This window comes from Odontesthes bonariensis, chromosome 23, assembly GCF_027942865.1.
Source record: "Odontesthes bonariensis isolate fOdoBon6 chromosome 23, fOdoBon6.hap1, whole genome shotgun sequence".
Taxonomy (NCBI): Eukaryota; Metazoa; Chordata; class Actinopteri; order Atheriniformes; family Atherinopsidae; genus Odontesthes; species Odontesthes bonariensis.
Genome location: NC_134528.1, coordinates 1,523,948 through 1,596,036, shown reverse-complemented (window position 1 = coordinate 1,596,036; position 72,089 = coordinate 1,523,948). Strand labels below are relative to the sequence as shown.

Below are 72,089 nucleotides of genomic sequence, written 5' to 3'. Positions count from 1 at the left end.
TGGAAAAAAATCCCTGTTTTATTATTTATTTTATTATTGTAAAATTTATTATTTCTCACAGGCTTTTATTTTGTAAAAGTCTGCTGCTCACAGGCTTTTATTTTGTAAAAGTCTGTAGCTCACAGGCTTTTATTCTGTAAAAGTCTGTTGCTCACAGGCTTTTATTTTGTAAAAGCCTGTTGCTCACAGGCTTTTATTCTGTAAAAGTCTGTTGCTCACAGGCTTTTATTCTGTAAAAGTCTGTTGCTCACAGGCTTTTATTTTGTAAAAGCCTGTTGCTCACAGGCTTTTATTCTGTAAAAGTCTGTTGCTCACAGGCTTTTATTCTGTAAAAGTCTGTTTCTCACAGGCTTTTATTCTGTAAAAGTCTGTTGCTCACAGGCTTTTATTTTGTAAAAGTCTGTTGCTCACAGGCTTTTATTCTGTAAAAGTCTGTTGCTGTGGAACAGGAAAAGAAAGTAATCGGCGGATCCACCAAACATGGAGAAGGGTACGGAACTTTTACTCGGCCATTTTCATGTTAAAGTTCTTCCAGACGGCGGAGTCGACAGAACCAAAGTCATCTGTAAACACTGCCAAGTTGAATTGTCTTCTCAGCGTAGTAGTTCCAGTCTAAAATATCACTTAAAGGCAAAACACACAACTGATAGCAGCAAGTCATTCAAGGAAACAGACAGTGGAGCGAGGCTTCTACATAAAAACTACAGAAAGATGCTGATGTTAAAAGTGTGTTTGCACAACAAATGTTATGGCACTTTCATTCATATGGCAGCACATTTAAAATAAAGCTAAATGCTAAAAGCTATACGCTACTTTTGGATTCATTTTTGGATTCTGCGTACAAATGCGATTAATCGTGATTAATCAGGGAAATCATGTGATTAATTAGATTAAACATTTTAATCGTTGCCCAGCCCTAGTATAGAAATATATATATAGTTAGTTAGTTCTAAAAATAACTCTTCACCTAATTAATTCACTGAAGTTACATATTGAGGACGGTGTATCTTGTGGTTTGTAGATCTGAGATTCTCAGTCTCTATCTGCATTTCATGGTGAAGCAAATGTTCTTGAGGTCTGAAAGAATTAGAGAGCAGAGGCAGCAGAGCCGGCTGAGTGAGATGAATCGATGCTGAGGCTGAGCTCGTCTCACGGTGACCTCGGCCTGGACGCCTGCCATAACCTCGGCTCTCCAGACTGTCACTCTGCGAAGGTAAGACTCTGCGTCTGTAACCCGAGCCGCTTTCCAGCCAAACGCGGCCCAATTAACTGCACTCAGACGCACACTTTGGGACTGCATGTTCATGTTTTGCCTTGATGCGTGGACTCCTCGTGCTTTTTGCTTCACAAACGACATAATTAAGTGCATATTATTATCAAAATTGAAATAATTGGGTGTTGGCTGCGGCAGTAATCAGAATGCAATGCGCTCTGCAGTGATGAATATTATATTTCTGTGTTATTTGTTCAAGTCATACCAAAGCAGTGACTCGATCTGGCAAACACTCCTCAGTATTTATCTTACGAAGACCTGTATTTGACTTTCAGCTGCAAAGCAAACACCAACTCAATGATAATCTCAATATTTAAATCCCTGTGATTACACAGTTAGATTTAAACACTGTTGTGGACAACACATTTAGGCTGGGGAACATAATTAATGATGACACATTACTGTAAAGCAGTGGTGAGCAAATAGTAGCCCGTAGGAAAAATGTTTTACTCTTAAATTCTCACTTTCTTACACATGCATTTCCCCGGGCCGGTCCTGAGCAAAAGTCCTGGCTGGGGCTCTTGGGTAAAGCAAACTTTATTGAGAAGTCAGACGTTACAATGAGTGAAAACACAGAACATTAAGGTGATACAATACAATGCCAGGGGGTCACATTATGCAGAACAGTGATAAATTAGTTCATAAAAATGTTATAGAGTGCACAGCTCTCACGTTTGTGTTCGTTTGTTTCTGTTCTGGCGGTGTTGTCCTTCCGGTTCAAAGGTCGGACCACCGGTCCAATCAGCGTCGATTCATGTCAAATCACACTGTCCCTTTTTTCCCCCAGAAAATTATGTAAGTGTATCGAATCGTATTGAATCGAATCGTATCGTGAGATTAGTGTATTGCTACAGCCGAATCGTATCGAACCATATTGAATCGTATTGACTCGAATCATATCAAATCGTATTGAATCGAATCGTATTGAACCGTATTGAATCGTATTGAATTGAATCATATCAAATCGTATTGAATCGAATCGTATCGTGAGATTAGTGTATTGCTACAGCCGAATCGTATCGAACCATATTGAATCGTATTGACTCGAATCATATCAAATCGTATTGAATTGAATCATATCAAATCGTATTGAATCGAATCGTATCGAACCGTATTGAATCGTATTGAATCAAATCATATCAAATCGTTTTGAATCGAATCGTATCGAACCGTATTGAATCGTATTTAATCGCATCCTATCAAATCGTATTGTGAGATTAGTATATTGCTACAGCCGAATCGTATCCAATCGAATCGTATCCAATCGTTTTGAATCGTATTGAATCGCATCGTATCGAACCGTACCGTGAGATTAGCGTATTGCTACAGCCGAATCGAATCGAACCGTATCAAATCGTATTGAATCGTTTCGAACCGTATCGAACCGTATCGAATCGTGAATCGTGAGATTAGTGTATCGCTACAGCCCTAGATTGTAAACTGTGACAGCCCAAGGTGGCAATGAAATGAAATGTGGACTCATAGGCAAGACCCAATGCAGACTGTTGAAAGTTGAACTGCTTTATTTGTAAAGTGGATTCGTCCTGGGAACTGAAGAATTTTGAGGAACAATTCAGAGTTTCTAACCAAAAAATTGGTCTTGAAGGATTATTGTTCTTAGATTGTTGTTACTAGTTATGATCGACGAGGCGTACTTCAAGGGTGGTCGCTGGTAGTCCTTCACAGGCGCTGGAGTCATAGGAGGGTGGCTGTGAGTGGGCGGGGCTTAGCAGAGGGGGTGGGGCCAATTTATGGAGCGACTTTAAAAATTAAAATAAGAATTTCTCGTTAAATGAGGAACTTTCAAACAAAGGGGAACTAAATATATACCAGGAGTGTGTTTTGGAGTTTTATGCCATGATATCTGCTCCCAGGAACAGGAAGAAGGTTTTTTTTTACACAATATGTCACCTTTTAAAGCTTATTATATGGAATTATGTACATTCACATACACTGAACCTCATCCCAAGAAAGAGACTAAAATCTCTTGTGTCATTTTTTATTTATATTCTTTTTCTTTTCATTTCTTTTAGTGGAGTTTCCATCTGATGTTCTGTTAGTGGTTTTGTGCTTTCAGCTGTTCAGCAGCTCAGACTCTGACAGCCGGAGCTGAAACCAGTCTGACCTCTGCTGGAAACTCAGTGTAACTACAGCTGACTTAACAGCAGAAAAGTCCATTTCTGGTGCGTAAACAGAGTTATTTTACTGTCACCTCACAGTTCTGATGCTAATCTTGTTCCTCTACTTGTATCTGACGGTAAAATAAAGATTTTTTGCACACAAAAGATGAGGAAGTTATAGAATATGATGCTTTGTTATGAGTAAACCTGCCCGACATTTAATAGAGAGCGCTTTGATGATGGCAAAATGATCCAAAATGTCACGATTCCAGCCTCTCAAATGTGCCGTTTTGCAGCATTTTCTCTATTTTAATTCTTAAAATGTATTTTTAATGGATGACTTTTGACCCATTTTCTAAAACGGTTATCAATATAATCCTCAAATTGATTCACTCGGGAACTAATCATCAGTTGCAGCTGGAAATAACGAGAGATGAACTTCAACCAACTTTAAAAAGCAGCTTTTACACAAAATATATTCAGCAATAATATAAAAGAAGAATATCTAACATTGAATATCAGTTATAGTTTAGTAAAACCTTTTTACACAGAGCATTTATACTGTCTTAAAACTTTAACTACTGTATAAATACAAAATAAGTCCTGAAGGATGTGATTACTTACTGATATATAGGTATATCAGAATAGAGTTTCACTATTAGCTACAACACTACGATTTAAAAAGGGGATGGAGGAAGCTTTGCTTTTAATATTCCAACCCCTCACTCAACCGCTCACAACAAAACAAACATAAAAACACAATTCACTACAATAACTCAACACAAACACAGGACAAAGACAGAGACAAACTCCAACCCTACACCCCTCTCCCCACAGAATATGCATGTGTATTTACATACATACATATGTATACATACACATATATACACATAAACACACATAACATACACAAAATCCGTATATTAAGGAAAAATAAATAAATAATAATAATAAATTTAAAAAAAAATAGAGAACATGTCACATCATACTACATCAGTAGTGGTAGTTGTAGCTGCAAGAGTAGTAGTAGTTAAAAACAAAAATAAAAATAATAAAATAAAAAATGACATTTTGTACTGGATGTTCGTTGATATCACTCCGCCACATAAAATAGTTCGAGCATGAAGAGCTGCCAAATAAAACACGACAGAAGCAACTTTTCGCAACGAAATGTGATATGGATTACCAGTGCACACCAGTAACCACTCCGGTGAGCTGATGATTTTCAAAACGGACGTTTATGGTGCTTTTACGGACCTTTCTGGACATGCACATGACTTGCCGTTCTGAAGCAGGTTGAGATGAATCAAAATTAGGCAAATACCAGAGACAGCAGTAAACAGCAAAAAGCGGTGAGGGGGGTTCTAAAACATGCAGACGATGATTTTTAGGGATTTCTTTCAATTCAATTCAATTCATTTTTATTTATATAGCGCCAAATACAACAAATGTCATCTCAGATCCTGGATTTTGAGTCCAGCGAAGCTGCATTTTGAAAATACACAGGTAAAAAGTCCCAACCCTTTTCTTCACTTTCCCCCCGAAGGCACGCCTCTAGAGTACATGAACGCGCACGAAGGTGCACGAGCGCTGTTCTGACAGCAAGCATCGATCGTTGCCGTATTTAGTATTTAGTATTTAGTATATGCTAACTATACGTTTAATAATGCTAGGTGCTAGCCAAGCTGGCTCTAGTTTAGCTTCCTGCCAAGCTTCTGGACGCGTAATTCGTTCACGGAGCAGGGTACGTGCACAGGGGGGGGGGAGGGGCAGGTTGCAGTTTGATAGACGGCATCAGAATCCAATCATTGTTAACGGTCCGTTCAGTATGATTGGATAGTGTTTTTCCTAGATTGTACGTTCTAGAGGCCACTAAAACTTTTCATATTTGTGTCAAAACTTTTAATTAATTGGTTGCAATGGGGGTGTGAAGAGTATTTCAAGCAATATGTAAAAAAATGTTCCAGAAAAAGATCCCCTACCCTGCCTTTAAATAAAAAAGTCCAATTCAAGCCAATTGGAATTCAATTCATTGTAATCATAATTATTTGCAATATAATCCAATTCATTCATATAGAGCCAATTCAAAAACAGTTTCCCAGCTAAGGAAACAACAGATTGGTGCAGATGAGCCTCAGAAAGCCTCACGGTGTAACTTTAAGACACCGAAACCACCATTTTCACCCCTAAATGAAATGTGTGCACAGCTAAACTTTTGTTTTTCACCTTTTCCTTCACTTTAAAGCCTGAAACAGCAGCATTTCACCAGCTGAAAGTGGCCTAACATCCAGCCACACAGACAGAAATGAGCCTTTAAAAGGAAGTGGCGAGGAGCTGAATTACATTCACAGACGAAATCGATGGCTGAACTTGCTGTCCGACTTAATGAAGCGTTCTGCAGCCCGAAGCTGTAAATAAATTAGTTGTGACAACATGTCACGCACATGTAACCCGGGCCAACACACTGACACACATAACTGCATGTGAGGTGCGTAAATACAGTTCAAAGTGAAGCAGGATGATAAACTGCTGCTTCTTTTGTCTTAAATAGACATAAATCATCACGATTTCTGCCACAATCGCTTTAAAGTAGTTTGGAGGAAACGTCCTTTTCACTGAAACTTATTTTACAGTTAAACCTACAGTTTTTATTTTCCATTAACCATTTTGTACAAACAGATACACAATTCACTCTTTGTCCCGTTTCACATTTTACATCTTATTACTATCATATTTACACCGACCATTTTAAACATTTTAACCTACCGTAAATATACCGTCTGTCTATTCCAACTAACACGAGTCTTCGATATAGGCAAAAGTAAACAAGAATATATTTCTCACAAATATCCGTTAACCTCACTCAGAGATTACGGTTACCTTTAACATCTATGACCATGTAAATCCGCATTAATTACGGTGTAAGGAACAACAATAACATCGGAAAACTAACAACTAAGGTAATAAAGATACATAACACCAACTAAAAATAATAATAAAATAAAAAAATTGCAAGAACATAAGTAGAGGTGTCAGGGTTTCAATATGAATCCAGCTACAGGTTTCCACTTGGCTTCAAACTTCTCCATCTTAAGTTGTAGTCTCGCTGTTGTTTTTTCCATAATGTAGAGCTTTCTGATTCCATCTTAACCAGGCAGACGTTATGCATTTGTTCGCTATCAGAAGCAAGACTCTAATCAGATATTTATTTTCTCTGCCCATCACATCTGAGGGAATTATCCCCAGAATATGTACAGATGGCTCTAGGTCTAAATGGATGCCCAAAATACTCTTTATATCTATTTGCACTTTTTCCCAAAATTCGACCACCTTTGGGCAGTCCCAGGATAGGATATTATCCCAGGATAAGTCTCCCACCTTTCCACAGTTTCTGCAACAGAACCAAGATGTCTCACCATATTTAGATGTGATCATTGGAGAGCTGAAGTGGCGCATTTTGACTTTCCAGTCAAATTCCCACTGATGCCCAGAGCTAAATGTTTCCTCCCAATCCTCATCCAGTGTCAATATATTAGCCTCCAATTCCCACCTCTCCTCAGTCTCCTTGTTATTAACATTGGATTCATGTTGGAGACTTTTGTATAGTAAAAACCACTTTATTTCTGCGAGGCATTTTGTATACCTGTGCACTAATGCTGGTTAAGCTTAATTATTCGACTTTATTCTTGAAATGGGGAATGAAAAAAAAGTTCTTCCTCTTTTGTTTCCCCTCAGTGACCCAAATATTCCATAAGTTTGTCTATTTCCAGGTTAACCATCACAGATGGGTGATTATTCTCACCTACATTTGAACTGTGAGCTGGTTCGGTGGCCGTCCGGCTGCCCGACCCAGCTGTGACAGGCACATCTGTCCACATGTGGAGCCGTAGCTGGGTAATAAACTCTGCTTTATGTTGGGAAACAGAAACATAGCCAGCTGTTTTCTGTGAGTCAGAGTGCACATGATGGGACTCGTGACCTGTGAGGACTTAGATGTGCAAACCGTTAGCATGTAGCTACTCATTCTGATAAAAAACACACTGTTCAGAGACCTTTTTAATGTGTTTATCTTGGTTTTATACAGCTTTATTATTTCTGCTTTGGAACGTAACTTATCTGAGGCGTGTTCACCTTTGAAAGCCAGGCGATGTGACACAGATGAGTCCTCTTAATTGATCAGGAATGATTAGTGATTGGTGTTTTAACTTACTTCTGTTTCTTATAATATTGAACGCGAAGTCTTGCTCTACGCTGATGATCTTCGCTTATTTCTGAAATCTGTTCGTGTTGGAGGGAGAACTGGTTTTCTGTACAAACCTCTCTGTTGAACCTCTACGAGGTTTAAAAATGTGCTTATAATGTGGACAATTTAGATTTTCAGAATTTTGAGATGTCGTCTCGTTATTTTTGACTTACAGGAACTTTTTCTTAAATTATAGAAACAGAAATTAAATTAAAGAAAGGAAAATACAGAATATGAAAATGTAAGAAAATATGTCCTGATCAGCCTCATTTCTTCTTGACTTTCCTGTAATCTTTAAAGTGTTTAAAGTGTCTCCAGCTTCCTGAAGCTCTCTCAGAGTTTCTTTTTGGACATTTCCTGCTTCTATGAAGCATTCAGGCAGGAAAAAGGCTCCTAACTCAAGGGATGAACCAGTGCTGTGTCCACATTTTAAACTGGATCTTTAGGCACTTTGTTCCCAGCAGCCTGTCACAGACACACATCATTTGTTCCCATTTCTTTAGCTGCATCTGTGAAAAACAGCTTCATAGTTTCAACTTTTTTGTACATTTACATTAAAACTGCTTTCAGTTACCAAAAGAGTCAAATTAATATATGAAATTCAGTTTAATCCCAAAATAATGAATGTTATCACGTCTAAAAGTAGAAAAGTAGGAAAAAAACAGACAATAATAAGAATGATATGTTATTCAACATCATGAAAAAGTAAATAAGATTCAATTTAAAGCTTAAAAAAGGAATTTAAGATATAATCTAATGACTAATTATGGAGCAATTAATATAAATGAAATGATTAAACTGTTTTATGCCTCCAGAAATGAATAATCTAGAAGCTCTTTGTGGGTTTTAGGCTGGAATTAAGATTTGTTCCCATTTCTTTAGCTGCATGTGTGAAAAACAGCAAAGATAACACAGTGTGACAGACAGAAAACAGGATTTCTGCAGCAACAAGGTGATTCCCAAAGAGCTGTTAGCTGAAAACTGAAAACACAAAATAAAACAAAAAATAAAACGAAAAAAACACACAAAATAAATCAGAAAAAAACACAAAATAAATCAGAAAAAACACAAAATAAAACACAAAAAACACAAAAAAACACAAAATAAAACAGAAAAACACCAAATAAAACAGAAAAAACACAAAATAAAACAGAAAAAAACACAAAATAAAACAGAAAAAAACACAAAATAAAACAGAAAAAACACAAAATAAAACAGAAAAAAACACAAAATAAAACAGAAAAAAAACACAAAATAAAACAGAAAAAACACAAAATAAATCAGAAAAAACACAAAATAAAACAGAAAAAACACAAAATAAAACTGAAAAAACACAAAATAAAACACAAAAAACACAAAATAAAACAGAAAAAAAAACACAAAATAAAACAGAAAAAAAACACAAAATAAAACAGAAAAAACACAAAATAAATCAGAAAAAACACAAAATAAAACAGAAAAAACACAAAATAAAACAGAAAAAACACAAAATAAAACTGAAAAAACACAAAATAAAACAGAAAAAACACAAAATAAAACAGAAAAAACACAAAATAAAACAGAAAAAAACACAAAATAAAACAGAAAAAAACACAAAATAAAACAGAAAAAAACACAAAATAAAACAGAAAAAACACAAAATAAAACAGAAAAAAACACAAAATAAAACAGAAAAAAACACAAAATAAAACAGAAAAAACACAAAATAAAACACAAAAAACACAAAAAAACACAAAATAAAACACAAAAAAACACAAAATAAAACAGAAAAAAAACACAAAATAAAACAGAAAAAACACAAAATAAAACAGAAAAAAACACAAAATAAAACAGAAAAAACACAAAATAAAACAGAAAAAACACAAAATAAAACAGAAAAAAACACAAAAAAACACAAAATAAAACAGAAAAAACACAAAATAAAACAGAAAAAAACACAAAATAAAACAGAAAAAACACAAAATAAAACAGAAAAAAACACAAAATAAAACAGAAAAAACACAAAATAAAACAGAAAAAAACACAAAATAAAACACAAAAAAACACAAAATAAAACAAAAAACACAAAATACTTTGTTCCCAGCAGCCTGTCACAGAGACACATCATTTAGTTGTTTTTGCTAATAAAATCAGGCAGAAAATGTGACTTTGACCAACTTTTTCCCCCCCTGCTGTTCTTCGCCCCCTCTTTGGCCTCCTCGTGGGATCGATGCCGATCGGCCAGCGCTGATCCCCAAGGTCAGGAGAGTCGGGATCAAAGCGACGATCATGGAAACAACCCCGCTCTGTTTCCGCCCACCAATCAATGATGGTGGTGGTGTAGGTGCCGTGGCGGGGTCCACACAGACCTCCTCATCCTCTGCAGCCCGCCGGGAAGCAGAGATCCAGAGGCAGCGAGGACCAGCCAGCCGGGAAGCAGAGATCCAGAGGCAGCCAGGACCAGCCGGAGAGAAGCAGAGATCCAGAGGCAGCCAGGACCAGCCAGCCGGGAAGCAGAGATCCAGAGGCAGCCAGGACCAGCCGGAGAGAAGCAGAGATCCAGAGGCAGCCAGGACCAGTCAGCCGGGAAGCAGAGATCCAGAGGCAGCCAGGACCAGCCAGCCGGGAAGCAGAGATCCAGAGGCAGCCAGGACCAGCCGGAGAGAAGCAGAGATCCAGAGGCAGCCAGGACCAGCCGGAGAGAAGCAGAGATCCAGAGGCAGCCAGGACCAGCCGGAGAGAAGCAGAGATCCAGAGGCAGCCAGGACCAGCCGGAGAGAAGCAGAGATCCAGAGGCAGCCAGGACCAGCCGGAGAGAAGCAGAGATCCAGAGGCAGCCAGGACCAGCCGGAGAGAAGCAGAGATCCAGAGGCAGCCAGGACCAGCCAGCCGGGAAGCAGAGATCCAGAGGCAGCCAGGACCAGCCGGAGAGAAGCAGAGATCCAGAGGCAGCCAGGACCAGCCAGCCGGGAAGCAGAGATCCAGAGGCAGCCAGGACCAGCCAGCCGGGAAGCAGAGATCCAGAGGCAGCCAGGACCAGCCAGCCGGGAAGCAGAGATCCAGAGGCAGCCAGGACCAGCCAGCCGGGAAGCAGAGATCCAGAGGCAGCCAGGACCAGCCGGAGAGAAGATGGCAGAGAGACGGGCTGCTGGGATCCACGCTGGGATGCTGTTTGTGGCCGTGTGGCTTCGGCTGGAGGCCGCCGCTGCAGGTAAGACGCTCAGCTGTTCGATGAGGCTGTTTCACGTGAATTTGATCTTTTTATTCAAAGGGAATTTATAACTGGAGGCTGAGTGAAATTGGTTATGGGAGGTTGTAGTATGTAGTATGTAGTATGTAGTATGTAGTATGTAGTATGTAGTATGTGGTATGCAGTATGCAGTATGCAGTATGCAGTATGGAAGTATGCAGTTTCGAACACAGCCATTGTGTGTAGGAGATATGCAGCAAAGTACTAAACATGGCTGTTTTAATGCACCCAGTATCACTCTGTCCCAAACATTACCAATGAAAATGATTATGGGAGGTTTGGCCCTAAATCAACAGTCTAAGAGTCTAAATATCTCAGATTGTAAAGTTTGTGTAACGTGATCAAACTGGCAGCCTGTTAGAAGATGTTATGGTGTAAAATAAATGCAAGTTCCCCGGCGAAACAGTCTAAAAGAAGCCGACACTGAATCTCAGAGCATGTATTTCCAGTTAATTCTCCAATCCGATTGGTCCGCTCCTCAGATTGAGTATTTTTTGGGGGGATTCCTGCAGCTTCTGGGCTGTATTTTATTTTTTTTTTACCAGGCTGTGATTCATGGGAAAGTCACTGCTGGTAAGTGACTTTGTGTTTGTGTTGCGTCTGTTTCGGGGTGGGGAAGGAAGTGTCGAGGCATTTATTGAGAATCAGAAAGAGGAACCACACTTTGCAAACATGAATCAAGGCTCACATCCCTACAGGGCAGAAGAGGAAGCAGTGGAGGAGGGGTGGTGGTGTGCTGCAATGGGAACCGCCTCATCTGAGACAAAGCTTTAATTAAACATGACCCACAATCCTTCATTATTCAGACAGCACGTGCAGCTGGGCTGATCAATGCCATAGATTTTGATGATACTGCCCCTCTATTTGCTCTAATAAATACAGTGACCTCTAAAGTCTCGTCTTTCTCTGAGCCCCCGCAGAGTGAAACTCTAAATTAAACTATTTAGATGTGATTAAAGTTCACATTCCAGACTTTACTGTAAAGTCATTTCCATACATCTCAGTTGCATCTTGTAGAAATTACAACACTGTTTTATCCACAGTTCCCCTCCTTTCAGGGCTCCGTAATGTTTGGGCTTCCAGGTGGTTCCTCAGGTGTGTTTCACAGGGATAAGACACCTCGGCTTCTTTCTGTAGCCGTTCATCATGAGGAGAGAAGCTGTGATGAGGCTGAAAAAACAGAATAAAACCATCAGCGACGTGGGGTCAAACCTTAGGATCACCAGCATGAAGAAGAAAGGATGCTCTGGTGGGCCGAGGGAGGCAGAAACATCCTCAAAGGCCCGTCCAACAGATCAGAACCAGCCTTCAGGAGGCAGGTCTGTCCACAGAAGACTTCATGAGCAGAAACACAGAGGCTACGCTGCTACATGCTAACCGCTAGTTAGCCACAGAAACACAGAGGCTACGCTGCTACATGCTAACCGCTAGTTAGCCACAGAAACACAGAGGCTACGCTGCTACATGCTAACCGCTAGTTAGCCACAGAAACGCAGAGGCTACGCTGCTACATGCTAACCGCTAGTTTGCCAGATTTTCAGGTTTTCAACACGTTGGGGATCTAAACGACTACTTTCTCGCCTGAAAATGTTTCAAATGTTGCTAAAGTTTACAGAGTTTAGAGCTTCAGGCCGGCTGATTTCGGCTTGGGCAGGAGCCAAATGCATTGTGGGTAAATGCTCTGCATACTGTCTGATCGATCAGTATGCAGAATGAAAGTATGCAGTAGTACTAAATGCTAACCACTATTTAGCCACATTTAGCCGCATCTATTTAGCCCAGATGAACCAGCATCAGAGTGATGGCAGGAAGAAAGCGTGGAGACCAACAGGAAGAGCCCGAGATCCAAAGCACAGCAGCTCCTCTGTTAAACACGGTGGTGGGGGTGTTATGGTGTGGGCATGTACGGCTGCCAAAGGTGCCGGCTCCCTGATCTTCACTAACGATGGAGCTGCACAATGAATTCTGAGCTGGAGAGAAACATCTGATCTGCCCCAGTTCCAGTAAATGCCTCCAAAGCTTCATCCTGCTGCAGGATAATGATCCCAAACATCTTGCTGAGGCAGCAGCAGAGTTTCTCAGAGCTGAAACAGAGCTGATTTAAACGACTACTTTCTCACCTGAAAATGTTTCAAATGTTGCTAAAGTTTACAGAGTTTAGAGCTTAAGAGAAATCAGCTTCAGGCCGGCTGATGAGGAGCGAAATGCATTGTGGGTAAACGCTCTGCATTCTGTCTGATCGAGTAGTATGTAGTATGTAGTATGTAGTATGGAAGTATGTAGTATGTAGTATGTAGTATGTAGTATGTAGTTTGTAGTATGTAGTATGTAGTTTGTAGTATGTAGTATGTAGTATGTAGTATGGAAGTATGTAGTATGTAGTATGTAGTATGTAGTTTGTAGTATGTAGTATGTAGTTTGTAGTATGTAGTATGTAGTATGTAGTTTGTTGTATGGAAGTATGTAGTATGTAGTATGTAGTATGTAGTTTGTAGTATGTAGTATGTAGTTTGTAGTATGTAGTTTGTAGTATGTAGTATATAGTATGTAGTATGTAGTATGTAGTTTGTAGTATGTAGTATGGAAGTATCTAGTATGTAGTTTGTAGTATGTAGTATGTAGTATGTAGTATGTAGTTTGTAGTATGTAGTATGGTAGTATGTAGTATGTAGTATGTAGTATGTAGTAAGTAGTATGTAGTTTGTAGTATGTAGTATGTAGTATGTAGTATGTAGTATGTAGTATGTAGTTTGTAGTATGTAGTATGGAAGTATGTAGTATGTAGTATGTAGTTTGTAGTATGTAGTATGTAGTATGTAGTATGTAGTATGTAGTTTGTAGTATGCAGTATGTAGTATGTAGTATGTAGTATGGAAGTATGTAGTTTGTAGTATGTAGTATGTAGTATGTAGTTTGTAGTATGTAGTATGTACTATGTAGTATGTAGTTTGTAGTATGCAGTATGTAGTATGTAGTATGTAGTATGGAAGTATGTAGTTTGTAGTATATAGTATGTAGTATGTAGTTTGTAGTATGTAGTATGGAAGTATGTAGTATGTAGTATGTAGTATGTAGTTTGTAGTATGCAGTATGTAGTATGTAGTATGGAAGTATGTAGTTTGTAGTATGTAGTATGTAGTATGTAGTATGTAGAATGTAGTATGTAGTATGTAGTATGTAGTTTGTAGTATGCAGTATGTAGTATGTAGTATGCAGTATGTAGTTTGTAGTATGTAATATGGAAGTATGTAGTATGTAGTATGTAGTTTGTAGTATGCAGTATGTAGTATGTAGTATGTAGTATGTAGTATGTAGTATGGAAGTATGTAGTTTGTAGTATGTAGTATGTAGTATGTAGTTTGTAGTATGTAGTATGTAGTATGTAGTATGTAGTATGTAGTTTGTAGTATGCAGTATGCAGTATGTAGTATGTAGTATGTAGTATGTAGTATGTAGTATGGAAGTATGTAGTTTGTAGTATGTAGTATGTACTATGTAGTTTGTAGTATGTAGTATGGAAGTATGTAGTATGTAGTATGTAGTTTGTAGTATGCAGTATGTAGTATGTAGTATGTAGTATGGAAGTATGTAGTTTGTAGTATGTAGTATGTAGTATGTAGTTTGTAGTATGTAGTATGGAAGTATGTAGTATGTAGTTTGTAGTATGTAGTATGTAGTATGTAGTATGTAGTATGTAGTTTGTAGTATGTAGTATGGAAGTATGTAGTATGTAGTATGCAGTATGTAATAAGGAAGTATGTAGTATGTAGTTTGTAGTATGCAGTATGCAGTATGTAGTATGGAAGTATGTATTGTGTAGTATGTAGTATGTAGTATGTAGTTTGTAGTATGTAGTATGTAGTATGTAGTATGTAGTATGTAGTATGTAGTTTGTAGTATGTAGTATGTAGTATGGAAGTATGTAGTTTGTAGTATGTAGTATGGAAGTATGTAGTTTGTAGTATGTAGTATGTAGTTTGTAGTATGGAAGTATGTAGTATGTAGTATGTAGTTTGTAGTATGTAGTATGTAGTTTGTAGTATGTAGTATGTAGTATGTAGTTTGTAGTATGTAGTATGTAGTATGGAAGTATGTAGTATGTAGTTTGTAGTATGTAGTATGGAAGTATGTAGTATGTAGTATGTAGTATGTAGTATGTAGTATGTAGTATGTAATATGTAGTATGTAGTTTGAAGTATGTAGTATGTAGTTTGTAGTATGTAGTATGTAGTTTGTAGTATGTAGTATGGAAGTATGTAGTATGTAGTTTGTAGTATGTAGTATGGAAGTATGTAGAATGTAGTATGTAGTATGTAGTTTGTAGTATGTAGTATGTAGTATGTAGTATGTAGTTTGAAGTATGTAGTATGTCGTTTGTAGTATGTAGTATGTAGTATGTAGTATGTAGTATGTAGTTTGTAGTATGTAGTATGTAGTATGTAGTTTGAAGTATGTAGTATGTAGTATGTAGTATGTAGTATGTAGTATGTAGTATGTAGTTTGTAGTATGTAGTATGGAAGTATGTAGTATGTAGTTTGAAGTATGTAGTATGTAGTTTGTAGTATGTAGTATGTAGTTTGTAGTATGTAGTATGGAAGTATGTAGTATGTAGTATGTAGTTTGTAGTATGTAGTATGTAGTATGTAGTTTGTAGTATGTAGTATGTAGTTTGTAGTATGTAGTTTGTAGTATGCAGTATGTAGTATGTAGTATGTAGTTTGTAGTATGCAGTATGTAGTATGTAGTATGTAGTATGTAGTATGGACGTATGTAATATGTAGTATGTAGTTTGTAGTATGTAGTATGCAGTATGTAGTATGTAGTATGTAGTTTGTAGTATGCAGTATGCAGTATGGAAGTAGGCAGTTTGTATGTAGTATGTAGTATGGAAGTAGGCAGTTTGTATGTAGTATGTAGTATGTAGTATGGAAGTAGGCAGTTTGTATGTAGTATGTAGTATGGAAGTAGGCAGTTTGTATGTAGTATGTAGTATGTAGTATGGAAGTAGGCAGTTTGTATGTAGTATGTAGTATGTAGTATATAGTATGGAAGTAGGCAGTTTGTATGTAGTATGTAGTATGGAAGTAGGCAGTTTGTATGTAGTATGTAGTATGTAGTATGTAGTATGGAAGTAGGCAGTTTGTATGTAGTATGTAGTATGGAAGTAGGCAGTTTGTATGTAGTATGTAGTATGGAAGTAGGCAGTTTGTATGTAGTATGTAGTATGGAAGTAGGCAGTTTGTATGTAGTATGTAGTATGGAAGTAGGCAGTTTGTATGTAGTATGTAGTATGTAGTATGTAGTATGGAAGTAGGCAGTTTGTATGTAGTATGTAGTATGTGGTTTCGAACACAGCACCCATTATCACACATGTCCCAAACATGTACTCGTTTGTTTCCCTGGATAAACTTGTGTATATCTGGGTATGAAACGCACTAACGGCACGTGTTCCTGCAGGTATGTTAAAGGTGGACTCCGGCCAGGACGAAGGCAGCGGCGGCGGCGACATCATCAGCCACTCCCTGACGCTGGTGCAGCGCCTGGAGGCTCTGCTGCTGCAGGGCAACGGGAGCGACGTGTCGCTGAGGGTGGAGACGCCCAACGCCGACGAGGTGAAGGTGATCCAGGCGCACTCGCTGGTGCTCTCCCTGCACAGCCCCGTGTTCGAGGAGATGCTGCTGAGCCGCAACGGCAGCACGCTGGCGCTGCGAGAGAGCGCCGACTGCGCCGCCGTCTTCGACAAGTTCATCAGGTGAGACGCCCCGAGAGTCAGAAAATGCAGAATATGGCCATTTTACTGGGTTTGTTTGCATTCTGCTCACCCTGAACTGTTTAGAATGCAAAAAAATGCAGTGAAATGACCCTTTATGCATTTTCACAAATCAGAAAAAGGTTTCACAAATCCCAAACGAGGTTTTAATGAATCTATAGCCTCTTTAGAATAATTCCATCCAGATTTGAGCAGTCTAACTATTGTAGTTTCCATACAGGACCTAGTTTAGGTTGATCAAAATGCAAAAAATGCAGTGAAATGGCCCTTTATGCCCATTCATTTAATTCGCGGATCAGATGCCAGCTTCAGCGGCATCCCCCCCCCAGAGGGACTAACCCTACATGTGAGACAATCCATCAATAATGAGTCCAACATGAAACCAATTGGATCAGGAGGGAACTGCTGTGGAACTGCTGATAAGACACCGAGGATACAATCAATATAAAAATCCATTTCCATCACACAACAGTTAATGAGATTCCATGTCTGAATCGCTGCTCTTTTTTTTCGTTGTAAATGCAGACCGCATGTTGGCCTTTTTTAGAACAAAAACTGCTTTAAATCTAAGATAAAAAGTGGGTTTAAACTGAAAGTACCAGGAACTATGACAGCAGGAACCTTTTCTGGGGTCTCCACTCAGCTCTCTCCATTTGGACGACGTTTAACTCCTAAAACACGCCCTGATTGGTCAAGATTTTCAATAAAAAGGGAACAAAAATGGGTTTTAAGACGAGTTTTAAAAATGGACAGTGAAGCTTGTTGATTCAATTTATTTAATTTAAGTTTAGTTTTATTTATAAAGCACCAAATCAAGCCAATTACAATCCAATTCATTGTAATACAGTCGTAACTAATCAAGTTAATTGAATTACAAATAAAATTTTTCTACCTGATTTTTTCGTTCGTTTTATTCATTATACAGATGAAAAAAAACTTTATCTCACACGAGAAGGAGAGATTTATTTAAAATATTTACTCACGGACAATGTTCCCTCTAATTTTTCATGTGTCTGGGCTCCCTGAGCACACTGAGGAGCACTGTGAGCAGCATCAGATGTGCACGCCATCACACGTGCACGCCATCACACCTGTTCAAAACCCTCGGATCATAGCAGGTTCCATGGCTTATGAAAAGAATCAAATCACAGCAGCAATTTTCATCAGTTTACTTTTAATAAAAGCGATTTGGCCCACTTAAAATGAAAAAGACTTGTTGTTCATGAGATGTGTAATATGTTATCTGTTATATGTGAGAGTCGTGCTTGCAGAGTAGACCTTTCTCACTCGAAAAAGTTTCACCGCTTGTTCTTCTATCTGCACTCAGACAGCCATTCCATCCTAAAAGAACCGCATTTCTTTTTTACTTTGGCTTGGTGAGTGGATGTGTCGCTGGCGCTGCCCGTTGGTTTCGCCATGATAAGGGGCGTGTCTTAGCTCCTAACTCTGCCGCACTGTTGTTAGCTAGCTAACCTGCACTGTCGTTAGCTAGCTGACCTGCACTGTCGTTAGCTAGCTGACCTGCACTGTCGTTAGCTAGCTAACCTGCACTGTCGTTAGCTAGCTGACCTGCACTGTTGTTAGCTAGCTGACCTGCACTGTTGTTAGCTAGCTAACCTGCACTGTCGTTAGCTAGCTGACCTGCACTGTCGTTAGCTAGCTGACCTGCACTGTTGTTAGCTAGCTAACCTGCACTGTCGTTAGCTAGCTGACCTGCACTGTTGTTAGCTAGCTGACCTGCACTGTTGTTAGCTAGCTAACCTGCACGGCGCCTATGGGCAGGGCACATATGAAAGCACCATCAATGCTCTGATTGGCTGTATAGCGTAAGTAAACCGTATCGTATCATTGGCTGAACACCTGTCACTCACTGCGTTACATTGAAAAATGGTCCAGAAAAACACATTATTGCTCTAATTAATTAGATTATATTAGGTCTAGTATTGGATATGAATGAATACGTTTGTGGTGAATTTTATTTTATGCGCTGCACAGATTTTGTTGTGCGCTGAGAATGTGCGAGCAGCTCAGAGGGAACGTTGCTCACGGAGGAACAAAATGATGTTTATCTCTGTTCAACCAGCCGTTGGGGCATTTATTTCGGTCATTTTGCTGGCCGGTCTCATCCTTTGTGTGCTCTCCTGGTCCCCCTCTGCAGGTATCTGTACTGCGGGGAGATTTCCCTGCGCCTGGACCAGGCCACGCCGCTGCACCAGCTGGCCACCAGGTACCAGGTGCTGAGCCTGCAGCAGGGCGTGACCCACTATATGACCCAGAACCTGGTCAGGGACTCCCCGGCGGGCCACGTGGCGGGCTGGTACGAGTATGCGGTGCAGGCGGGGGACGCCACGCTGCGGGACAGCTGCCTGCAGTTCCTGGCCTGGAACCTGTCGGCGGTGCTGCGGAGCGGCGAGTGGGCGTCCGTCAGCGGCGGGCTGCTCATGACGCTGCTGCGGCGCTCCGACCTCGTCCTGCAGAGCGAGACGGAGCTCTTCGCCGCCCTGGAGGCGTGGATCGTCCACAACGAGCCGGACGGTCTGACGGCGGAGAACGCCCTGAGGGCCGTGCGCTACGCCATGATGCCCCCGCGGGAGCTGTTCCGCCTGCAGACGCAGTCCGCCGTGCTGGCGCGCTACCAGGAGTCGGTGCGCGACCTGCTCTACATGTCCTACCAGTTCCACGCCGCCTCGCCGCTGCAGATGGCCAAGTACTTCGACGTGAACTGCAGCCTGTTCGTGCCCCGGAACTACCTGTCGCCGGCGTGGGGCTCCGCCTGGATCATCAACAACCCGACGCGGGACGACCGCAGCACCAGCTTCCAGACGCAGCTGGGGCCCAGCAGCCACGACGCCAGCAAGCGCGTGACCTGGAACGCGCTGTTCTCGCCGCGCTGGCTGCCCCTCAGCGCCAGGTCCCTGTACGCGGAGACGGGCGCCATGCAGCCCACGCGGGTGGAGGGCGGGCGCCCGCGCATCATCATCACGCCGGCCACGTCCAGCGCCGACTTCGCCGGCGTGAACTTCCAGAAGACGGTGCTGGTCATGGCGCGGCAGAAGGGGAAGACGGTGGTGAGGCACGTCTACAACTTCCACCAGAGCACCGAGGAGAACGGCGACTTCCTGGCCGAGGCCGACCTGCACCGCCGGACCTCCGAGTACCTCGTCGACAGCTCCCTGGTGCTCCACATCGTGGTGAAACCGCTCTACCAATCCCTCATAGCCGCCAAGAACTGACCGCGCCGCACTCACATCCCTCCGCGGGGGGGTCTGGCGTTTTCATTGGGCAACTAACAACCCGGAGCGTTGGTGTTTGGGCGGGTGTCGTGAGAGTAAAGTCGAGATAAAACATCTGTCGCTTTCTTTTTTACTGTCAACAAATCACAGCAACGAGTCGTCTCCCGCCGCTGAACAAAACCGTAGATTAATCCGCCACTAAAAGTAGTCCCCGACAGAGGCAGCGTCTCCTCAGATTTTAGACTTCTCACGCAGCTGTTTTTTAATTGGCTCTATATGAACGAATTGGATTATTTTATGAATAATTATGATTATAATGAATTGAATTCCATTTGGCTGGGAGATACCACATTTCAAAAGCGAAGATGATACTTAGATCAATTGATTGTGTTGTTCAGAATTTCATTTGTAGTTCATTTCTATGTATTAAATAATAGAATAATCCATACAAATTGACACAGAGTAATTCCATAAATTCATTTTTTTTTAAAAACAGTTTACATTTCCCCCTGGAGCCAAGGTGTGGCAGCTGCCGTACCCATGCATAGATTAATCCGCCACTAAAAGTAGTCCCCGACAGAGGCAGCGTCTCCTCTGATTTTAGACTCCTCAAGACATAAAATGTCTACTTTAAACGCTTCAGTTTGTGATTATTGACAGTAAGAAACCCAAAGACGTCACCAGCCTCACATTTTGAAATATTGGTGCTATTGAACCCCATTTATCCAGTGACAGCAGCTGTTTGTCGCCCAGTGAGCACCGGTTTGATGGTTTGTTGATCGAACTGTGCATTGAAAACTGATTTTTATGATTTTTACTTCATCATGTTGTCACAGTTATATGTGTGGCATAAACAGGAGTTTCTGCATGTGTAATTATAGCGTTTTTGATCAATAAACTGTTAAATCAGGGCAAACCGGACACCAAATGCTCCTCCTCTTCCTTTTTTTATGTAGAAGTTTTGGTCATAATTTACTCAAAAAAACCTTCACAGTAGATTTCACCATCCTTTGTTATTTAGTTCCATCGATAATATTTTAGATCTTGTTGAATTATTGTCACCTGATATTACCAATAAAGATTTTTACAGTTTTGTGTGACTTCAACTGGATTTTTTTTTTAGGGCTGGGTGAGTTAACTCATTAATTATTTAACGCAGATAAATATTTTATCGCACATTAGCGCAGGTTTTATTATTTATTTTATTATTGTAAAAGTCTGTAGCTCACAGGCTTTTATTTTGTAAAAGTCTGTAGCTGGGAAATTACTTTGCAGTTGCAACCTACAGACAAGGTTATAAATAAAATGAAATAGAATAAAAAAAATAAATAAATGCTATAAAATGTAAAAATGCTGTAAAATATAAATGCAACTTAAAAGCAGTACGAGCAGAGATTCAGTCCGGAATGTATATAAATATGTAGCTGTGTATATGTAAAATATGTACAGCAAAATGTGCAAAAAAAAGAAATATATTAAAAATATATTGTTAAAGGAAGAGTCTGCGGCATAAAAGTATGATTTGATTTATTCAGACAAAGCAAAGCTGACGTACGGCTGCAAAAGTAGTTCCGGCTAGTTGGCTGGGGTTTAAAAAATAAAGCGCTTTGCTTCTCAGAACAATATGCGTTCAACAGAGTAATACATTTGCATCACAAAATGGTTCTCCAGGCGAGCTGTCCCTTTAAAGACTGCTCTGCTACGTGAGTTGTTTAACAGACAGAGTTCTCTCCAGGAAACATGGGCACAAAGAGTAGAAACATGAAACATAGTAAAAGAAAGAGGGTGAGACCTGTGGGTCTTTGGCTTTACTTTAAAACCTTTATTATCTTTATTATCATTTATTCTCTTCTTCCTTTGATTCCATATTTACTCATTTATTGTTGTTCGTGGCTCATTTTTATCAAAAACGAGCTGCGTCAAGTCGATTTAACCTTGTAGCACCCACAGCTGCAGATATGCAACAAGCTTTTTATTTATTTACTTTATATTTTTATTTACATTACATTATTTGATTTTTTAAAATTTACATACATTATTTAAATTCATGTGTAATATTTATATATATTATATATAATATTTAATGTTTTTTACATTACATTTTATGTAAAAATGGGTGGGAATAAACCAATATTTTGGTTTTATTGGCAGTTGCATATCTGCAGCTGTGGGTGCTACAAGGTTAAACGCCGTCCCGCCTCCGGCACTGCATTTCCCACAAGCCCCCGCGCTCCGAAGCAGGAAGAGCTCACACTGATCCAAGTTAGGAGCTCTCAGCCGCCAGCCTCGGCCCATCATGTAAGCGCCGCGGAGGGTTCTTTGCAAGATTTACCCCGTTTTCCCGACGCCTGCGGGGGCCGTGCATTTCCGCCAGCGGCCCGTGCACGTACGCGCACGCCTCGGACGCGGAGAGGCTCCAAAGTGCATGAAGATCGAGGCTCGTTTTTTGCATCTTTTTGTTGCAAAGCGAGCCGCCGAAGCTGCAGCGCGATGGAGGGAGGGAGCGAGAAGGGAGGCAGAGTCTGCGGGGCCTCCCCTCCCCCTCACCCGGGCAGAGGGGAAACGTCTCAGGCCAAGGGAGGTAAGAACCGTGCGCAGCCGTGCACACCCGTGCAGAGCCGTGCAATCACTGCTGCACGCGCTGCAGCGTGCACCGCTGCACGGCCAGCTGGGCCCGTGCATGTTGGAGTTAGGAGGGTCCAGTTGCATTTCCTGTTTCAGATCTTCCTCTTTGCACAGTTCCTGGCAGGGGCGAGGCTAGGGGTGTCTTTAGTGGTGCCAAGGCCCCACCGTGAGACGGCTCGGCACATTTTTAAAATATTATATTATGCAAAAAACTTGCTCTGCCCCTGCGCAATACTTTGGTGCGACTGGCCAATCTGGCAACCCTGTGTGTCTGGCAACCCTGCTTCAAAACGAGAAAGAGACCTTATTTATTTGTTTTATTTATTTATTTTTTGTATTTTATTTATTTAAAAAAAAAAACAAATTTGTGTTTTACTTATTTATTTAATTAATTTATTTTTTTGTGTTTTACTTATTTATTTAATTAATTTATTTTTTGTGTTTTACTTATTTATTTAATTTATTTATTTTTTGTGTTTTACTTATTTATTTTTAAAAGGCATTCTTGATATTATTAGCCTTGGGTTTTTACAAAGTGTGTTTTTTATTTTATTTTATTTTGCTCAAGGATGCATTATTTTAGTGGCCATTTTATTTATTTTCTAGCATTTGTTTTTGTTTTAACTCTTTTACTCCCAAAATAAATGCTGAGTTATCTTCAGGATCTGTCTCAGGCTCTCTGTTATCCCTGTAAAGCCACAGAGGTCAGAATTGAATGTTGTAGGGGAAAACACGACTCAAAGCAAAACTAATACGGCTCCAAAATTTATAAATCAGGGTGGCCGCGGGTCCTTAAAAAGTCGTAAATCAATTTTCCTGAAAATAAGACCTTAAAAAGTATTAAATTGTCTTAAATTCAGATTGCATGGGTCTTAAATTTTTGTGTATTTTTCTTTTTGCTCTAAAGGAACAGTATTTATTTATTTTTTTTAAATATATTTACTTGATTTTTATAAGCATTTGTTCATGGGACTTAAATGTTCTGCAAATATTGTAATAAATTTAATTTAGGACCGTGAGGACATTTTTGATCTTTTCGCATGACGCACATTTAGCCGATGTTCTTAAACTCAGCCGCCATTTTACCGTTTTACTGTCAGCGTGTTTACTTGGTATTTCCATCATACGTCTTAAATTTCATTTAGAAGTGGTATTAAAAGGTCTTAAAAAGTCTTAAATTTAACTTGTTTATACCTGTATACACCCTGTAAATGTACTAGTGAGAAATAATGTGCCTCTGTGAGCACTGGGGGGGCTGGGGCCCCCTAAAGACCAGATCCTAAGACCGCCCCTGATGTGGAGCACGGGGGCGACTCTTTATCAGGAACTCTGCCCCGTGCACGCCGCTCGGCCTCATTTCTCGGGGTGCATTTCGCGTGCGTGCGTTGGTGCAGGAAGGGCGGGCGGGTGTGTGCACGTGGCGGCTGTGTGCACGTGCCGTGCCAGCCTGCAGCTGTCAGTGTGGAAGTTTGCGCGTTCGTCTCAGAATGAAAAACCTAATAATAGATTCAGTTTGTGAGCACGAGACGCTCTTTGGGGGCTTTTAAAACGCTGCACGTCAGCTGTTTCTGTCCAGGAAACTGGAGATGTGTCGAACCCCCGGGCGCGCGTCACTGTTTGACCCCCGCAGCTCCGGGGGGGCTCAGGCGTGTTTTCCCAGAAGTCCAAAGGGAGGCTGGCTGATTGCACAGCCCGCAGAAAGCGTGCGCGCTCTGGCTGCACGGGGGGGGGGGGGGGAAAGGTAGCAGAAAGTAGAGCCCCGGATGCAGGGGCGGTGCTGAGCATACAGCTGTACAGGGGCCCTGGGCCCCCAGCCAGAATACCACCACCACCAACCCAGCCGTACTCCATGGGCGTCAAGTCTCCTGTTTTGGTCGGGAAAGTCCCGTATTTTACTATTCTTCTTTTTTTGGGGGGGGGGGGCTTTTTTATGTCTTTAATGGATAGGACAGTTGGAGAGAGACAGGAAGCAGGGGGCAGAGAGAGGGGGAACAACATGCAGCACATTTCAGTTGTTTTCACCTGTTTTTCACCCTTTTATCAGCTGTTTTCAGCTGTTTTCACCTGTTTATCAGCTGTTTTTCACCCTTTTATCAGCTGTTTTCAGTTGTTTATCAGCTGTTTTCACCTGTTTATCAGCTGTTTTTCACCCTTTTATCAGCTGTTTTTCAGCTGTTTTCACCTGTTTATCAGCTGTTTTCACCTGTTTTTCAGTTGTTTTTCACCCTTTTATCAGCTGTTTTCACCTGTTTTTCAGTTGTTTTTCACCCTTTTATCAGCTGTTTTCACCTGTTTTCAGCTGTTTTTCACCCTTTTATCAGCTGTTTTCAGCTGTTTTCACCTGTTTATCAGCTGTTTTCAGCTGTTTTCACCTGTTTTTCACCTGTTTTCACCTGTTTTTCACCCTTTTATCAGCTGTTTTCAGCTGTTTTTCAGCTGTTTTCACCTGTTTTCACCTGTTTATCAGCTGTTTTCACCTGTTTTTCAGTTGTTTTTCACCCTTTTATCAGCTGTTTTCAGCTGTTTTTCAGCTGTTTTCACCTGTTTATCAGCTGTTTTCACCTGTTTTTCAGTTGTTTTTCACCCTTTTATCAGCTGTTTTCACCTGTTTTCAGCTGTTTTTCACCCTTTTATCAGCTGTTTTCACCTGTTTTCACCTTTTTTTAGCTCTGCTTCCAGGCCTGTTGTGGCTTCTTTATTTCTGCACTAATGTAGATGTTCACAGCACAAACGCAGCCAGGCAGCTTATTGTTCCTCCTTGTTCTGGCTTTGATTTGAAGTAAAACAGTTTAGAGTTTGTACTTTTGCTCAAAGTAAAATAAAATGAATGCTGGTCTCATGTTGGAGATGGCGGCAGGTTTTTTCTGCAGGGATGAGAATCGGGGTGAGGATATGAGGAGGCGGGGTGTTGCACCTTATTCAACAGTGTAAGATAATGGATGCAAATGGGCCGATTGACTGCAGACTTTAACGTTTTTTCCTCGCCGTTTCTGCCTGCTTAGCTCTCAGCTTTTTGATTCAGACGTGCAGCTTCCTCTGTGCGTGCAGCTAAATTTAGGACCGTCTGAAACCTGTGAAGATGCTGCTGCAGATGCTGCGTCTGTGCAGCTCTGAAACACCGGCAGCTTTTTAAATCCTCCTCAAAGGGACGGATGGCTGTTTGGATTCGAGAGAAAGATGATTTTCTCCAGTTTAGAGGAGGGCAACTTGTGTCTGGTTTCTTCTCCAGAAAATCCTCTGAAATTACCCGAGTGAATATTATAAAGATTTAAAATGACTAAAAAGTTTCTTTTAGTTGTTTAAGATGAAGTTACCAGCAGGAAATCCTGAGTATTTATCAGAGGAACAGGTTTGGCATCATGTCGTGTAACAGCGGTCACGTACGTGCACAGACGCACTCTCACTTCTCTGCATTACAATGGGAAGCTTCATTTTGGTGACTCAGTGTTTTTCAGGTGTCGGCTTTGATGGGGACCAGTAACCTGACTGCTTAAACATTAAAGGGACAGTTCTCCTCTTCTGACATGAAGCTGTGTAACATCCCATATCAGCAACATCATTTCTGAACATCTTCTTACCCCCTGCTGCGTCCTGTGAGCAGAGTTCCAGCCTCGTTTTGGTGTTGATGAAGGTAGTCCGGCTAGTTGGCTGGGGTTTAAAAAATAAAGCGTTTTGCTTCTCAGAACAATATGCGTTCAGCAGAGTAATACATTTGCATCATAAAATGGTTCTCCAGGAAAAAGTCAGACCTCACAATCTCTTGGCCCTATTTTCTCTCCCTTCGTATCACTGCCTGCTGCCGCCTGCCGACAGCCGCGCCTGTTACGCTGTTTGCTGCTCGGTCTGCACAGCAGGCAGTGATAGCAGCTCAGAGAGGTAAGATGGGGCAAGAAGACCATGTTCGAATCTGCATACTACTCCTACTACTCCTACTAACTTTCTGAGTTAGTAAGCGAGTTTGAGTAAGCAGAAGTTCCCGGATGCATACTAGATTCTCCTAAATGTTGGGTATGCATCATGAGGTTACTACTCATACTCAAACTACCCAAGATGCAACATAACGTGATGTCGCCGATCGTCATTTCCTGTCAAAACGGCAGTTTCAAGCTAGCTACAACGAGGGTAGGTTCACTTCCTGTTTTCAAAACAAAAGCACCAATTGTATGGTAATGGCTTTCCCTATGATAAAAGGCAACGGGTATTTTATTTTGTGAAAATAACAGGAAGTGCGTTAGCTCACTGCGGCTAGCTTTAGTAGCGCCGAATTCGTGGGAACAAAATTGTAAACAGCCGGTATTTTGTCAGGTTTTCAACACGTTGGGGATCTAAACGACTACTTTCTCTCCTGAAAATGTTTCAAATGTTGCTAAAGTTTACAGAGTTTAGAGCTTAAGGGAAATCAGCTTCAAGCCGGCTGATTTCGGCTCGGGCAGGAGCAAAATGCATTGTGGGTAAACGCTTTGCATACTGTGATCGATGAGTATGCAGTATGTAGTATGGAAGTATGTAGATGCAGTATGTAGTATGCAGTATGTAGTATGCAGTATGTAGCATGTAGTATGCAGTGTGTAGTATGTAGTATGCAGTATGCAGTATGTAGTATGCAGCATGTATGTAGTATGTAGTGTGCAGTATGCAGTATGTAGTATGCAGTATGTAGTATGCAGTATGTAGTATGCAGTATGTAGTATGCAGTATGCAGTATGTAGTATGCAGCATGTATGTAGTATGTAGTGTGCAGTATGCAGTATGTAGTATGCAGTATGTAGTATGCAGTATGTAGTATGCAGTATGCAGTATGTAGTATGCAGCATGTATGTAGTATGCAGTATGTAGTATGCAGCATGTATGTAGTATGCAGTATGTAGTATGTAGTGTGCAGTATGCAGTATGCAGTATGTAGTATGCAGTATGCAGTATGTAGTATGCAGTATGTAGTATGTAGTAGGCGGTTTCGAACACAGCCGTTGTCTCAGGTGACGGCGTCGTTAACGATCTGATGACGGCGCGGTTCCTAAAGGAGCGTTTAACAGCTGTAAGCTAAGGGAGCCGCCATCTTTGGAAGTGTGGGGTATCCTGCGAGCTGCCAGGGCGGTCGGAGGGGGGCAAAGTTATTTTCCAATCCCACCCTCCCCTCTTTGCGGTTTTGCTCCTTCTGTGATTGATCCTTCCTCCTCCGGCTCTTTGGAATTCCATTGAGGAACTCTTGGGATTGTTTGAATTCCAGCCGGAGTGCATGTGTGGGTTACAGCTGGCACCGTGCCCCCCCCCCCCCCGGTCATCTGGACTCATTATCCTGCCAGCCGGACATTGGACTCAGAAGCTTCCTGCTCTGCAAACTTCCCCGTCAGCATTATTTTCCATCTCCGACTGAACTAACAGGCTGACGTGCACGCGTGACGGGGCTGATTGCATGCTCAGGTCGGGCGTGGCAGAAACTGGAAGCCTCGTCTCCCTCAGCTGCCCCCCCCCCCCCCCTCGCTGACTGATTCTCCAGGAAAAAGAAAGCTGCACTCATTACAGAAAGCCAATTAATCACCATCCTTGTTCTCTCTGGTTTCGCTGGGTAACGAGATGTGTCCCCGCGCAGACGTCTCCTGTGGCCTCGCTCTGGCATTTCGCCGCATATTTCAGCTCATGTGCTGGAAATCACTTGCAATGATATGTACTGCTGCGTTTAATTATCCCACACAGCCAACCGCAAATTTACAAGTTTGATACCGAGCTTAGCAGGAAACAAGGAAAGGATTGTACGTTAGAGTCGTGCAACGTAATCTGAAGGAAGGCTGAACTGAGATATTTTTAGATTAAATAAAACACTTGGTTAAGAATTTAACTGCTAATAATCTGAAAGAATCTGCTGCACACGGCGTTATATTTTGTCTCCGCTACGTTACACACTTAGCATGAATGATTACATTTCAAGGGGAATGTTTTTAAATAAATTTTTTTTTTTGCGAATATAGCTGCTAACTTTAGCTGCTAACGCTGCCGAAGTTCTTTTGCCTACCGATGTTGAACACACTTATTGTAAGTCGCTTTGGATAAAAGCGTCTGCAAAATGACCGTAATGTAATGTCTAACGTTAGCAGCTAACTTTAGCAGCTAACTTTAGCTGCTAACCTTAGCTGCATTAGCAACTTATGTTGTGTTTTTACATTTGCGCTTTACTGTTTTTATAAAAAGATGCAAAAAGATGCAACTTTGGCGCATGTACAAGGCAACTAGGCCAGTTTGAGTGTAGCCGGGTGTTTACATGCAGCAGAGACTGAACCTGCAATCACATTATCTGGGTGTGTTAGCCTGATTGTTGAGAGCTTCAATTTAGTATCATTTTTGTTGGTCTCTAACATGTGGTCAGACGACAACAATAATTAGTTTTTTTTAAGTATTAAGCAGTGCTTATAGTAGAGAAATTGTTGTTGTGATGGCGTTTTGGCTAAAGGTGCAGCTAGCATTACCTTGTTTTGGTGAATTTAGCAGGTGCTAAATTCAACGTAGTTTCTTGTATGTCATTGCTGCTGATATATCTTAGCTGTCTGTTTTTCTTTGACATCAATTGAAGATGATTATGCAGAGTAAAAATGGACTGAGATATGACTTTAGATGCTAATGCTACAGTGGGAGCATATACATGTATACAAAATACATCTAAATGCTTTGTTTCATTATGTTTCATATTCATTCAAACTTGATTTAAGTAAGAGTAACTGCTTATAATGTAGTGGTTAACATATATTCAGGTTGACATAGTGGTTGGTGAAATCGTATTTTGGCTAGCATAGTGGCTAACTTAAGCTAGTTTAGATTTACATTTGGAATAATGTTCTCGCTTTAAGTGACTTTTTGAGTGAATTTCATTTTCTTCAGGCTGTCATTGGAGGCAAACGTGATCTTGATAAGACAAATCTAGCATTTAACGTTATCTTGTCAAGCTTATCATGCAACTGCTAATGTCACATGTGTAGTCTAAAATGGTGGCTAATGCTTTCTTGTTTATGCTAATCTAGCGGCTAACTTTGGGCAGACAGAAGTCAATGTTTAGGCCAAAACGATGGCTAATGCTTTCTTGTTTATGCTAATTTAGCGGCTAACTCTGGGCAGACAGAAGTCAATGTTTAGGCCAAAATGGTTGCTCACGTCATTCCTCTTCATTCAGACACATGGCTAATCATGTTTTGTTCAGGCTTGCAGACCGTAGAATGTAAATGTTTTAAAATACAATGTTACCACTTTATCTGCACGGCACTCTTTTTAGATGATGTCTGTCATGATGGATTTAAGGCGATGCCAGATGTCTGTTATTGTTACATCCTGTCTGTAACTGTAGAATCCTTCGTTGCCTCATATCGTGCTACAAAGCAAGAGCTCTTGCTTATTCCATCCAGCCACAGAGATTACATAATCCTCTTCTCGGTTTCTTTTCCACACCTCTGCTCGCTGCTGTCTTGTATTTCTTGTCAGACGTTTGCAGTTTTTAAGATGAGTGCAGCTGTGCAATGGCTGCATTGCTTTTAGCTGCATTGCTTTTAGCTGCATTGCTTTTAGCTGCATTGCTTTTAGCTGCATTGCTTTTAGCTGCATTGCTTTTAGCTGCATTGCTTTTAGGCCTCGTGTCTTTGTGGAAATACGTCGTGCATGTGGACATGCGAGCCCGGCTTTGCAGAATGAGTCTGAGGAACATGCCGGCTCTTGTCTCGTGATCGCGGCCCAGCTGTGAGGCTGCAGCATTTCTCAGTCGCTCACTGTATGCACTCACAGGGAAGCAGAAAGGATGCTGTCGCCTCATTGTGATCACACACTGAGCCTTTTGTTTAAGGTCAATCATCTGATAAACTTCCAGGTCTGTGTTAATGCCTGTGAAAGCGTTGGGCCTTCCTCTCTCTTAACGTGGAACTCGTCAGTACTTCTGCTGCAGATTTCGTCTGTTTTTATCCAAATGCTGACCTTTCAGGCCCTGAACTCTCACATTTAGATTTAATTCTCAGTTTTACTCTCTCTGGAGCAGAATAAACTTCTTATACCTCCATCTGCTCCGGCTTCTTGCACGGCAATAATATTAACCTCCTTTTAAGAAAAAAAATGAGTGAACTTTATCTAAATTCGATCAAGAATTGATTTAATTTGTTGCCCAAACTGTCTTTTTAAGCTTCCGACTGCAGGATGGTGAGATATTATTGTGTTTTTTATTTATTTATTTATGTAATATCTGATTTCCTTTTAACGCCGCAGAAGAGGGACGCAGCACAAATCAAGTTTGTTTATTGTAGATTTCATCATAACCAAACAGTAGCAGCTCATTGATGGTAAACGGTCTGTGGCCTTTCAGCTTTCCATGTTTGTTTTACACTCTGTGTGAAGCTGCCAGCAGGAAGTGAGTAAACTAAGTGTGTGTGTGTGTGTGTGTGTGTGTGCATTTTATCTGGTTTCAGACGTACGCAGAAAACTCTACCAGGATATTGCGTCATATAACCACATAAACCTAAGGAAATGTTCATAAATAATGTTGCTAGTATGGGATGTCTTACAGCTTCATGTCAAAAGAGGCGAACTGTCCCTTTAACTGTGAAATATCCTACTCAGCTGGTGCAAGATTTTATTGTGTTAATATCAATATTTATCATTTCTGTGTCTTTATTGAGCCTCTTTGAATCTGCAGCTAGTTATTTGGCTTTTTAATCTTTCTTTTATGGCACCAAATCTGAGAGCTCCACCTCCGTTTTTCACTCGTTTCTCTCTATGAAGACGTGACTTCTGTGATCTATAGATTCGGTGTCCTTGAGTCCCATAAATGACATTAGATGCTAACGCTACAGTGGGAGCATATGCATGTATACAAAATACATCTAAATGCTTTGTTTCATTATGTTTCATATTCATTCAAACTTGATTTAAGTAAGAGTAACTGCTTATAATGTAGTGGTTAACATATATTCAGGTTGACATAGTGGCTGGTGAAATCGTATTTTGGCTAGCATAGTGGCTAACTTAAGCTAGTTTAGATTGACATTTGGAATAATGTTCTCGCTTTAAGTGACTTTTTGAGTGAATTTCATTTTCCTCAGGCTGTCATTGGAGGCAAATCTAGCATTTAACATTATCTTTTCAAGCTTAGCAGTGGAAAAAATACAGAATTTAGGATCATGCAGCTGCTAATGTTACATATTTAGTCTAAAATGGTGGCTAATGCTTTTTGTTTATGCTAATTTAGCGGCTAACTTAAGCTAGTTTAGATTGACATTTGGAATAATGTTCTCGCTTTAAGTGACTTTTTGAGTGAATTTCATTTTCCTCAGGTTGTCGTTGGAGGCAAACGTGATCTTGATAAGACAAATCTAGCATTTAACGTTATCTTTTCAAGCTTAGCAGTTGAAAAAATACCGAATTTAGGACCATGCAACTGTTAACGTTACATGTTTAGTCTAAAATGGTGGCTAATGCTTTCTTGTTTATGCTAGCATAGTGGCTAACTTAAGCTAGTTCAGATTGACATTTGGAATAATGTTCTCGCTTTAAGTGACTTTTTGAGTGAATTTAGAAAAAGTAGATTTTTTTTGCCAATCTACCAGGATATTGCATCATATAACCACATAAACCTGCAAGTATGTGGGGCTGAAGCAGCAGGATAAACGTTTCTCTGCAGGATTCTGATTTAATTTGAATTTATTTACATTTCCCAAACCAGCCGTGGCCGCTCAGAGCCGCCCAACATGTTTTGACGCGCATTAAAAAGCATTAAAAACCCTGAAACGGCACTTTGTTCGGGCGTGTTGCAGGTGGTGTTTCTCTGCCTGCTTTCCAGTGTGAGGGCCCGTTTCCAGCTGCTATTGTTGTCTGTGTAAATGCGTGTAGGAGGGGCTCAAAGTGACATTTTAGTGCAACAAAGCTGCTTTGCAAAGTGGAGAGCAGAAGGCAGACAGCAAGAGGCCACCGTTGGAGGACCACATAGCTTCCAGAACCGAGCGGAAAACGCTCCGGGGTGCGTTTCTGGGTGGTTCTGCTCTCTGAAGGACAGGTTCATCCACGGCCTCCGGAGCCTGGACGCTGTCCCGGGAGAACAATGTGAGAAATTCCAGTTATTCCTCTGGCGCCGATCCACGACTTCTAAGGAGACACACCTTCGGTCTGACTTTAAATAGCATGTTGTGACATCAGCTGTTGAGCGTGACACGCAGAGAAAAACAGGCTGCTGCACCTTACCTGCTGGACTCAGACCGAGCACCATTCAAAGTGCTTCACATGAAATAAAAGCATGGCAGCAGGGAGTGGAAGAAGCATTAAAAATACATAAAAGACTATAAAGAGAAACAAATCCAATCATTTAAATGAATTTAAAAACCAGCAACAGTCCAGATAAGTTCAAAGATATTTCATGCATAGACACATGAGAACAGAAATGTCTTTAACCTGGATTTAAAAATGTCTCCCTTTGGTGAAAGTTTAATCTCCTCTGGCAGTTTGTGTCCCTCTTTAAATGTTTCCTCCCACTCTTCTTCTGATATTACGATATTCGCTTCCAGTTCCCATTTTTCTTTGATATCCAAGTTGTTATCATTGCATTCGTGTTGTAGTGCTTTATAGATGTTTGATATAATCCCTTTTTTTTTTTTACTTGACCTCTGAGAACAACCACAACACTTCCTCTAATTTGGATGGATTTGGAAACATCTGATTGTTCCTGGATATGTGCAGCCGGTTGTTACCTGCAGATTTACCAGCATGACTGACAATTGCACTAAAGTATACAACAGATATATTTGATTTATCATTTAAAACCAAAATACTTCAGCTTGTGACCCAGTAACTACTGAATGAGCAGCTGTGATAAGTCCCTGTGAGCTCTGGCAACATTTGATTTGCATTTGTTGATTATTTAATGTTATTTAATATTTTATTGCACATTAACGCAGTTTTTTGTTTTTTTCTATAACAGCTAAATTTAACTTAAAACTGTTAAAAACTTTTATATGCATTATTGGTTATTTGTGTTTAAAAAAAAAAAAAAAAACTCAAAATCCAAACTGGTTGGTTTAAAGTATTGAAGGATTGATGCATAATCAATAAAAAAAAATGAATCTTCATCTTTATGTTGAACCTTTGTCGCCCTCTTCAGGCGGTTGGAGTAATTACACCAACCCTGTCAATGTTTCAAATTAAAAACCTTGCTGGTAATTTCTTCATCTGGAGCATCAAAAACTTCTTGAATGACTTAAAATCAGAGAGAGTTAGAGAGTCCATTTCTTTATATGTTGCAAAGGAAACAGTTTCAGTAATTTATTGAAAGGTGGTTAAACATGAATATAAATCCAGTTTAAAGTGAATATCTGCTCTGAGCTGCTTTCTCCTCCAGCACAGCCTGAACCCTCTCAGACAGCTTTCTGTCCTCTCTTTAAGGAGTCTTCAGGAATAGTTCTCCAGGCTTCTTGAAGGACATCCCAAAGCTCTTCTTTGGATGTGGGCTGCCTTTTGTTCCGTTCTCTGCCAACATGATCCCACACTGCTTCAGTAATGCTGAGCTCCGGGCTCTGGGGAGGATTCATCCCTCCATCAGACCTGCTGCCACTGATTTTCAGCCCACTTCTTGTGTCCTTTGGCACAGCTCAGCCTTTTCTCCCTGTTTCCCTTCCTTAAGAACGGCTTCCTGACAGCCACCCTTCCATGGAGCCCATTTCTGATCAGGCTTCCTGACAGCCACCCTTCCATGGAGCCCATTTCTGATCAGGCTTCTTGACAGCCACCCTTCCATGGAGCCCATTTCTGATGAGGCTTCTTGACAGCCACCCTTCCATGGAGCCCATTTCTGATCAGGCTTGGGCCAACAGCAGATGGATCAGCTGAAGGTCCAGATGCATCTCTCAGCTCCTGTGTCAGGTCTTTGCTGGATGTTTTCCTCTTTCTTAAGGACATCACTTTCAGATCCTGTCCATCTGCTGGAGATAGTTCTTTAGGCCTGACACTTCTTCTTTTGTCCTATGTAATTGATCAGGACTTTTATTTTGTGTTTTTTTCTGTTTTATCTTGTGTTTTTTCCATTTTTTGTGTTTTTTGTTTTTTTTTTTGTTTTATTTTGGTTTTTTTTGTTTATTCTGTTTTTTTTCTGTGTTTTTATTTTTGTTTTTTTTTGTTTTTTTTCGATTTTATTTTGTGTTTTTCTGTTTTATTTTGTGTTTTTTTTGTTTTATTTTGTTTTATTTTTGTTTATTGTGTTTTTTTTCTGTGTTTTATTTTTGTTTTTTTGTTTTCGATTTTATTTTGTGTTTTTTTTTCTGTTTTATTTTGTGTTTTTTTTTCTGTTTTATTTTGTGTTTTTTCTGTTTTATTCGGTGGCTTTGGGTCAGATTTCCTCCTGTTCATCTGCTGGAGATAGTTCTTTAGGCCTGACACTTCTTCTTCTGTCCTCCACTTGTCCAGTTTCCTCAAATGTTCTAAGGACACACTGCACACCATGCTGAGATATGCCAAGTTTTCAGCTACCAGCTCTTTGGGAATCACCTTGTTGCTGCAGAAATCCTAATTTAAAAAGAGTCAATCTGTTAAAAAACATAGATTTAAAAGTGGAAATGCCATTAAACAACCTAGTTGGCTCCAGGACTTATTATTTCTGCACTTTACCCACTTTCTTCTTGTCTGTTTGTCCTTTGCAGTGCAGCAGGGATTTTATTTCCTCTGAAAGCCTTTTTTTCCTCTTTTGTTTCCAGTGAAGAAGAAGCCGGTGCTGAAGCTCTCCAAGGAGGTGTTTGAGCAGCCTGCGCCCGCCGCAGTGTAAGTCTTTACTCACATCCGACCCCATCTCTTTAAAAAACCAACCAAACGGCGGTAAACGGGAGGAGGAAGCGGCTCCCGAAGGCGGTGAAAACCTCAGCGGGGCGGCTTCTTCCTCGTTAATGTGAAGCTTCGCTTCTGGGAAAAGATTCGAATGTTTTTGTTCAGATGAATCATTTCCACTGAAAAAAGCTGCAGCTGCAGCTTCTTCATGTATTTTATATTTAGTTTCAATTTGATTTAACCAATTCAGCATTATCAGCTATATTTAATCATGTTTAATCAGAATCAGAAAAGGTTTTATTGCCAAATAATTTTTACATCACAAGGAATTTGTTCTCTGTTTGGTGCCATAAGAACAAAAAATATATTATAATAATAATAATATATATAAAATATATAATAATAATAATAATAATATAATAAAGTAATAAATGTAATAAATAAATAATAAGTAATGATAATAATAGTAATAAGTAATAAATGTAAAATTGTATTGTAATACAATTTAGTTTATTCAGTAACTCGTGGCCTTTTATTAGCACAGTGTACACACATATGGTGAAAAAGAAAGTCATTATGAGGTCGGAAAACTCGGTAAATCCAACCTCAGATTAACATATTACACTGAACATTAGTTATTGAGCAAAAACTGAGACAAAACACAGATAACTAAGTGAACCCTTCCACAAGTAGCAGCGGATCAATGGTCTGATTAACTGATCATCAGTCACCAGAGGTGGGCAGAGCAGCCAAAAACTGTACTCAAGTAAAAGTACTGTTACTTTAGAATAATACGACTCAAGTAAAAGTAAAAAGTATTCATCCAAATAATTACTTGAGAAAGAGTAAAAAAAGGTGAAAAAACTACTCAAGTACTGAGTAACTGTTGAGTAACGTCTGATTTATTTGTTAACACAAGCATTCAATCAGACAGACAAAAATACTAAATAATCATCTTTAGGCAAATTAGAGTTCATCCAATTGATAAAATTAATTAAAATGAATTAATTAATTACAAAATAGCTTAAATTAAAATAATCCAGGTAAATTCAAGAACTTCAATAAAAAATAAAAGAGCCTTAGGAAATGTTTAAAACATATGGAACCCATATGTAACCTAAAAAACAAACATTCACCTATCCATGGGGGAAAAAACGAGTTTAGGAAACTTAGCGCTACATGTTTCCTCAAGTTAGATGTTGAGTTTCTGCTGAAATGTGCGTTTGTTTTGGTTGCCACAGAAGACACATAATGTAGCTGCTGTTTCTCACTCTTTGTAAGGTAAACATGCTTTCAGTATGAGGCCTCGTCTGCGTCTTCATTTCCCACCGTTGGTTCTGACATTTTTCATCTGTTTCTTTCTTTGTTTGCTACGACTGCTAATGCTAAAGCTAACCCGTCCCGCCGCTGAGATCGAGTACGGTCACGTGACCAGACTGCACGGCTGCGTCTGATTGGTGGAACACAGTCAGGTGGTAGAGCCTTTGGTGGAAGTCTCTCTCTCTGTCAGAATAAAACATTAAAATGAGGCGTACGCGGGGGGATAAAAATAATGAGGCGTAGAATACCAAAGAGGTAAGAAGAAAAGTAACCAGCTCATTGTAGCCTAATGTAGCGGAGTAAGAGGACAGTTTCTGCTGCACACATCTACTCAAGGAAAAGGAAAAAGTATAGAGATTTAAAACTACTCCTAGAAGTATAATGTTACTACTCACCACTGCTGCTGCCCATCAACCTGGGAAGGGTTATAAGGCCGTTTTCCTCTGGTTTCACTTAGTTTAACGTTGAGCTTCTCTCCATCTTCTCGTTTATATTCGTATTAATTTATACATTTATCATCTTGTGCAGGACTCCAAATCCTCTGATTTTAAATGAGTTAAAAACCTGCTGAAGCATTTAAAGGTCTAAATAAATGACCCACATAAATCCAGACATGTTTTCATTTAGTTAATCTTTATTTTCCTGTTTTGTGCTCAAAGAAGAACCAGTTTATATCTCATTAAACGTCTTTGTTGTTTCAGACCCCCCAGAGATTTGGATTCAAAGGCTTGTGTAACGATCGGAGAAAAGGTAATTTATGCTCATCTCTTCTCCTTCTCGTTGTGTTTGTGTGACCGAGTTAAAGCTGTAAAGGCAGTAAAAACATTTGTTTTAAACTAGGGCTGGGCGAGTTAACTCGTTATTATTGCGTTAATTTGTCAATTATTTAACGCCGATAAATATTTTATCGCGCATTAACGCAGGTTTTATTATTTATTTTATTATTGTAAAAGTCTGTTGCTAACAGGCTTTTATTTTGTAAAAGTCTGTTGCTCACAGGCTTTTATTTTGTAAAAGTCTGTTGCTCACAGGCTTTTATTTTGTAAGTCTGTTGCTCACAGGCTTTTATTTTGTAAAAGTCTGTTGCTCACAGGCTTTTATTTTGTAAGTCTGTTGCTCACAGGCTTTTATTTTGTAAAAGTCTGTCGCTCACAGGCTTTTATTTTGTAAAAGTCTGTTGCTCACAGGCTTTTATTTTGTAAAAGTCTGCTGCTCACAGGCTTTTATTTTGTAAAAGTCTGCTGCTCACAGGCTTTTATTTTGTAAAAGCCTGTTGCTCACAGGCTTTTATTCTGTAAAAGTCTGTTGCTCACAGGCTTTTATTCTGTAAAAGTCTGTAGCTCACAGGCTTTTATTTTGTAAAAGTCTGCTGCTCACAGGCTTTTATTCTGTAAAAGTCTGTTGCTCACAGGCTTTTATTTTGTAAAAGTCTGTTGCTCACAGGCTTTTATTTTGTAAAAGTCTGCTGCTCACAGGCTTTTATTCTGTAAAAGTCTGTTGCTCACAGGCTTTTATTTTGTAAAAGTCTGCTGCTGTCTGCTGTGGAACAGGAAAAGAAAGTAATCTTTGGATCCACCAAACATGGAGAAGGGTACGGAACTTTTACTCGGCCATTTTCATGTTAAAGTTCTTCCAGACGGCGGAGTCGACAGAACCAAAGTCATCTGTAAACTCTGCCAAGTTGAATTGTCTTCTCAGCGTAGTAGTTCCAGTCTAAAATATCACTTAAAGGCAAAACACACAACTGATAGCAGCAAGTCATTCAAGGAAACAGACAGTGGAGCGAGGCTTCTACATAAAAACTACAGAAAGATGCTGATGTTAAAAGTGTGTTTGCACAACAAATGTTATGGCACTTTCATTCATATGGCAGCACATTTAAAATAAAGCTAAATGCTAAAAGCTATACGCTACTTTTGGATTCATTTTTGGATTCTGCGTACAAATGAGATTAATCGCGATTAATCAGGGAAATCATGTGATTAATTAGATTAAACATGTTAATCGTTGCCCAGCCCTGGTTTAAACTTTAACACTATAAATGTTCCACTGGCAGAGGTTGATGGTTCTCTGTAGGTTGAATGATGTCAGAAAAAGCTTTTTCATCTCGGTGTTTAAGTTCTCTGACGTTGTGTCCGGAGCAGAAGTGCGAGGTGACGGCAGACGACTTGGAGCAGATCTGCGAGCTCGGGCGAGGAGCGTACGGCGTGGTGGACAAGATGAGGCACGTGCCCAGCGACCAGATCATGGCCGTGAAGGTGGGTAGGAGCGCCTGGCGCCTCAAACAGAGCTCAGACGCTCGGTTTTACTCAATCTAACTGTCCTCGCTGCATATAAAGCTGCTTTATGTTCGGTTCCAGTATTTAAACTTTGTCATTTCACCTTTAAATGTAGTTTCCACATTGATCCTGGTTGAAATATTGTTACTTTTCCAACTATATTTCTGTACTTTCTGGTGATTTAACTGCTACTTTGGCTGATAAGTTAATGACGTTTTCATTGAGAGCGACTCCTGACAGAAATATGGAATCCCAACCGTGCAAAACAGTTTAATTTAACGGCTGAACTTTTTAATCCAATCCAATCCAATTTTATTTATAAAGCACTTTACAACGACCTCAGTTGACCAAAGTGCTGTACGGAAAAATAAAAACAAAAAATTTAAAGAATAAAATACAAGAATACATTAAGACATACAACAGCTATATAATTTAAAACAACAATGATACTAAAATTAAAAAAAATTGTTTTACATGAAGTTGAGGAGAAATGAGGAATCAGCTTTTAATTTGCATTTCAAAAACAAATACTTTCACTGGTCTAAATATGCAATTAAATGAGATCTGAAAATGGCGCCGTCGGTGGAAACAACGGTTCTAAAAGTCCTTTAAGGCGGTAATTTAAGGCGGTAATTTATCTCAAAATGTGGGAAGAGATGCAGAAACTAAACGGGACGGTTGTAAAAGGGAAACACGCAGGTCAAAGCGAAGCGTCCGTCCAACAGAAGGATGGTGAAAGTTTCAGGAAACGCGCGCCAACAATCTGAAATGTTTTGTGTGTTCATAATATTTAAAAAACTGAAGATTTTTCTCTGCGTTTGTGCTGATTTTTGGCGCTAAAAACCAAACTCTGTGGAAAAAGCCTCCTGACCTTTGACCTTAGTGTGAACACGAGGCCTGGAGATCCGGGTGTTCTCACCGCTTGTGCACGCTTGTGCACGGTTGTGCACGTTTCTGCCGACGATCGGACCTCAAGCTGCCTCCTCTGATCCGTGGCTTGGTTTCTGTTTCTATCCGACATGCAAACCTGCTTATTCACTCAAGGGGGGAACTAAGTAGTCGCATTTGGCGCCGATGGGTCGTAAGCAGGTCGGGATCTGTTCGTAATCTGTTTGTAATCTGTTCGTAATCTGTTCGTAAACAGGCCGTAATCTGTTCGTAAACAGGCCGTAATCTGTTCGTAATCTGTTCGTAAACAGGCCGTAATCTGTTCGTAAACAGGCCGTAATCTGTTCATAAACAGGCCGTAATCTGTTCGTAATCTGTTCATAAACAGGCCGTAATCTGTTCGTAAACAGGCCGTAATCTGTTGGTAATCTGTTCGTAATCTGTTCATAAACAGGCCGTAATCTGTTCGTAATCTGTTCATAAACAGGCCGTAATCTGTTCGTAATCTGTTTGTAATCTGTTCATAAACAGGCCGTAATCTGTTCGTAATCTGTTCGTAAACAGGCCGTAATCTGTTCGTAAACAGGCCGTAATCTGTTCATAAACAGGCCGTAATCTGTTCATAAACAGGCCGTAATCTGTTCGTAAACAGGCCGTAATCTGTTCGTAAACAGGCCGTAATCTGTTCGTAAACAGGCCGTAATCTGTTCGTAAACAGGCCGTAATCTGTTCATAAACAGGCCGTAATCTGTTCGTAAACAGGCCGTAATCTGTTGGTAATCTGTTCGTAATCTGTTCATAAACAGGCCGTAATCTGTTCATAAACAGGCCGTAATCTGTTCATAAACAGGCCGTAATCTGTTCGTAAACAGGCCGTAATCTGTTCATAAACAGGCCGTAATCTGTTCGTAAACAGGCCGTAATCTGTTGGTAATCTGTTCGTAATCTGTTCATAAACAGGCCGTAATCTGTTCGTAATCTGTTCATAAACAGGCCGTAATCTGTTCGTAATCTGTTCATAAACAGGCCGTAATCTGTTCGTAATCTGTTTGTAATCTGTTCATAAACAGGCCGTAATCTGTTTGTAATCTGTTCGTAAACAGGCCGTAATCTGTTCGTAAACAGGCCGTAATCTGTTCATAAACAGGCCATAATCTGTTCATAAACAGGCCGTAATCTGTTCGTAAACAGGCCGTAATCTGTTCATAAACAGGCCGTAATCTGTTCGTAAACAGGCCGTAATCTGTTCATAAACAGGCCATAATCTGTTCGTAAACAGGCCGTAATCTGTTCATAAACAGGCCGTAATCTGTTCATAAACAGGCCATAATCTGTTCGTAAACAGGCCGTAATCTGTTCATAAACAGGCCGTAATCTGTTCATAAACAGGCCATAATCTGTTCGTAAACAGGCCGTAATCTGTTCGTAAACAGGCCGTAATCTGTTCATAAACAGGCCGTAATCTGTTCGTAAACAGGCCGTAATCTGTTGGTAATCTGTTGGTAATCTGTTGGTAATCTGTTCATAAACAGGCCGTAATCTGTTCGTAAACAGGCCGTAATCTGTTGGTAATCTGTTCGTAATCTGTTCATAAACAGGCCGTAATCTGTTCGTAATCTGTTCATAAACAGGCCGTAATCTGTTCGTAATCTGTTCATAAACAGGCCGTAATCTGTTCGTAAACAGGCCGTAATCTGTTCGTAATCTGTTTGTAATCTGTTCGTAAACAGGCCGTAATCTGTTCGTAATCTGTTTGTAATCTGTTCGTAAACAGGCCGTAATCTGTTCATAAACAGGCCGTAATCTGTTCGGAATCTGTTGGCAAACAGATCGTAAGCAGGTCGTAAGCAGATCAGAGATTTATTGAAAGCTGTATTTAAGATCAAACCGGCTCCTGATCAGCTGATCAGATGTTTACGACCACAGAGTCTGTTAAGGTGTGTTGGCCAATAAAGTTCCGGTGTGACGTCTGAACTTGAGTTTATCTGATGATTTAAGTGTTTAATTCCAGACGAAGAGAAGGATCCAGTGTGATGATAACTTTGTGAACAGCGTTTATGTTTCCCGTTTTCCTTCCTCAGAGGATTCGGGCCACCGTGAACACTCGGGAGCAGAAGAGGCTGCTGATGGACCTGGACATCTCCATGAGGACGGTGGACTGTTTCTACACCGTCACCTTCTACGGAGCTCTATTCAGAGAGGTAACGGCACAAAGAAACATCAGCCTCTTTTGTAGAAGTGTGAGGAGTTTACGCCGATGATCACATGTTTGAATTTAAAGGAATATTTCAGAGCAAAGCTGAAAGAAAACGAGAGAATAAACAGGAAATAAAAGAAATGGCACAAAAATTCTTAAAGATCACTGGAAAAGGATGTAAAATGAACATATTTCATACTAGTTATTAAAGGATAAATGATCATTCTTATTCAAACGGGCTATTTTTATTGTTTCTGAGAACGAAAAACTGTTTTTGAACTGAACTAAAAGGCTCCGGGGAGCCGGTTCGTAGGCCGCAAGCTTTCTGCTTCTGGACGCCACGTTTTATCTGACCAACGCGCTTTTTCCTGAACTTTAACATGAAAATGGCCGAGTAAAAGTTCCGTACCCTTCTCCATGTTTGGTGGATCCACCGATTACTTTCTTTTCCTGTTCCACAGCAGCAGACTTTTACAAAATAAAAGCCTGTGAGCAACAGACTTTTACAATAATAAAATAAATAATAAAACAGGGGGTCCGTGGCGTAGTGGGCTGAGCAGGCCATGTACAGAGGCTATAGTCCTCGCTGCAGCTGGCCCCGGTTCCAGTCCTGCGTCGTACGGCCCTGTGCTGCGTGTTGTTCCCCCTCTCTCTGCCCCCTGCTTCCTGTCTCTCTGAACTTTACATTAAAGGCACAAAAGCCCCAAAAAATAAAATAAATGAAATAAAAATTGAAAAAATAAAACCTACGTAAATGCGCCACAAAATATTTATCGGCGTTAAATAATTATCGAGTTAACTCGCCCAGCCCTAGTATATTTATATTCTAAGTTATAAAAATAGTTTGTTGAACATGTTTGTGGTTTTAACTTTTTCCAAATCAGATTTGATGCTTTTTGGGCACTTTTTGGTCCAGTTTCTAAACCCAGTGCGTCAGAATGAAAAAAAATAACCTTAAAGACGCACGTGAGACGCCAAACGAGGCAAAGTCAACAGCTTTTAAGGTGAAATCCTTCAGCTACAAACTCCAAATGTCCAGTTTTCTTCTCCGACACCTTTTTTTTGTCTGGGGTGCAATGCATTCTGGGATACTAGGCCGCCCCAAGTCCACACAAGTCACCCCCAGATGCATCCTGGGTAAAATGGGCGCCTGTCCCTGCAAAAGAACCGGCGCAGCGGCCTTTGGATCCGTGCTGTTTCCTCTTCGGAGTTTTTGGGATTTCGGGTCATTTTCTCCTCGTGTTTCTTCATGGAAACGCGCTGAATGTCAGAGGAAAGCTGTCGGCTTCTGCTCTGAAGGTTTTACCGCCGGCGCCGCCAAATATGAGGCAAAGTACTCGTGTTTAACGTTCAGAACGAGCCAGAACCATCCAGGGGATGCTCAGGATTTCCTGCCGGTGACTCGGAAACCTGCTGCTTCCTGTCTGTTTGGAATCTGCACTGGAAAAAATCTGAATCTTACCAAGTATATTTGTCTCATTGAGTGTCTCATTACACTTAATATAAGACACAACTGCCTAACAAGCACCATGTCAGCCAGATATAGGGACTTGTTTTAAGACAATACATCTGGAATATCTTGTTAAATGAAAAAGTCTTGAAAACAAATTGTTTTGAGTCACATATCATATGAAACAAGCTTTTTTTTTCATCTTTTTAAGCTAATTTCAAGATCACTTTTTTCTCAAAAGTCCCAAATATCACATCTTATTTCAAGAAATCTTGACAAGCCGATTTTCACTAGTTCCATTGGCAGATTTATTTGCTTATTTCAAGCAAAAACGTCTTTTATTTGTTGTTTTTTTTACTTATTTTTGGAGGGGCATTTTTTTCCAGTGTGCTGGGCTGCTTTGTTTTTTTTTTTGTCCTGATCTCTCCAAAATCTCCCCTTCTGTTGCCAGGGCGACGTCTGGATCTGCATGGAGCTGATGGACACCTCGCTGGACAAGTTCTACAAGCAGGTGATCGAGAAGGGCCTGAGCATCCCGGAGGACATCCTGGGGAAGATCGCCGTCTCGGTGGGCTCACCTTCCTGCGCAGGCTCACTTCACCCAAACATAAGGACTCACTTTTAGGATCTCATTGTCTTATTAATGCGTTTTGTTTTTATCACAGATAGTCAAAGCTCTGGAGCATCTGCACAGCAATCTGCAAGTCATACACCGAGGTAAGAGCCTGAGTGCAAAGCCATTAAACTCTGAGGCGGCGTCCATATCCACTCAGCTGCTTCTTCCTTCCTTCCTTTAAACTGGTTCCAGCTCTTATTGAAGGACCATAAAAGTGTGAACGGAGCTGTTTGATTTGCACCCTTCTCTGGTGGATTGTTTGGGGGACAGAGTCTGTTTTTACAGGGTAAAACGAAGGCCGGGGAGCAGATTGAGGCAGAAGTTGCTTTTGGGCCGGTGTGGAAAGCTGAAAGCTTTCAATTCATCTGTTAGTCTGTACTCCAGCTGCAGCTTTAACCTAACATAAACCCAGAATCTGAGGCAGAACCAGAGTTAGTTCAGTTCTGAGCAGCTTTAAAGTGAATATCTGCAGATGTTTCCATGGTAACAGCTGCAGAGATTCACTGAAACATGTTCCAACATGAACATAAACCCAGAATCTGAGGCAGAACCAGAGTTAGTTCAGTTCTGAGCAGCTTTAAAGTGAATATCTGTAGATGTTTCCATGGTAACAGCTGCAGAGATTCACTGAAACATGTTCCAACATGAACATAAACCCAGAATCTGAGGCAGAACCAGAGTTAGTTCAGTTCTGAGCAGCTTTAAAGTGAATATCTGCAGATGTTTCCATGGTAACAGCTGCAGAGAGTCACTGAAACATGTTCCAACATGAACATAAACCCAGAATCTGAGTCAGAACCAGAGTTAGTTCAGTTCTGAGCAGCTTTAAAGTGAATATCTGCAGATGTTTCCATGGTAACAGCTGCAGAGATACACTGAAACATGTTCCAACATGAACATGAACCCAGAATCTGAGGCAGAACCAGAGTTAGTTCAGTTCTGAGCAGCTTTAAAGTGAATATCTGCAGATGTTTCCATGGTAACAGCTGCAGAGATTCACTGAAACATGTTCCAACATGAACATAAACCCAGAATCTGAGGCAGAACCAGAGTTAGTTCAGTTCTGAGCAGCTTTAAAGTGAATATCTGCAGATGTTTCCATGGTAACAGCTGCAGAGAGTCACTGAAACATGTTCCAACATGAACATAAACCCAGAATCTGAGTCAGAACCAGAGTTAGTTCAGTTCTGAGCAGCTTTAAAGTGAATATCTGCAGATGTTTCCATGGTAACAGCTGCAGAGATACACTGAAACATGTTCCAACATGAACATGAACCCAGAATCTGAGGCAGAACCAGAGTTAGTTCAGTTCTGAGCAGCTTTAAAGTGAATATCTGCAGATGTTTCCATGGTAACAGCTGCAGAGATTCACTGAAACATGTTCCAACATGAACATAAACCCAGAATCTGAGGCAGAACCAGAGTTAGTTCAGTTCTGAGCAGCTTTAAAGTGAATATCTGCAGATGTTTCCATGGTAACAGCTGCAGAGATTCACTGAAACATGTTCCAACATGAACATAAACCCAGAATCTGAGGCAGAACCAGAGTTAGTTCAGTTCTGAGCAGCTATAAAGTGAATATCTGCAGATGTTTCCATGGTAACAGCTGCAGAGATTCACTGAAACATGTTCCAACATGAACATAAACCCAGAATCTGAGGCAGAACCAGAGTTAGTTCAGTTCTGAGCAGCTTTAAAGTGAATATCTGCAGATGTTTCCATGGTAACAGCTGCAGAGATTCACTGAAACATGTTCCAACATGAACATAAACCCAGAATCTGAGGCAGAACCAGAGTTAGTTCAGTTCTGAGCAGCTTTAAAGTGAATATCTGCAGATGTTTCCATGGTAACAGCTGCAGAGATTCACTGAAACATGTTCCAACATGAACATAAACCCAGAATCTGAGGCAGAACCAGAGTTAGTTCAGTTCTGAGCAGCTTTAAAGTGAATATCTGCAGATGTTTCCATGGTAACAGCTGCAGAGATTCACTGAAACATGTTCCAACATGAACATAAACCCAGAATCTGAGGCAGAACCAGAGTTAGTTCAGTTCTGAGCAGCTTTAAGGTGAATATCTGCAGATGTTTCCATGGTAACAGCTGCAGAGATTCACTGAAACGTGTTCCAACATGAACATAAACCCAGAATCTGAGGCAGAACCAGAGTTCGTTCAGCTCTGAGCAGCTTTAAAGTGAATATCTGCAGATGTTTCCATGGTAACAGCTGCAGAGATTCACTGAAACATGTTCCAACATGAACATAAACCCAGAATCTGAGGCAGAACCAGAGTTAGTTCAGTTCTGAGCAGCTTTAAAGTGAATATCTGCAGATGTTTCCATGGTAACAGCTGCAGAGATTCACTGAAACATGTTCCAACATGAACATAAACCCAGAATCTGAGGCAGAACCAGAGTTAGTTCAGTTCTGAGCAGCTTTAGAGTGAATATCTGCAGATGTTTCCATGGTAACAGCTGCAGAGATTCACTGAAACATGTTCCAACATGAACATAAACCCAGAATCTGAGGCAGAACCAGAGTTAGTTCAGTTCTGAGCAGCTTTAAAGTGAATATCTGCAGATGTTTCCATGGTAACAGCTGCAGAGATTCACTGAAACATGTTCCAACATGAACATAAACCCAGAATCTGAGGCAGAACCAGAGTTAGTTCAGTTCTGAGCAGCTTTAAAGTGAATATCTGCAGATGTTTCCATGGTAACAGCTGCAGAGATTCACTGAAACATGTTCCAACATGAACATAAACCCAGAATCTGAGGCAGAACCAGAGTTAGTTCAGTTCTGAGCAGCTTTAAAGTGAATATCTGCAGATGTTTCCATGGTAACAGCTGCAGAGATTCACTGAAACATGTTCCAACATGAACATAAACCCAGAATCTGAGGCAGAACCAGAGTTAGTTCAGTTCTGAGCAGCTTTAAGGTGAATATCTGCAGATGTTTCCATGGTAACGGCTGCAGAGATTCACTGAAACATGTTCCAACATGAACATAAACCCAGAATCTGAGGCAGAACCAGAGTTAGTTCAGTTCTGAGCAGCTTTAAAGTGAATATCTGCAGATGTTTCCATGGTAACAGCTGCAGAGATTCACTGAAACATGTTCCAACATGAACATAAACCCAGAATCTGAGTCAGAACCAGAGTTAGTTCAGTTCTGAGCAGCTTTAAAGTGAATATCTGCAGATGTTTCCATGGTAACAGCTGCAGAGATTCACTGAAACATGTTCCAACATGAACATAAACCCAGAATCTGAGGCAGAACCAGAGTTAGTTCAGTTCTGAGCAGCTTTAAAGTGAATATCTGCAGATGTTTCCATGGTAACAGCTGCAGAGATTCACTGAAACATGTTCCAACATGAACATAAACCCAGAATCTGAGGCAGAACCAGAGTTAGTTCAGTTCTGAGCAGCTTTAAAGTGAATATCTGCAGATGTTTCCATGGTAACAGCTGCAGAGATTCACTGAAACATGTTCCAACATGAACATAAACCCAGAATCTGAGGCAGAACCAGAGTTAGTTCAGTTCTGAGCAGCTTTAAAGTGAATATCTGCAGATGTTTCCATGGTAACAGCTGCAGAGATTCACTGAAACATGTTCCAACATGAACATAAACCCAGAATCTGAGGCAGAACCAGAGTTAGTTCAGTTCTGAGCAGCTTTAAAGTGAATATCTGCAGATGTTTCCATGGTAACAGCTGCAGAGATTCACTGAAACATGTTCCAACATGAACATAAACCCAGAATCTGAGGCAGAACCAGAGTTAGTTCAGCTCTGAGCAGCTTTAAAGTGAATATCTGCAGATGTTTCCATGGTAACAGCTGCAGAGATTCACTGAAACATGTTCCAACATGAACATAAACCCAGAATCTGAGGCAGAACCAGAGTTAGTTCAGTTCTGAGCAGCTTTAAAGTGAATATCTGCAGATGTTTCCATGGTAACAGCTGCAGAGATTCACTGAAACATGTTCCAACATGAACATAAACCCAGAATCTGAGGCAGAACCAGAGTTAGTTCAGTTCTGAGCAGCTTTAAGGTGAATATCTGCAGATGTTTCCATGGTAACGGCTGCAGAGATTCACTGAAACATGTTCCAACATGAACATAAACCCAGAATCTGAGGCAGAACCAGAGTTAGTTCAGTTCTGAGCAGCTTTAAAGTGAATATCTGCAGATGTTTCCATGGTAACAGCTGCAGAGATTCACTGAAACATGTTCCAACATGAACATAAACCCAGAATCTGAGTCAGAACCAGAGTTAGTTCAGTTCTGAGCAGCTTTAAAGTGAATATCTGCAGATGTTTCCATGGTAACAGCTGCAGAGATTCACTGAAACATGTTCCAACATGAACATAAACCCAGAATCTGAGGCAGAACCAGAGTTAGTTCAGTTCTGAGCAGCTTTAAAGTGAATATCTGCAGATGTTTCCATGGTAACAGCTGCAGAGATTCACTGAAACATGTTCCAACATGAACATAAACCCAGAATCTGAGGCAGAACCAGAGTTAGTTCAGTTCTGAGCAGCTTTAAAGTGAATATCTGCAGATGTTTCCATGGTAACAGCTGCAGAGATTCACTGAAACATGTTCCAACATGAACATAAACCCAGAATCTGAGGCAGAACCAGAGTTAGTTCAGTTCTGAGCAGCTTTAACGTGAATATCTGGCTTTTTTGCTAAGTTGGACACAACACCGGTTCATCCCTTGAGTTAGGAGCCTTTTTCCTGCCTGAATGCTTCACAGCTCAGAGTTAAGTGGCTGAACAAAGAAAAAACACATTCCTCTGAAGATGCTCAGGTACAAGGACTGGACTGAGGATGAGGGAAGAAGCAGAAAATGTCCAAAGAGAAACTCTGAAAGAGCTTCAGGAAGCTGCAGAACTGCTGATCGGGACACTTTAATATGCTTCTAATGTATTATTATTCATAATGTTTGATTCTTATCAGTTTTTTACATGCATCTTGGTTTGCGTTGCTCCCTCAGAACATTTCTACAATTTTTCTCTGTTTGTAGCCAAAGCTTTACGGTCACACGTTGATAATCTAAGAGTTTCGAACCTCTGTGACCCCTGCTGCTGGCTTTATATTCACCGGAGTGACAGGCGGCTGTTCCTGAAGCTAAACCTGCTGCTGGCTTTATATTCACCGGAGTGCAGCAGGCGGCTGTTCCTGAAGCTAAAGCTGCTGTTTTCTCTCCAGATGTGAAGCCCTCCAACGTGCTGATCAACACTCAGGGCCAGGTGAAGATGTGCGACTTCGGCATCAGCGGCTACCTGGTGGACTCGGTGGCTAAGACCATGGACGCTGGCTGCAAACCTTACATGGCGGTGAGTGAAACATGTTTTTATTTATCTGCGGCTTTATTTTAAAGTCCAACTAAATGCTGTGGAACGGAGCTATGAATAGGGTAATATTTTAAAATAACAGATATCACCATGAAACAGTTGGTTACTTATACAAGTATGAAAAAAAAAAAATGTATTACAAGTTTTAGATATTTGTATGTTTAATTATGCAAATTCAGCATTATCTCATTAAATATGCTCACATTTGCATATATTTCCGGAAGATAGATCTGAACATATGATAAAGCCAGGTGCAAAATTCTTTTTTCATTTTGTTTACACACAAAATTAAAAGAAAATTACAGAGGGATTTCAGGATATCTGCTTTCATCTCCTAGGAAATCAAAATATGCTGCCCATAGCCTAAAAAACATCGATTTTCGCCATATTTTTTATTATAATGTCACATAAATCAGGCCAGGAATGATTTATCAACAAATCCTTCTATAAATATCTTCAGAATACTGCTAAGTGCATAACTGGAAAGTTTGGTGTTAGTAGGTGCTCCATAGGCTGAGATATTGATACTGGAAAAATACAAAAAACTGATTTTGAGAAAACGGCATTTAAAGATTTAAATAGGGGAATTTAATACATTTGTATTGGAAACAATTGCTCAAAAACAGAATAAATGCTCAGGCCCTTAGTAGTACTAATATTGAATAAAATAATAAGTGGGAAGTGTTGCTATGGAAGATGTCCGGGTGAAATTTAAAGATATTTAACAGGAGAAGATGTTTAGGTTGAAATCTTTGATGAGGATTCAGAGTGATGATGGTGGAGGCGGATGGGGATGTCATCATGTGATCTTGTGCTCTGCAGCCGGAGAGGATCAACCCCGAGACCAACCAGAAGGGCTACAACGTCAAGTCTGACATCTGGAGTTTAGGGATCACCATGGTAAGCCAGCTTCTCACTCGGCTGTCCTCGGTTTGCTCGTCTCACCCAAAGGTTTCCGTCATCCAGAAGAAGTTTAGGGTTATTTCCAGGTAAAAAGTGAGCAGTTAAAGAGGTCAGCGCTTCACAAAAGAGTTTCAAGAGCCGTTAAATATTCATAACTTTCAGATAAGATGAGCCCCGCCCTGCTTCGCTGTCATATGGGGTTCCACAGGGTTCAATTTTAGGGCCCCTGCTCTTCTCACTGTACCTGCTGCCCCTGAGTTTCCATCCTGAGAAAGCATGGTATCTCTTTCCATTGTTATGCTGATGACAGCCAGATCTATGTGCCACTAAGGAAGAAGGATGCTTTCTCTCTGAAACCTCTTCTGTTATGTCTTGAAGACATTAAAGCACGCTCACGTGCGCTGTCCAGCTACAGTTACAGCTCAACCTGGTCATTTAACCAGGCTGCAATACGTAACGGAATCGAGTTATTGATTCTGTGAACGGTGAGAAAACCTTCACAACTTCCTCTGTGGGAGGTCACGGTCCATGTAAATTGAGCTGAGTTCACCGCACAGACGCCATCTTTAAGCTACTTTAACGGTGATTCTGTCAGACGAGGCTGTGGCTATAAAATCAGGATTTTATTAGAGCAGAGCGACCGTCTGGAAAAGCTTTAAGGGAGTCTGAATGGGCTGATTTTCAGCCCCAGTTTCTGACAAAAGAAACAGAAAAATGTGTGAATGAGAGCAGCTTTATGGGGAATTCAGCTGGATTAATTTACTGTTTTTACTAAAAAAAAATGCAAAAAGATGGAACTTTGGAGCATGTGCAGAGCACCACATCCATTTAAGTGTAGTTATGTGTGTAAATAAAGAAGTTATTCGATGTCTAACCGCATTATTTTGGTGCGTTTGTCCACGTTTTGCCCAATTTCGGTCAGATTAACATGTTTACATGCATGTATGGACTAATACAATAATACATTATTTTCCTTGTGTCGTGCAAACAAACTTATTTTTTACTCGATCTCTCGTTATAGTTTATTCGTCTGAAGTAAGTTATTCATTCTATTGTTATAATGAAGTAAAGTTTAAAAAAATATAGAAGGTTTTTGGCCCAAAAACAATGGTGAGAAACCAGTTTGAGAACAGTTTTGAACTGCCTGGTGCAGGTTGGAACCGGTTTGGTCCAGCTGAAGGACACACGTGACATCACGAGTTGGCCGAAAGCCAAACCAATAGGGGAGAAGCATTGGTTGTGATCAGTTGCCGAGCAGAAAAGAGTTTTTGGTTTTTTTTTTTTAAAGATGCACTGAAACGAATGTTCATCTATCATTCAAATGAAATTTTTGTCTTTTTATAAAACCATCAATCCAACTTGAACTAAATTTTCCGGGGATAACTTGTTAAAACGGCCATTTAAAAGTGTGAATTATGTGGCCTTTGGTGCGAAATTGGCCACATGACCGTGACGTCATAGGGTTGACTCCCTTATTTGCTAGTATGGCTGGCTGCGAAAACAACATACATTTGATGGACCTATATCTCATAAAGGAACCAAAATTCTGATACAAACATCAGCAGGTCGAAAGAACACACCTCTAACATTATGTGGAAAAACTTTCGTTGAATTTAAGCCACACAAATCGATTTAATATCTATACTGTAGAGGCTCTCTGCACCTCCCGTATGGGTAATGGAAATGAAAGAAAGTTACCATTTTCAGCACAGGATCGGCGGCACAAAACAGCCATCGCTCCTACTACACGCTGATTATTATTAAGATGTTATCAATCAAATGACACAATAGTGTATGTTTGCTGTGGTAAACTGGAAAGGATTTGAACATGCCGGTTTGGCAGATATGGCATTCTGCTGCGCTGTCTTTGACACGTTGAAACCTAACGAAGGGGCACTTTGAAATCCAGCCACTTAAAAAAACGTATGTGATAATAACATGGTTTTAATGTAAGCTTAATAAACAATGGCGTGGATTAACGGGTCGGAGATCCTCCAGTGTGCGGCCCCATCTGCGGATCCTCACGGGTCGGCGGCAGGGAGATGGGCACCCGGCCTCGGCACGACTGACAGCAGCCATCGGTAGGACTGATCCACGGAGCCTCGGATGTCGTAGCCGGCGAAATCACCGGAGAGACCAGACAGCAATTCTAGCTGGATATGTGTGTAGACCGAAGAGCAAAGCGAGCAGTCCCCTGCTTCCGAGCAGCAATTCAGGTGCAGCTATCGGCAGGCGGCAGCACGCAGTGATACGATCCACTGTGCTCTCAGCCAATAGCAGTGGTCGACACTTGCCTCTCAGAAGCGAACAGTAAGCGAACATTATTATATATAAAAAAAACAAGTCCAGTAATGTCCGATCTGGAAATTTCAGACTCACCTGTCTTCGCGCCCGAGCAGTAGTTCAGCAGGGACAGTCTCCGTCGGCACACCAGGTCCAGCGATGTCAATAGTTGGAACAGCTTCAGCTAAAAGACGTCTCCTATTCCCAACCATTCCCGCGATCTCCACATTTTTAGTGAAACAGTTGTGATGGAAATGTACGGAGCACAACACGGATGTTGAGGACACTTCAAAATCAAGACGATGCCTCCGTACAAACTGTATCCACCGTGCTCTCGTCTTTGCCTTCTCCTTGTCAGCCTCAGTTCCAGTATTTTTTGGTTTGGGAAACATGTGCAGAGAGATGCCTTCAGTGAAGCTGCTATTTTTGCAACTAACACCATTTGTTCCTCCAGCAACACAATATTTTCTGCCGTGCTTTGATGTCTTAGCCATAGATGCCGCCATTACAGTTAGACTACGAGAACTGCTGTGTCAACCCTATGACGTCACGCATTAAAAAAAGAATTCGCACAAAAAGACAAAACGTGGCTCCTTTTGAGCCCGTTTTAACATGACTTCCCGGATAAATTATTATCCAGACAATATCTAATTTTAATCGCAAGGCTTGGAACCTTTAGAATCAGCAGCAAAAACTGTGAAATTCCAACAATTAAAATTCGTTTCATAAGCACTTTAAGGAAAAGGGAGGACTTAACCAGAAAATGAGTGAATAAAATCAGTCTTTTTCCAGAAAAGACTGTTTTATTCCTTGTTTTTCTGATTCCACAGTGTTGAAATGGTTACAATCCAATTTTATTTATAAAGCACTTTACAACAACCTCAGTTGACCAAAGTGCTGTACCGAAAAATGAAAACAAAAAAATTAAAAGAATAGAATACAAAAATAAATTAAAAGACATACAACAGCTATATAATTTAAAACAAAAAATAATACTAAAATATAAATAAATAAATAAAAACCAATGATTAAAAACCTTTGGGATCCACAGATCTTTACGCTGACGTATCTTCCCACGTGTGTTTTAAATCTTTAAATCCGTGATATTGGAATCGGAGTACGTTGTTGTTGTGGTTTATTTGATGCCTTCAGATCTGGGCAGCTTGCAGTCACTGATTCATCGGAGTTCTGATTCATGTCAAAGTCTGCACAGTGTGAAGCCATCTGTCTGAAAGTTGAAAGCTGATCCTCAACAAACCAGCAAATACACCGAGAAACGGATCGGATGGAAAGGCCTCCACTGAAACTGATATTTTATTCATTTATTTAACGAAGAAATTATCATTTTTTGCAGCTCACGCAGCATTAAACACATATACTGAACACAGAATGATTTAAAACAGTCGAAAATGCACCAATTCTCCCAGAAGATTATTGCAATCAGAGTTATTTTGGAAATATTTGGTTTCTTTCCTTTTATGAATGTTGGCACAACACAAAATAATGTGAAAAAAACCCAAACTTGAAATCATTTCACACAGAAATCCAAAAACTGGGCCGGACAAAGTGAATTTCTTTGGTTATTAATACTTTTCTGCACCCCCTGTGGACAAAGTAACTGGAACCAGTGACCAGAAAAGTTTTATTCTAAGTCCTGTTGCCAGTATAATTTTTTTTTTATTTATTTTTTTATTATTTATTTGATTAGGACAATGCACATTAATCAACATATCAGCAGAGCATCAATGTAAATATGCCAGAGTTAGCACAGTTGCTAAATTTCATCCGTTGTCCTACGGCAGATATCATAAAAAAACATACAGACGATACACCAAATGGATATAACGTAGAAATCTTACACCAAAAAAAATAATAATAATAATTCACATCAAAGTTAAGAGTTCATACACAAAATGGAAAAGACAGACATCCAAAAACAACTGGTAGCTATCAAGGTCCAAGATTTTATACTTTTTAATAATTTTACAATAATGGTAATGTTGTATTCATTATAATGGAAGTCTATGGGAGCCGTTTCTGTAATCTGCAGAAAAACTAAAAAGCTGTAAAAACTGATGTTGTAGCTCATCAATGACATATCCCAGACCTAATAATCCCCCATAGATTATTTCACTTTGCATTGCATACATTGAAAATACAGCAGTTTTTGTGTGTTTTTTTTAACAGAATTTGGTGTTTACCTCATATACACCGGTATTTAAAGGGTTCATTTTTTAAAATAATTGAAAACTTGGTGATTATGATCAGAACTGAAGTGGAATAAAAGATTTATGGAAAAAAAAGTGGAAAAAAATATTAATATGATGGTTTTAGGTCATTTTAAAAGGGGACAAAAATGTCCCTTTTCAGAAATTAAGGAGTTTTTTCTCTACACAATGAAAAATTGCGTTGTATTATACAACACAATTTTTTGCAATGTATTATACAACTTGTATATGATGTATATAATACTTCTCGTGTAGTAAACGACCTTCCCTCTCTGCTCAGATCGAGCTGGCCATCCTGCGCTTCCCCTACGACTCGTGGGGGACGCCCTTTCAGCAGCTGAAGCAGGTGGTGGAAGAACCTTCGCCCCAGCTTCCTGCCAACCAGTTCTCCCCGGAGTTTGTTGACTTCACCTCTCAGTGGTACGTCTTTTTCTGTCGTTTCTGCCCTTAATGGAGACACTTTTTTTGGTAAATTTGTCTGTTGTGACACCAGATATGCAGCGTGACATTATAGTTCTTCGTCACTTGAAAGCTGTGGACACTGTGCAACTGTTGTGCACTCACAAGCTTCCTGTTGCCAGAACCTGCAACGTCTTTGCTCACAATGTCCCAACGTACGGCTCAGACTCACCATAAGTGCAAAGAAACCGTCACTCAGTCCACCGGAACTTCACTAAAGTTTATTCAAGCACAACATTGTGCTCTGAGGTGCACTTTCACTGATGGCTTTATTACTATATTTATCTTAATTATGAATATGTTTCATACTAAAGATGACGTACACCAACTTCTAAGGAGTTATTGCTGTTATTTTCTCCTTTAGCAGCAGCTAACGCTAACAGCTTAGCTAATGAAGATGACGTACACCAGCTTCTGAGGAGTTATTGCTGTTATTTTCTCCTTTAGCAGCAGCTAACGCTAACAGCTTAGCTAATGAAGGTGACGTACACCAGCTTCTAAGGAGTTATTGCTGTTATTTTCTCCTTTAGCAGCAGCTAACGCTAACAGCTTAGCTAATGAAGATGAGGTACACCAGCTTCTAAGGAGTTATTGCTGTTATTTTCTCCTTTAGCAGCAGCTAACGCTAACAGCTTAGCTAATGAAGACGACGTACACCAACTTCTAAGGAGTTATTGCTATTCCTTTAGCAGCAGCTAACGCTAACAGCTTAGCTAATGAAGGTGACGTACACCAGCTTCTAAGGAGTTATTGCTGCTATTTTCTCCTTTAGCAGCAGCTAACGCTAACAGCTTAGCTAATGAAGGTGACGTCCACCAGCTTCTAAGGAGTTATTGCTGTTATTTCCTCCTTTAGCAGCAGCTAACGCTAACAGCTTAGCTAATGAAGGTGACGTACACCAGCTTCTAAGGAGTTATTGCTGTTATTTTCTCCTTTAGCAGCAGCTAACGCTAACAGCTTAGCTAATGAAGATGAGGTACACCAGCTTCTAAGGAGTTATTGCTGCTATTTTCTCCTTTAGCAGCAGCTAACGCTAACAGCTTAGCTAATGAAGGTGCCGTACACCAGCTTCTAAGGAGTTATTGCTGCTATTTTCTCCTTTAGCAGCAGCTAACGCTAACAGCTTAGCTAATGAAGATGAGGTACACCAGCTTCTAAGGAGTTATTGCTGTTATTTTCTCCTTTAGCAGCAGCTAACGCTAACAGCTTTATTCTGCAAAATTCGCTTTAGACACCTCGTATAATGCAATCTTATCACATTAGTATACAGACATTAGTATGTTATATATATTCGATCATTGAGGAAGCATCGGAGCTCATTTCCTATTTGGAGGACTCAAACGTCACATACGTCCAGCTCTGGTTCCTGAGTAAAGTTAAACTGTTCAACCAGACTAGAAACAGTTTCGTCAATGATCACACCCAAAAATCTGGCTTAATATCGTCATGCATCATCATTTTGACCTTATTTACTTTCAGAAATCAGCAGTTTCTTAACGTTTTGTTGCTTCTCCTGCAGCTTAAAGAAGGTTTCTAAAGAGCGGCCGACGTACACAGAACTCATGGTGAGTTTCCTCTTCTAATCATCTCATTGTGACTTTTCCTCCAGTCTTCATGTGCTCAGATGCAGGCGCCTTGGAGTGCTCTTAATTGGACACTGGGGGGTGCCCAAAGACTGTTATTTATTTTTTTAAATCCTTTTTACTCACGTCTGTTGACTCGAGACGAGATGCTTCAGAGGTCACATTCAAGGAAGGATGTGAAAGAACACAATGCACAAAGGAAAAGATGCAAAACCACAAGAAAGAGCTGAAAACAAAGTGAACTCTGAGCTCACAGATAAAAAAGGTTGTGATCATCCTGCACAAGACGTAGAGCAACTACAGATGGGTACAAAAGACACAAAACGACCAATAAGAGCCAAAAAGGCACAGATAGATGCACGTTTCCTGAGAATGAACACAGCACATAAATATTAGGGCTGGGCGAGTAAACTCGTTAATTATTTAACGCCGATTTATATTTTATCACGCATTAACGCAGGTTTTATTTGTATTTTTTAATTATTTTTTTCATTTTTAAGAAAACTTTTTTTGGGCTTTTGTGCCTTTTAATGGATAATAAATTTAATTTAATTTAAATGGACTATAGCCTCTGTACATGGGGCGCCTGCTGAACCCACTACGCCACGGACCCCCCCTGTTTTATTATTTATTTTATTCTGTAAAAGTCTGTTGCTCACAGGCTTTTATTTTGTAAAAGTCTGTTGTTCACAGGCTTTTATTCTGTAAAAGTCTGCTGCTGTCTGCTGTGGAACAGGAAAAGAAAGTAATCTTTGGATCCACCAAACATGGAGAAGGGTACGGAACTTTTACTCGGCCATTTTCATGTTAAAGTTCTTCCAGACGGCGGAGTCGACAGAACCAAAGTCATCTGTAAACTCTGCCAAGTTGAATTGTCTTCTCAGCGTAGTAGTTCCAGTCTAAAATATCACTTAAAGGCAAAACACACAACTGATAGCAGCGAGTCATTCAAGGAAACAGACAGTGGAGCGAGGCTTCTACATAAAAACTACAGAAAGATGCTGATGTTAAAAGTGTGTTTGCACAACAAATGTTATGGCACTTTCATTCATATGGCAGCACATTTAAAATAAAGCTAAATGCTAAAAGCTATACGCTACTTTTGGATTCATTTTTGGATTCTGCGTACAAATGCGATTAATCGTGATTAATCAGGGAAATCATGTGATTAATTAGATTAAACATGTTAATCGTTTTATTATTATTTTAAATAATAATAAAAAAAAACTGAGTTAACTCGCCCAGCAAAAACACACCGAAGCAGTAAAAGGTGAAAATTTACAAGTTCCAGGCGAGAGATCCTGGAAACGTTAAAACTCTTGTTTTGGTTGGCTGTTGGAGTCTTTGGGCTTTTACACTTTTAACTCCCCGTCTGTCTCCTGCGCAGCAACATCCCTTCCTCACCGCCCACGAGCCCAAAGAAACCGACGTGGCCAGCTTCGTGAAGGTCATCCTGGGGGACTGATGGCCTCCGCTCAGGAGGGCCGGAGGGAGGATCCGATGAGGAGAAAAATCAATCCCACAAACAAACCCCCCCACCCTGCAACCTGCAGGATTCCCCGTCACCACCCACCCCTCCATATGCAGACGGACGAAGCAAGCTCAAACTTTGTCAGAGTTGGTCCGCCGTCGGGGTCAAAGTCGAGTTTCCTTCTCTTGTTGCTGAAAAATGAAGGTGGAAGAGGTGCAGATTATATAAAAAGATGATTGATATAATGCTATCTGTGTATAATCTAAATGTCTGCCTACTCGAAGCAAGTGTTGCATCAGATTATTAATCGTCAGCATGTACAGAATAATTTCTCTGGCCAGTGAGGAGCAGTTGTGGTCTGGTTGTTCACTTCAGGGCCCTCTGGTGGCCACTAATAGGTACTGCACCTCAGTTGCTTTGAGATCGAACGACACGTTTTTGGGCTCTCGGCTGCCTGTGAGTGTGTAAGTGTGTGTGTGAGTGTGCTGGTTTATGATGGATGTGTGTGTTTGTAGGGCTGCACGGTTTCCTGGTGCGAGCAGATCCTACATTTTTATTCAGTAAGAGCTCGTCCGTCGTTCTCCTGCTCTGAGTCGACGTCGGCTCAGCATTCAGGACGTTGTGCTGCAACAAATGAAACATTTCCATCTTTTTTTTTTTTTTTTTTTTCTAAAATCTGTCAGATATCCTACATTTGGAAGGGATGATTTTATTATTTCAGTTGATTCTGACTTTTTTTTTCATATGTTTTTATATTTTCGGAAATCAAACCAAGGTAGAAGTGTATTAGCAAACTTTTTTTTTGTGCTTGTTTTTGTTTTTATAACCACCAACATGACAATCGGAATGACCCAAGAAACAAATCCAAACCAACATGTAGCTTCACCGAAGCTTTGAATTTTTCAAAAGTAACAAAGAAAAGAAAACTGCACGATGAGCCATAACAATTTTTATCATAACAATTAGCATCATAACAATTAGCATCAACAATTTTTATCATAACAATTAGCATCATAACAATTAGCATCAACAATTTTTATCATAACAATTAGCATCATAACAATTAGCATCATAACAATTAGCATCATAACAATTAGCATCATAACAATTGGCATCATAACAATTAGCATCATAACAATTAGCATCATAACAATTAGCATCAACAATTTTTATCATAACAATTAGCATCATAACAATTAGCATCAACAATTTTTATCATAACAATTAGCATCATAACAATTAGCATCAACAATTTTTATCATAACATCATAACAATTAGCATCAACAATTTTTATCATAACAATTAGCATCATAACAATTAGCATCATAACAATTGGCATCATAACAATTAGCATCATAACAATTAGCATCATAACAATTGGCATCATAACAATTAGCATCATAACAATTAGCATCATAACAATTAGCATCAACAATTAGCATCATAACAATTAACATCATAAGGATTAGCATGATAAGAATTAGCATCATAAGAATTAGCATATTGTGCTGCTTTTTGGTGTGACCGAGCCTGTAAAGTGGGGGTATGAATATGGGCCAGTATCACCATTAGTTGTGTTTCCATCCACCTGTTTCTATGAGCGTTTCCATCTGCTCACATGTTCCACGTTACGCTCGACTGATGTAGAAATGTTAAAATTTTTAGTTACGATCTACGTAAAGCAGATGGTGGGCAAAAAGAGTAGAAACCTTCCAACACGTTTTAAGTACTTTGCTTTCTTTTTAAAGTCCTCGTGAAATTATTTTGTTGTTCAAATGTTTGCAAAAATGGTTAAAAAAAAGTAGTTTTATAAGTATTTTTAATAGTATTTCATTTCAGACAACTGTGGAAAACTATACAAAATGGTGCTGGCTCGTCCTGTCTTACTAAACTAAATTTTTTAGCTCTCCAAAACCATCTTGAATTTTGAATATCAACAGAGCTGATGTGGAATGGTGGGTGGAGCCTAATCAGGCCGGTGGAGCCGACCAATCAGAGCAGACCGGAGTTTTTTTAGGCAGTTGCTCGAGCTTCTCATTTAACAGATCTCTGCTAGCTGTTTTATGTGAGCTTTGACGACATGTTGTCATTTATTCTTCTGATTTAATGTCAGGATTAAGTGCTCTACTAAAAGGTTTTCTTTTGCTAATATTCCCAAAATAGATTTGAAATGTTCACAAATCTGGATGGAAACGAGCTAATGTTTTTTTTTTTTTTTTTATGCTAACACATGTGTTTGTCCATCAGTGACAGACTTTATCCTTTCAGACTTTATTTTCTCAAAGATTTCATCTCTGAAATTAAGAGGACGATTGTCATAAAACAACACGCTTTCATTTTGGCTGCTGTGTTTGTGGGGCAGAAATCTTTGAAAATCGGTTTTCAGATTCTTACACATGCGTGTTTTTAGACGTTATTAAACTTCTCGGCCTCTGTTGGCTGCCGCTTTGTTGGATGATTTCATTTGTTGCAGCTCCCGGTCTCGATAGTGCAAACGTTGTCACGTGAGGAAGAATTCCACGAGGCGAAGCTGGAGGCGGCCGTGCAGCCCTGTGAAGCTCCGCCCCCCCCCCTGCGAAGCTCCGCCCCCTTTTTAAAGTGCTGCGTGTCGTGGGAAACGATTGCCCGCATTCCTTCTCGTTTGTCTGTACTGAGCCAATCGCAAACCCCCTCTCCACTCCATGCTCGACATGAAAGGAACTGGACGTTTATTGCTATTATTGTTCTTAATATTATATTAATTATTGTTATTTAGTTCCAGGTTTTTTCCCCCAGACGTATTTGCCGCAGTTTCTCTTATTTATTACGACTGCTGTTTTCCCTCTGAAACTTGAGCGATTCATTCGAGACGTTTTCTCGTGCGTTTGCGTATGTTTTTTGTCGCGTTCTTCTTGGCTCAAACACGTAAATGCTTTTCAAATGTTTCTTGCAAGCCTTGTATGTGCCTATATATATAAATATATATATATAAAAAGACTAAGAAATGAATATGTTGTATAAGGATGATGCAGGGATCGGCTCCCTCCCTTTCACACGCTGCATGGCGTCGTAATTCCACTTCCTGTTTGCTTTAATTATTCTGTGTCGTACTGTTGCTGGAGCTTTTTATCTCCCGGTAGTTTCTGAGGGCTCGACCCAGCTTTAGTTGTCGGTGTTATTACTCCTCTGATGTCGAAATGGGAAACTTGAAATGCTGCACGTGGCTGGGCATGGTCACAGCTGGACGATTTAAAGTGTCCTCCTGCCTTTTAAAATATTCAGTTGCTTATAATTCTCTTCATTTTGTGTCTTATCTTTTTGTATTTTTTTTTTTTTTCAGTTTAAGTTACTTAAAGGCTCAATCTGTTTTAGTTTCCCACATTAACTAACAGGACTTTTACCTCCCACCTCAGAGTATATTTATAAAAGAAGTTTTCCCTTTTTTGGCCACTTGAGGGCAGCAAAACAAACTCTAAGATTATTGCCTTTTGCTTTTTTTTGGTCTCTACACCTGATGGGAAACACTTGGTTGCACAAAAGCATCACTAGTTAGGGACTCCAGAGTCTAAAATCAGTGGCACAAAACATCCTTAAGTCTCCTTAAAGGGTCTAAAGGTGTAAGGTACCTGATACCAAACATATAAAGAACCAACCAACCAAGTTAGGTAACAAACCACGAGGCAGCACTAACTGTATCTTAAGGGTTTGGGTTAAAACATGAAGAAAATAAGCAAGCTAAGAACAGATTTAGCCTCAACTTTCAGATGGAAGCCCTTAAAGGGACAGTTCGCCTCTTTAAAGGGACAGTTCGCCTCTTCTGACATGAAGCTGTGTAACATCCCATATCAGCAGCATCATTTCTGAACATCTTCTTACCCCCTGCTGCGTCCTGTGAGCAGAGTTCCAGCCTCGTTTTGGTGTTGATGAAGGTAGTCCGGCTAGTTGGCTGGGGTTTAAAAAATAAAGCGTTTTGCTTCTCAGAACAATATGCGTTCAACAGAGTAATACATTTGCATCACAAAATGGTTCTCCAGGAAAAAGTCAGACCTCACAATCGCTTGGCCCTATTTTCTCTCCCTTCGTATCACTGCCTGCTGCCGCCTGCCGACAGCCGCGCCTGTTACGCTGTTTCCTGCTTGGTCTGCGCTTCGGTCTGCTCAGCAGGCAGTGATACGAAGGGAGAGAAAATAGGGCCAAGTACGCAAATGTATTCGTCTTTTGAACGCATATTGTTTTGAGAAGCCAAACGCTTTATTTTTGTGGCCCCAGCCAACTAGCCGGAACTACTTTCTACTACTACTTTATGTGAAAAAGACCCAAACTATCCCTTTAAGGTGTTTTATCGCTTCGGATTCTTAAATGAGATTTTCCATTGGCTAAAACAATGAGCTGAAAGGTGCTGAAATGCTGTAAAAAAGTTCAACGCTTTCTGTTCTGAAGCTCAAATAAAAACTGATCTGAATGTAAATATATGTGATAAAGTAAAGAAGAACTTTACAACCTCAGAAAGAAGCGCAAAAATTTAAAAGAAAACAACTTGTAGGCCCCTCCCCCTTCCCGCTCGGGGGGGGGGTGGTGCAGGTGTGTAACCATGGTAACCGTAAAAGTGGCAGTGACTTTTTTTTTTTTTTTTTTACTCACAGATTTTGTGTTTACTTTCGGGCACATAATAAATGTTTTGGCTCATTTGACCAAAATAAACTAACAAGTTCTGCCTTAATGCAGCTTTAAATGGAATTTAAAGATTTTCAGGGATTGGCTTCGTTTTTACCGCAAAACTTAAAAGGTTAAAAGACTTAAAAGACTCTGAACCCGACTTTCATGTATCAGTTATTGATAAATAAATGGCTACAATTCAAAATGGAGTCCACCTTAGAGAAACAAACACAAACTTTATCAACAAAGCATTTTTTAAAAGCCTTTTTTCCCCAAACCTCAGTTTTTCTGCTCCTTCGGGGTTTTGTACACATTCATAAACAAACCCAAGACAAAAACAAGTCTTTAGGTGATTGGCTAAACCCAGTCAGGCTTTAACTTTGGTTAAATTTAGCTGGAAGCGGTGGCAGATTGAGCCTTTATAACCACTCCAGGTTCTGATCGGTTCTTTTTGATCTGTATTCAAGCTCAAACACTCAGTCCACTGCAGTCTGCCGTTATATCTGGAAGTTTCCTGTTTTGTCGCTGATTAACAACCTTCCTCTCAACCTGCTCCCAGCCGGGCTCGGGTCCCACGGTCTGTGCACTGGAAAAAATGCCCCTCCAAAAATAAGTAAAAAAACAACAAATAAAAGACGTTTTTGCTTGAAATAAGCAAAAAAAATCTGCCAATGGAACTAGTGAAAATCGGCTTGTTAAGATTTCTTGAAATAAAATGTGATATTTAGGACTTTTGAGATAAAAGTGATCTTGAAATTAGCTTAAAAATCTCTTCAAATGAAAAAAAAAAGCTTGTTTCATATGATATGTGACTCAAAACAATTTGTTTTCAAGACTTTTTCATTTAACAAGATATTCCAGATGTATTGTATTAAAACAAGTCCCTATATCTGGCTGAAATGGTGCTTGTTAGGCAGTTGTGTCTGATATTAAGTGTAATGAGATACTCAATGAGACAGATATACTTGGTAAGATTTAGATTTTTTCCAGTGCAGCTCCGATAACTTCAGCTTCCTTCTCTTTTCTCAGTGAAGGTGAGTCAGAGGGTTTTATGGAAGCAGTGAGGACACAAAGGCCTCCCTCATGAGTACATTTCCCTGCTAAAGGTGGAAATATCCTCTCGGGAAATATCCTCCTCTTACATTGCATGATGAAATGAGCAAAATTCAAGTCACACTTTTTTCTGTCCCGGGTCTCATGTGCCAGTTTATGTCTTCACACAATCGAACCGTTTCACTAATTTAGCAAACGTGACCAAAGAGCAGCAGAGCGGGACCCTTTGATTCATCGTCACGTGGGTTTTTTTTAGGTGTTTCAAGTGCCTAACGATTGATTTATGTGGTCGTACGTTTAGATTTCCACTTATCTGTGTTTGTGAATGATGCTTAAACACTGTTTTTGGTCCTTCGTTCCCTCCCCGGGACCCACTGCATGTTGCTGTGATGTTTTTGCACTGTACCGCGCAGTCACGATAGGATCTCTGCTCGGTGGCGCCTCTAGTGGTCAGAAACTCCACGGACGTTAAAGGGACAGTTCGCCTCTTCTGACATGAAGCTGTGTAACATCCCATATCAGCAGCATCATTTCTGAACATCTTCTTACCCCCTGCTGCGTCCTGTCAGCAGAGTTCCAGCCTCGTTTTGGTGCTGATGAAGGTAGTCCGGCTAGCTGGCTGGGGTTTAAAAAATAAAGCGCTGAACGCACGTCGTTGGGTTGCGTTCACTGTAACTTTTAACTGGAATGCTTCAGACTTCACTGGATCCACACAGGAACTGATAATGGGGTCAGTTTGTTACACATTTAGTAAATGAGGAAGCAAACCTGCTGCTTCCTCAAACCGTTGTGAGTCGGATGTGGTGACGTTTAGAGGCTCAAACTGCAAACCAACCACAAGAATCGTCTCATTCATCCTTATTTTCACACAGTTTTACACCATTTCAAACAAAGTTATTAGTATTTATCTGCATTTCTGCCAATGGATTACTGGTAAATCTTACGTTAACTATGGAAAACGGTTCTCCCACAATGCATTGCACAGAGATGGTGTAGTTTATCAGCAGCCTTCCCAGGACGATTAGTTTGACTTTAAATTTGTTCGACACAAACCGGAAAAAGCAGTCAAAGTAAAAAACCTTCAGAAATCCTGCAGAACTGTTCTGGATGGTTGGAAGGAAAATGTAAAGATTTTTATTTTCAACTCTTTTTCTTTTTGGTTCTTTGTGTCTTTACTGCTCATATCACCACGCCCCTCGCAGCCTCTCGTGTCGCCCCCGGCAACCGGCAGGTATTATCTGGACGATGCAGCTCGACTGGAGCGCGATGCGTTTATTTATTTTCAGTTTGGGGTCAGATGTAAAAGTTTGCTCACCTTCCAGCGGATCCATGAGAAACATCTTTTAAAGTAAAGGGCGCTTCCGGCCCTTTAAAGGCCGCACTTTTCCAGATAATTTCAGGCGTAAACGTGTCGTCTGTAAATCTGCGACATGACCGGTGACCCGTGGAGCTTTCTGTTGGCGCACAGCTGGCGCACAGCTGTATGTGACTGCTGATGTTGCGGTGTTGTGTTCTTTAATTCGTTGTGTTGGGGGGGATAATCCAGAGATGCTACTGTACGTGGAAGAGGGTCTTTTTGTTGCTGTCGGGGGGGTTCTGGGAGGGTCACAGCTCCGTGCCCCCCCCGTGGGAAGTGAAGTTCTCGGTATATTTACTCGTCTCTTTAAGCCTCTGCTAAAGACTGATGACTGTTCACTTAGAGCTCCACGAATTTCTATGAATATTTTAGATTGCTCAAACTGATTGTGTGCAATTGTAACGATGGAAATTCAATAAAAAAAAAAAAGAGGTATTTTTACACAATAAGCTCTGCGTCTGCTTTGTTCTGTGGGGAGCCGGAAAGTTCGTGAGGATAGATGTTTCAACCATCTGTGGACTCGTTTTACACCAAAGAATGAAGAAGTAAAAGCAGCGTCAGCCTACAGGTGGCAGGTGTTTCATTTCCACTAAAGACACAATTTAATTTAAACTAAAACAGAATACAAAGATTTATAAATCTCTTTTAAAAAATAAAGTTGTTTCCCACTGTGCAGCATCCCCTCTTCTTTAACAACATCTGTAAACATCTGGGAGCCCAGCTGCTGGACCTCTGGCAGAGGAAAGTCGTCCCATTCCTGCCTGATGGAGGACTCCGGGGTCTTCTCTGTTCTCAGGTGGTGAAACATCTGGACTGCAGGCGGGTCGGTCCAGCAGCCGGACTCTGCTACAGATGCAGGATGCGGTTTAACTTTGTCCTGCTGAAATGTGCAAAGCCTTCCCCGAAGAAGGGAGCAGATGTTGCTCCGACACCTGTTCACACCATGCAGTGATTCCTGGAAGTGTTCCCGTCTGTCATTTTCTTAATTATTGAAAGATTGAGCTCACAAAGTGTGTGTCTGGGGTTAAATCCTGTTTTTTTTTCTCTTACTTTGACATCTAAAAAACTTTCTGAGCCACAGGGAGTCACGTAGTGCAGCAGCAGCATCTTCAGAGCTTCAGAGCTTCAGAGCTGGGAACTGGGCCCACTGAACTTTCCCGCTCGTACAGTATGAGGACATCGCCTGTAAAAGAAAATAACAACACAGAATCTCTGAGCGAGATGAGAGCAGAGCGAAGCCGATCAAAGCCGGCAGAAGTTAAACACAACAAACGTCTCACACCACCTGCTCCTGCTTTACACTCGGCCTTGACGCACATCCCTCCTGAGCTTTAAAGTGGGGGGGGGGGTATTATCTTCCTTCCTCTAACGACCATCCCTCAGATATCGGCGTGCAAAGTTCAGCCGGCAGTTTAGAAAACTCCATCCTGCGTTCGTAGAAAGTAAAACATCTTGTTTACTGAACTGGAAGGTCAGTTAGTTTGCCCCGCGGCCGGTGGACTCCTTCTGTTGAGGTCGGGGGCGGAGACACCTGAGGAGGAGAAAACATGTTTCCTCCATCAGTTGAGCTTCCTCTTTGGTGTTTTTACACTTTAAAACTCTTAAGAAGCACTCAGTCAGAGATGAGACCAAGTCACAGTTGGTGAACGGCCAACCTGAAGAGCTGAAGTTGGTCCCTGCATGGCACTGCAGCTGCCCAGCACAGAAGGTCACCTTTTATTTTATTTTATTTTTTATACAGAAGGTCACCTTTTATTTCATTTTATTTTATTTTTTATACAGAAGGTCACCTTTTATTTTATTTCATTTTTATACAGAAGGTCACCTTTTATTTCATTTTATTTTATTTTTTATACAGAAGGTCACCTTTTATTTTATTTCATTTTTATACAGAAGGTCACCTTTTATTTTATTTTATTTTATTTTTTATTTTTCTTACAGAAGGTCACCTTTTATTTTATTTTATTTCATTTTTATACAGAAGGTCACCTTTTATTTTATTTTTATTTTTTTACACAGAAGGTCACCTTTTATTTTATTTTTTATACAGAAGGTCACCTTTTATTTTATTTTATTTTTTATACAGAAGGTCACCTTTTATTTTATTTTATTTTTTTACACAGAAGGTCACCTTTTATTTTATTTTTTATACAGAAGGTCACCTTTTGCGCAGTTATCAGCTCTTTTTGAGGTGTCGGTTCGGTTCTCTTTGCCACTATTATTTGGTAGAAATCATGTTCTTCCTGCCCCAGCCAATCACAGACAAACACTCCATGATATCTGTAATCAGGGTAAATCCGTGTTCAGGAACGCTGGAATCATAGATGTTGAAAATGTGGAACTGGGCTCCAAAAACTGGTAAGTTTTTTTTATAAACCAAAAAGGTGGAGAAATTTTCTGAGCAAAATGTTCCTACAACGTGTCACTAACTTCTAACCGTAGCAGTTAGTGAAAAATGCAGAAACGTTTACCGATATTTGCTCATTTGTAGCGGACCACATGGTGGCGCTTTTGATATATTAAACTGGAAAAACTGTCTAATAAATGTATTTTTTGGTGGAATTTCCCATCGACTGCCATTCAAATGTACGAATAACAACCAAAAATGGAGGCTGCCACAGCCATTTCTCTGCCAAATGAGAGTTAAATAACCTGCTCTGACTCTTTAATTTCCAACCTGTACTGAGCTAAAGCAAAGAAATACTTTGATGTACTTTAAAAGAAGTAGAATCGATGTTCCACCTCGCTGATAAGAGCTGAAACCAGTGATGCCTCAGCAGCAGTTTGCTGCTACACGCCTGCCATGATGCTGCCGCCGCCCGAATATAAGCGCCTGGCTTCCCATACTGACAGCTGATGATGTCATGGAAACTCTTCTGCACTTAAAAACTGGAGAATGATTTATAATGAAAGGCAGCAGCCCCCCCCCCCTCCTCTTTTTCATTTTCCAGAAAGGGGGATGTGAGGTTCGGCTTCAGCGCTGGACTTCACATGAAGAGTTTATGCCTCCGTGTAACCAAAAGCAGCCTTTACAGCCCGTCGTGTTCAGCCTGCAGACACCAGGGGCCTTGGCAGATATCTTTTTTACCTCCAGAGCCCCACGGCTTCTGGCTCCTTGCACAGAATAATAAGTCCGCAAAGCTTCACTTGACCCTTTCTTTCATTTCTGGAGCAAGCGGCAGTCGGCTCAGGGCTCAGGCCGACTGACAGATGGACGCTTTCCCTCCCGATAATGGGTGAAAATGTGTGTTGCATAAAACAAAAACTAAAATCCCTGATCAGTTGTGTCCTCCTGAATGTCCTCAGGCAGCTGATAGATGTGCCGAGGAGTCGATACCCTCTGCGCACGTACGAGCACATAATAACCCCAATGCGGAGGGGTTTTTGAACATTTCTAGGGGGCGCCACTGAGCCATTTTGCTCCGCCCCAAAAAAAAAGACGTTTCCAACCACCAGCAGGTGGCGCTATAGGTGGATGTCACTATGATAATATGTGCGCGTTCAGGCTGGGTCCAGCATTCACCGTATGAAGTTTGGGACAGATTGGATAATGTATGTGGGAGTTATAAGCGACTTCATTTTTTGTGGCGAGCGATGGCGAGTCATCAAACTTTGAGGCGTCGCCACGCCCACGCCCTTTAAGTTTTGAAAAAGTTTCTCCATGAATTCCCCCCCCCATGTCTTAAGAGTAACCTGGCCAAGTTTGAAGTCTGTAGCATTAAATCTGTAGGACGAGTTCGATCTTATGCAAGGAGTGGAATCGGGCAAAAGTGGCACCAAAATGCACTTTCCATCCAAAATGGCCGCCTTCCTGTGGACGTGGGACCATGGCGGCATGAGACTTTTTTGTGCGTCTGGTCATGATGAATGAGTGTACCGAATTTCGTCATCGCACGCAAAACTAACCCCATTGCGGGGACCATTTTTAAGCATCGTAGGGGGCGCTACAGAGTCAATGAGCGACTCCCAAAAATATAAAGTTTAGATTCTTTCTTGTCGTCGACTGGCAGGTGGCGCTCGCAAAATTTCCCGAGTTTTCGAGCACCTTTGCAAAGAATAAGCAGAAAGAAAGAAGAAACCTTACAGAAACAATAGGGTCCTAGCAGAGGAAGCGTTGGACTTATTTGGGAGGAGGATGAAGCTTGTGCACCTGTGTTAGCGCGGCTTCTTGGGAAAACGGAAGAAAACAGGATCCGAAGCTCAAACAACATCCTGTAACCCCCCCTCTGTTGCTCCTCACCTCATCCCAGCAGTGTTTACAAGGTTTTCCTGCTCCCGTCCTCACAAGTGGGACAGAGATGAATGGGTCCGAGGCCGGCGAGGGGCCCTTCCTGCTCATTTGCATCATTTCTGGCTTTTTTTCTATAAAAAAAGCATCAAATTACCGGCTTAAGAGCTTTATCAGATCCTGTTGTGTTGAATGAAAACATGACGCTTCTTTTTGGGAAGTTTGTTCCAGGGAATTCCCTGGAACAAACTTCCCAAAATATAGCTGTGATTCACAACAGTAGCTCTCGTGCTTCCTGGTGGGGCCGGTGCACGCCATCTTATTACCCCCCCTTACGTGTGCTGATGATGGCAGGAAGAGGAAAAAGGAAAAGCAGTGATTAAGCAGAAGTTAAAGGACAGCTCGTGGATCTCATTCAAGGCGAGTTTATCTGTAGAGCACAATTCAAAGTGCTTTACAGCTGCATAAAATCACAAGAAGGCAATAAAATCATTCCAAAAAACACTAAAAACTAAAAAAATAACCATTAATTAATAAATTTAAAAGCGAAGAGTGCAGATAAAACACTTTCAGATGTCATATGCACAGCTGAATAGAACTGTTTTCAGCCTGGATTTTAACAAAAATGGTCAAAACCGCATACTACTCCTACTACTCCTACTAACTTTCTGAGTTAGTATGTGAGTTTGAGTAATCAGAAGTTCCCGGATGCATACTAGATTCTCCTAAATGTTGGGTATGCATCATGAGGTTACTACTCATACTCAAACTACCCAAGATGCAACGTAACGTGACGTCGCCGATCGTCATTTCCTGTCAAAACGGCAGTTTCAAGCTAGCTACAACGAGGGTAGGTTCACTTCCTGTTTTCAAAACAAAAGCACCAATTGTATGGTAATGGCTTTCCCTATGATAAAAGGCAACGGGTATTTTATTTTGTGAAAATAACAGGAAGTGCGTTGCTCACTGCGGCTAGCTTTAGTAGCGCCGAATTCGTCGGAACAAAATTGTAAACAGCCGGTATTTTGTCAGGTTTTCAACACGTTGGGGATCTAAACGACTACTTTCTCGCCTGAAAATGTTTCAAATGTTGCTAAAGTTTACAGAGTTTAGAGCTTAAGAGAAATCAGCTTCAGGCCGGCTGATTTCAGCTCGGGCAGGAGCAAAATGCATTGTGGGTAAACGCTCTGCATACTGTATGATCGAGCAGTATGTAGTATGGAAGTATGTAGTATGGAAGTATGTAGTATGCAGTATGTAGTATGTAGTATGCAGTATGTAGTATGCAGTATGCAGTATGTAGTGTGTAGTATGCAGTGTGTAGTGTGTAGTATGCAGTATGTAGTATGTAGTATGCAGTATGTAGTGTGTAGTATGCAGTGTGTAGTATGTAGTGTGTAGTATGCAGTATGTAGTATGTAGTATGCAGTATGTAGTATGCAGTATGTAGTATGCAGTATGCAGTATGCAGTGTGTAGTATGCAGTATGTAGTATGCAGTGTGCAGTATGCAGTATGCAGTGTGTAGTATGCAGTATGTAGTATGCAGTATGCAGTATGGAAGTATGTAGTATGGAAGTATGTAGTATGCAGTATGTAGTATGTAGTATGCAGTATGTAGTATGCAGTATGCAGTATGTAGTGTGTAGTATGCAGTGTGTAGTATGTAGTATGCAGTATGTAGTGTGTAGTATGCAGTGTGTAGTATGTAGTGTGTAGTGTGTAGTATGCAGTATGTAGTATGTAGTATGCAGTATGTAGTATGCAGTATGTAGTATGCAGTATGCAGTATGCAGTGTGTAGTATGCAGTATGTAGTATGCAGTGTGCAGTATGCAGTATGCAGTGTGTAGTATGCAGTATGTAGTATGCAGTATGCAGTATGCAGTATGTAGTATGCAGTATGTAGTATGCAGTATGCAGTATGCAGTATGTAGTATGCAGTATGTAGTGTGCAGTATGTAGTATGTAGTATGCAGTATGTAGTATGCAGTATGCAGTATGTAGTATGCAGTATGCAGTATGTAGCATGTAGTATGTAGTATGCAGTATGTAGTATGCAGTATGGAAGTATGTAGTATGTAGTATGCAGTATGGAAGTATGTAGTATGCAGTATTTAGTATGCAGTATGTAGTGTGCAGTATGGAAGTATGTAGTATGCAGTATGGAAGTATGTAGTATGCAGTATGTAGTATGCAGTATGTAGTATGCAGTATGGAAGTATGTAGTATGCAGTATGTAGTATGCAGTATGTAGCATGTAGTATGTAGTATGCAGTATGGAAGTATGTAGTATGCAGTATGTAGTATGTAGTATGCAGTATGGAAGTATGTAGTATGCAGCATGTAGTATGCAGTATGTAGCATGTAGTATGCAGTATGTAGTATGTAGTATGCAGTATGGAAGTATGTAGTATGTAGTATGCAGTATGGAAGTATGTAGTATGCAGTATGTAGTATGCAGTATGTAGCATGTAGTATGTAGTATGCAGTATGTAGTATGCAGTATGCAGTATGT

General features: G+C 40.5%; 2 protein-coding genes across 2 annotated transcripts; both read left to right on the top strand.

The window, feature by feature from the left end:
- The first annotated feature begins 9,904 nt into the window (after positions 1-9,904).
- Positions 9,905-19,869, top strand: LOC142374481 (BTB/POZ domain-containing protein 17-like). The gene is made up of 3 exons (XM_075458206.1): positions 9,905-10,826; positions 16,324-16,618; positions 18,795-19,869. The coding sequence occupies exons 1-3, from the start codon at positions 9,905-9,907 to the stop codon at positions 19,867-19,869; spliced, it is 2,292 nt and encodes a 763-aa protein (XP_075314321.1).
- A 2,256-nt stretch (positions 19,870-22,125) lies between these two features.
- On the top strand, positions 22,126-62,238 carry LOC142373957 (dual specificity mitogen-activated protein kinase kinase 6-like). Its single transcript, XM_075457439.1, has 12 exons — positions 22,126-22,450; positions 35,193-35,256; positions 37,281-37,329; positions 38,724-38,837; positions 41,828-41,947; positions 43,845-43,961; positions 44,059-44,110; positions 49,227-49,354; positions 50,195-50,272; positions 55,067-55,206; positions 56,765-56,810; positions 58,216-62,238. The coding sequence occupies exons 1-12, from the start codon at positions 22,360-22,362 to the stop codon at positions 58,291-58,293; spliced, it is 1,077 nt and encodes a 358-aa protein (XP_075313554.1). The 5' UTR covers positions 22,126-22,359; the 3' UTR covers positions 58,294-62,238.
- Positions 62,239-72,089: the final 9,851 nt, after the last annotated feature.

Excerpts from the sequence above, each read along its gene's own strand:
- LOC142374481 (XM_075458206.1), top strand. The coding sequence starts at position 9,905 with ATGGAAACAACCCCGCTCTGTTTCCGCCCACCAATCAATGATGGTGGT. Across the intron at positions 10,827-16,323 it reads GCTGGAGGCCGCCGCTGCAG|GTATGTTAAAGGTGGACTCC; the intron begins GTAAGACGCTCA and ends GTGTTCCTGCAG. Across the intron at positions 16,619-18,794 it reads GTCTTCGACAAGTTCATCAG|GTATCTGTACTGCGGGGAGA; the intron begins GTGAGACGCCCC and ends CCCCCTCTGCAG.
- LOC142373957 (XM_075457439.1), top strand. The coding sequence starts at position 22,360 with ATGGAGGGAGGGAGCGAGAAGGGAGGCAGAGTCTGCGGGGCCTCCCCT. Across the intron at positions 38,838-41,827 it reads ACCAGATCATGGCCGTGAAG|AGGATTCGGGCCACCGTGAA; the intron begins GTGGGTAGGAGC and ends TTCCTTCCTCAG. Across the intron at positions 41,948-43,844 it reads ACGGAGCTCTATTCAGAGAG|GGCGACGTCTGGATCTGCAT; the intron begins GTAACGGCACAA and ends TTCTGTTGCCAG.